This window comes from Tamandua tetradactyla, chromosome 3, assembly GCF_023851605.1.
Source record: "Tamandua tetradactyla isolate mTamTet1 chromosome 3, mTamTet1.pri, whole genome shotgun sequence".
Classification (NCBI taxonomy): domain Eukaryota; kingdom Metazoa; phylum Chordata; class Mammalia; order Pilosa; family Myrmecophagidae; genus Tamandua; species Tamandua tetradactyla.
The window spans coordinates 160,305,365-160,377,453 of record NC_135329.1 but is presented as its reverse complement, the minus strand read 5'-3'; the positions used below and the strand labels follow the sequence as shown (position 1 = coordinate 160,377,453).

At 36.0% G+C, this 72,089-nt stretch overlaps 1 protein-coding gene, 1 long non-coding RNA gene and 1 pseudogene across 3 annotated transcripts in view; all 3 read left to right on the top strand.

The window, feature by feature from the left end:
* Nucleotides 1-7,354, top strand: part of LOC143676445 (uncharacterized) — an 8,261-nt gene extending 907 nt beyond the window's left edge. Inside the window, exons 2-3 of the long non-coding RNA XR_013172089.1 lie at nucleotides 1-46; nucleotides 6,974-7,354. The exon at nucleotides 1-46 is cut by the window's left edge and continues 255 nt beyond it. This is a non-coding gene — a long non-coding RNA (uncharacterized LOC143676445). The remainder of the gene's footprint in view (nucleotides 47-6,973) is intronic.
* A 20,821-nt stretch (nucleotides 7,355-28,175) lies between these two features.
* Nucleotides 28,176-65,498, top strand: ZSWIM2 (zinc finger SWIM-type containing 2). Of its 2 annotated transcripts, XM_077154386.1 has the most exons (9): nucleotides 28,176-28,438; nucleotides 29,590-29,666; nucleotides 31,126-31,166; nucleotides 50,210-50,420; nucleotides 51,315-51,566; nucleotides 56,630-56,714; nucleotides 57,500-57,612; nucleotides 63,312-63,465; nucleotides 64,419-65,496. In XM_077154386.1, the coding sequence occupies exons 1-9, from the start codon at nucleotides 28,274-28,276 to the stop codon at nucleotides 65,229-65,231; spliced, it is 1,911 nt and encodes a 636-aa protein (XP_077010501.1). In that variant the 5' UTR covers nucleotides 28,176-28,273; the 3' UTR covers nucleotides 65,232-65,496. The 2 variants fall into 2 exon arrangements, with proteins under 2 accessions (XP_077010501.1, XP_077010502.1); XM_077154387.1 differs by lacking the exons at nucleotides 29,590-29,666; nucleotides 31,126-31,166 and having other exon boundaries at nucleotides 50,221-50,420; nucleotides 64,419-65,498.
* LOC143676824 (epithelial splicing regulatory protein 1 pseudogene) lies at nucleotides 45,228-49,285 on the top strand (annotated as a pseudogene).
* Nucleotides 65,499-72,089: the final 6,591 nt, after the last annotated feature.

The window sequence follows — 72,089 nt, the reverse complement described above, 5'->3', positions numbered from 1 at the left end:
AATGAAACATACACGGTGTCCTGAATCTATAAACTGCATACTCTTGGTAAGTTACTAGTCAAGTTTACAGATATTTTTCTGCAGCATTTTCAAACTAATGTGTGGTACATCTAGGGCTAGATACCACTTGCCCTGATCCCTACTCCAGGACTCTTTCCTCTACTCTATGCTTCTAACTAACATTGAAGTTATTTCCTAACTGATTTAATACATCAGTAGATAAATCAGGGCACTTGAAACAAATTTAATAGCTGATCTCTAAGACATGCTTCAGTTTTAAGATTACAATTGTAAGAAAGTTCAAGAAGATCCTTTGGAAAATCTAAAGTAATGTTAATTCTTTACATCTCTCCAGTAATGTGTTAGTCTTCTCACACTAAACAAAAATTTGGATAGTATTCACAAGAGCAAGTGTATCAGTTTACTGAGAAAAAGTCAAAGTTGATGTCCCCTAGAACTAGTTCAAAAGCTAATAAAATCACAAAATTATTCCTTAACTATTAATATTTGCAAAATTACTTTATGAAATGGTGACAAAGATATATGGAGCTTATTATTCAACCCCAAACCCAGCCTACTTCCTTATTCTTGGCACTAATTCAAGAAATAAAACCATGCAGTATCCTAAATATAAAAGAATAATTCATCTTTAATATCTTTCAAGCTTATTTTCGGGTCCTACTTGATTATAAGAAACTTCCTTCAAGCAAAATCTTTTGGCCCGCTTTGTAAAAGTATTGACATAAAATAGACAAATCTTAAATGATCTTCTTTCTAAATTACTAGGATAAAAATGTTTTATTAACAAAAGCATTTCATAACTTAACATTATCTTATTGCAGTATTTCTGTAGGGTTGATTGCACTCTCAGGCTATTCCCAGTGGGCATATCATTACATTAATGGCAGAGAGAACAATTCTTTAAGCACAGGATTTCCTGTTCAGTGACTGCAAAATTACAAGGACCTTGGTTTGGAATAACTCTGGGCCAAGTAGTTAATTGTAAGTAATAATAACATATATTTGACAGACCTCAGATAAAAATGTAGAGATATAAACTTCATTCCTTTCCTAATTTGTTTTAAAGACCTTAACTTATTTTCCCTCAACTCCCCAAAGTCAATTTTAAATAATTTCTTTATCTTAAGATTAAATATGCCTAAAATAATAAAATAGACCAATTGAGCAGCTCTGTATTAACCCTTGCCAGAGCACAATAATGGATAGCATGGGCAATATATTCCAAGCTAGACTCATTGTTTGTCCTTTTTTTTAGAGAATTATATGAAAAATTCATGCTTAAATTTGAGTCCAGAGCTGAAATACCTTAATCAGTGAACCATATAGCTTTCATAGGTCTGAAAGCAGCCCAGAAATTATTTGAGCAAATCTAGTAAGTGGATCCCAAAGCAAATACCAAAGGTGTAGAATTGTAATCATTTAAGTGACCTGATAGGTTAGGATGCCCCAGAGAAGTGCCTAGGTACAAACCTATTGGATATACAACATGAAGTTACTATAGAAAGTAGTAATGGAGATTTTCTAACTATGGTAATCAGAATTCTAAAAGTGTGAGCTCCAACTCCAGCCTCAGCTGGCCTCTAGAAGACATTATTCTTAGCAAGTAATGCTCTCAATGACTAATATAGTAAAGTGACAGAAATAACAAAAGCATTCAATTATCTCACATCAAAAACCTGAAGGTAGGCAGTGCCAGGTATGTTGGCCAGCTAATGAGGAAGTTTCTGGAACTTTATGTCTGCAATTCTCTTGGTCTTTCCTTAATGCTTGCAAGATGGCTGCCACAGCTCCAGACATCACTTGCCTAAAGGCAAGTGGAAGGGAGGGAGGAAGCAGCGATTGGGACTAATTATGTTAATTTTAAAGTTCTACCTCCTTTTTTATAAGTGAGTAAAAAAAATCTTTCCTAGATGTTCTACAATAGATTTCTCCTTAACTCATTTGTCTGAACAGTCACATGGCTACTCTTGGATACAGAGAATGATGGGAAAGGAACTGCTTGGAGAAGGGAAATGTGGTTACCACGATTGACTCAGACCACTTTTGAGGTTACACAAGTAAATTTTTTATTCCATCAGCATTAAAAGATAGTAAGTTTCAGCCAAAAAAAAAAAAAGAAAAAAAAACTACTGATACATGCAATAATATGAATGAACTTCAAAAGCATTATACTAAGTAAAAGAAACCAGACTCCAAAGTCTACAAACATATATATGATATTCTTTTTTTTGGCAGTTTATTTTTTATTTTTTATTTATTTATTTATTTTTATTAATTAAAAAAATTAACTAACACAACATTTAGAAATCATTCCATTCTACATATGCAATCAGTAATTCTTAATATCATCACATAGATGTGTGATCATCATTTCTTAGTACATTTGCATCGATTTAGGAAAAGAACTAGCAAAACAACAGAAAAAGATATAGCCTGATAATATAGCGAAAAAAATAAAAATAATAATAAAAATAAAAAATAAAAAAATATATAAAAAAAGGAAAAAAACAAAAAACACAAACAAACAAACAAAAAAAACTATAGCTCAGCTGCAGCTTCATTCAGTGTTTTAACATAATTACATTACAATTAGATAGTATGTGCTGTCCATTTTTGAGTTTTTGTATCTAGTTCTGTTGCACAGTCTGTAACCCTTCAGCTCCAATTACCCATTGTCTTACCCTGTTTCTAACTCCTGATAGTCTCTGTTACCAATGACATATTCCAAGTTTATTCTCTAATGTCGGACCCAAAGATAAACATAGGTTGAAAGTGAAAGGTTGGGAAAAGATATTTCATGCAAATAGCAACCAGAAAAGAGCAGGAGTAGCTATACTAATATCCAACAAATTAGACTTCAAATGTAAAACAGTTAAAAGAGACAAAGAAGGATACTATCTACTAATAAAAGGAACAATTAAACAAGAAGACATAACTATCATAAATATTTATGCACCGAACCAGAATGCCCCAAAATACGTGAGGAATACACTGCAATCACTGAAAAGGGAAATAGACACATCTACCATGATATTCTTTTTTAAAAAAGAGAAAAATATATGGAAAGAAATCAGATCAGTGGTTTTCAAGAACTGGAGGTGAGGGCAGGAGGCTGACTACACAGGGGCATTAAGGAGATCTCAGATAACGGAAACCTTTCTATCTTGACTGTGATGATGGTAACACAACTGTATAAATTTGTTGAAATTCAGAGAACTACACACCAAAAAAAGGCTGACTTTTATGTGTGAAAACTATAATCAAATGTTAAGAAGTCAGGAGAATTTTTCTTGTATAGATAACTACAGTGTGTGGTACAACTCCCTTTGTCAATATTTCTTCCTGATACCCTTCAGCATATTCTGAAACTCCATCTGGGGAGCCAGAATTAAATACAAATTTTTAAAACTCCACCCCAAAAGTAGCCTTAAATCTATTTCAGTAGAGACTATTTAATTAAGAAAAAAAAAATCCAGGTGCGCCAAAAAGTTCCTGGAATAATGCAAGCATTTGTTTTGGCCAAAATCTGGTTCCCATAGTTAACCGCAACATGTGGAGCCAGACTTGGCCAGAAAATGTTCCTCTCTGCGCTCTCTGTGCAGAGCATTCAGACTCTCATGTGCCTTTAGAAGATAGCTAATTAATATAACATTGTGATTTACTAAACATAATAGCACTCACATGTTAGTACAAACTTTTAGAAAATTTCAATCTTACAAAATTTCTTTACTTAGAAAACATTTTAATTTTAATGTTTCCTCTATACTTCTTACACTTCAACTATGTTATTAATACTTTAGTTCAACAAAATAAAATACTAAATATTTTCTTACAATAATTAAGTGCCTGGTGGGAGACCCAGTATCGATTCCCAGTCCATGCACTTCACCCCAAGAACAAAAAAGTAAAACAAACTAACAAAACAAACCAACAAACAAAAATTCAACAAATGGTGTTGCAATAATGGATATCTGTGTAGAAAAATAATGAAATGTGATCCCCTCCATACAGCATACAAAAAATAAATAAAATAAAATAAGTGCCTGTATTTAGCCTGGTTGAAAAAGACAAGATTAAAGTTTGCTAACTTCTTATTCTGGATTGAGATGATGCCTCTGAATCCAAAATAACATCATAGATAAAATTTTAGAAATATTTCCAAATGAGCATTCGACATTAGTTTGATACTTAAATGTAAGCTTTTGCATGTGGGAACCGAACAGAACAATCAGTAAAACTAGGCAGCAGGCCTAAAAAGCTTGTAAGCAAGTTTCTGGATATTATTGCTTACAGTTTCATTCATATGGTAGTATTTTTTACAAAATTACTAACATGCTAAGTATACAGAATAGAAGGTATGGTTTGAAGCTGTGTGTACTCCAGAAAAAAACATGTTCTTACATTTAACCCATTCCTGTAGGTATGAACCCATTGTAAGTAGATCTTGTGATGAGTCTACTTCAGTTAAGGCTTGATTTACCTCATTCGGGATGAGTCTTAATCTTCTTACTGGAGTCCCTTAAAATGGAATGAATACAGAGAAAGGGAGAGAAAGAAAGAGAGAGAGTCACAAGAGCAAGAAGCTGTAATCAGCTGAACCCAGAAGAGAAGGAAGAGAAGGGAAAGACCAACAGATGCCACCATGTGCCTTGCTGTGTGGCAGAGGAACCAAGGATCACAGGTAGCCAGTCTTAGGGCAGAAAGTACCACCCTGACGATGCCTTGATTTGGACATTCTCACAGCCTCAAAACTGTAAACTAATAAATTCCCATTGTTTAAGCTGAACCATTTCATGGTATCTGCTTTGAGCAGCCTAGGAAAGTAAAACAGTGGGTTTCAATAAAACCTGAGAAATTGTATCATTGGATCATTTCTATAATTTTATAACTCTGGAAATCTGAAAATCACATAGACCAAACATTCAAATATTTGAATATTTCTTCTTCCATTTATCCAGATGTTTTGACAGTCCATATTTCTTACTAATTTATACTCTTATTCTGATAATACATGGAGGAACAGGAAAATGGAATGAGAGTCAAGAAGAATTTTTTTTATTTTGAGTGAATTTTGAGAAAGTCTCTAGATATTTAGGATACCTTTTTGAAGCAATGAACGATGTTCATTATTTACTCTAAACCCTGAATAATGATTTGCTACTACTGGGCATCCATTCTCTCAATTTGGATAATCTTGGAGAGGTCATTTAGAGACAAAGAGTGCCTCATTCGTTTATCTTTAAAATGTACACAATTCCCATCAAGTTTCCCAAGCTTCCCTTCAGTGAGATATGCAAGTCCTAGTTGAAGACTAAAACATAATACCCTAATAAACAGTTCTGCTGAGTAACCAAACTTATCCTCTCCAAACAAAGCATTTGTATTAAAATAACTTGTTTGGCACACCATTACAGTTGTGCTATTATTAGTTCCAGGCAAACAGATGTCTTCCTGGATAAAATCCAAGTCAGGCATATTTTTTTTTTCTTTGGCAAGTCAATAACATGCTAAATTATACTTTTTCCAGCTCAATAAGTTTATAGCATTAGAACGAGATGCTATTTTACAGTTCCCTTTTGGCTTGAGTTTCTAAGCTACTTTTTTTACAATAAATATGCAAAATTTGATTCTTTACACAAGAAAGAAAGTAAATTCCATGTGTTAAAAAAAAGAAAGGTAAATACACTGGCAAATGATGATACAAAAAGCACAAGCCCAAAATATTGATCATCTCTTTGAGAGCATCAATATCATTCTTTTAAACATGAAAACTATGTTTTGATCTTCTTCCTGAAATGTACATAGTAATGTCAAAAAATTATAGCTTCCTCCAACAGTACCACCATATATGAAGGACTTGAAAATGTGCTAAACACTTATACTGCAACTTTAATGCAGAAGCAGAAATGTCCTTTCCACCTTCCTCTACATATAAGACACATTTTAGCAATGTTTTTTATAGTAAAAACAACTTTTAAAATCTAGTTTCGTTTTTACAACTAAAAGTTAAGCATTACAGAGACAACTGCTTGTCACAATGTATATTCTCAACTTTTTTTTGGAATTTTAACTCAACATATGGTTGGCCAGTTAGATGTGACATTTCCCAGCCTCCCTTGCTACCAGGATTGGCCATGTGACTAGATTCTAATCAGTGGGATATGAATGGAAGTAATAGATTTGACTTCTAAATCAAGTCTTTAAAGAGAAACTGCTTTTACTCTGTTTCCTCTTTCTTCCTTCCTATGGGTTGGTGCTTATATGCTAGCTTTGGTACTATGGAATGGTGAAACAAACAAAAAATGAAAAATAGAAGGAAACTCAGATCCTAATTGGCCTTGAGAAGAAGAGCCACCTACATTCCCTGAACCACTCACCTACTTCTGGAATATTCCTATAGAGACAATCTTGTCTGAAACACTATATTTAAGTTTCTTTGTTACTGTTGCTTAGTCTTAAGTAAATATAGTCAGTTTGTGTTTATTAGTCTAATCAATGCAAATAAAATACATTTAACTATTTTAGCAGTCACATTTTTTCCCTACTAAAAGTCTATTTGGGGATGTTAAAATAAATTTATTAGATTGAAATGCTAGTGATCAATGAAAGGGAGTGGTAAGGGGTATTGAAAAAAATACAATAAACAAAGGCTAAAATATATTGGGTAGATGGAAATACTAGCAGTCGATGAGAGGGAGGGGTAAGGGGTATGGTATGTATGAGTTTTTTTCTTTTTTCTTATTTCTTTTTCTGAATTGATGCAAATGTTCTAAGAAATGATCACGGTGATGAATATACAACTATATGATGATACTGTGAGTTATTAATTATATACCAAGAATGGAATGATCATATGATAAGAATGTTCGTGTTTGTATGTTGTTACGTTTAAAAAAAAAATTCAATTAAAAAAATGTCTGTTTGGGGAGCATTTTCAATCTTTGTGTTCCAGGTGAGGATGTCTCTGTCACTAAGTTTTTGCAAAAGGATATGGAGAATTCAGCGCTGGCTGCTAAGAGTATTTTATTCTGCTGACATCATGAATTTTTCAAGCCTGGACACATGGCCCATGCCAGGCTCATAAAGCCCTCTCAGCTTTTTTTTGTTAAAATGTCAGGAAAAAGACATACCTTCTTCTTCAAAGATTAAAGGCATTAAATACCAACCAAACTTGGAACTTTTGAGCCTCTTTTGGCCATGAAGCAGGGAAAGTCAGTCTAGAAATGAGTGCAACAAAAGTCAATGAGGCCAAGATTAAAACAAAGAAGGCGTTCATAATTATTTCATTTAAGTTCCTATGTCCAGGAATGTACTCCGAGCTTCCCAATTTTATGAGCCAATAAATTCAGACTTTTGGTTTAAACTAATTAAAGTTGGATTTCTATAATTTGCTACTAAATAAGTCTTGACTAAACAGTTGCTAATAATAGTTATTTTAATTGACAGAAAATATCAAGACTGTTAATCTAAAAATATTTGTTAACTTCAAATCTTCCCCATGCTTCCAAGAATGTGAATTGGCGATTTCTGTGAATCTTATTTTACATGATCATTGTCACCTATTAAAAGCTACATGTATTTGGCATTTTTAACTATATTACACCAAATCTGATTAACACTTTTAGTCTATTCTCTGCTGTCTTCTAAACAGATAAACACTTTTTCTTAGTACCATATACCATCTACAAAATATTTAATTATGAAATTTAGAACTGAACCTATCTGAATTATAATTTATTTTAATTCATTATTTTATTGTAACATGTAGCACCTCTCCCTTTTAGCTGTTGAAAGAAATGTGTAATTTGGAAGATAACTGTGTTAGTTAGATTCAGTTGTCAACTTGGCCAGGTGAGCATACCTAGTTTTGTTGCTGCGGACATAAGCCAATGCTACACGAACCTCATCTGTTGCTAATTACATCTGCAGTCGGCTAGGAGGCGTGTCGGCTGCAATGAGTGACTTTGACTTAATTGGCTGGTGCTTAAATGAAAGAGCGCAATGTAGCACAGCCTAAGCAGCTTGGCATTCCTCATTTCAGGACTCGCAGCTCAGCCCAGGCCTTTGGAGATGCAGAAGGAAGTTGCCCCGGGGAAAGTTGTTGGAACACAGGGGCCTGGAGAGAAGGCCAGCAGAGATCACCCGTGCCTTCCCACGTAAGAAAGAACCTCAGTGGAAGGTTAGCTGCCTTACCTCTGAAGAACTAACAAAATAAACCCCCCTTTATTAAAAGCCAATCCATCTCTGGTGTGCTGCATTCTGGCAGCAAGCAAACTAGAACAATAACTTTCCAACAGAATTATATAAACATAAATATATAGTTGGGTCCTATTTCTGCTCCTTCCTACATAGAGTGAACAAATAATTTATAAATTTGAGTTTTAATCCAAACTGGTGACGCAAACTAGTTCCACTAAATGAAGACTAAGGAGTTGTGGCTACTTCCAATCACTGCCAGTTCACTCAGTGGGAAATTGTTGAACACCTTGTGAGAGGAAGGATGCTGAACATTGGGAAATCTGCATTGAAAAAGACAATCAAGTTTTATACCATCAAGAGGTAAGTGTTCTTTAGTTTTTGGCTGGACTCACTCAGCATAATATTCTCTAGGTCCATCCATGTTATTACATGCTTCATAAGTTGATCTTGTCTTAAAGCTGCATAATATTCCATCATATGTATATACCACAGTTTGTTTAGCCATTCTTCTGTTGATGGACATTCTGGCTGTTTCCATCTCTTTGCAATTGTAAATAACGCTGCTATAAACATTGGTGTGCAAATGTCTGTTTGTGTCTTTGCCCTTAAGTCCTTTGAGTAGATACCTAGGGTTTTTTTTTTTTTTACTATTATTACTACTTTTATTTCATTTCTCTATATTAACATTCTATATCTTTTTCTGTTGTGTTGCTAGTTCCTCTAAACCGATGCAAATGTACTAAGAAATGATGATCATGCATCTATGTGATGATGTTAAGAATTACTGATTGCATATGTAGAATGGTATGATTTCTAAATGTTGTGTTAATTTCTTTTTTTTTCCGTTAATAAAAAAAAAAAAAGAGGTAAGTGTTTTCAGATCTGTTGAATCTCTTCTCACCACCTCATGAGAGGGTTCTTTTCAAGATCCATCCCATCCCAGCCATGTCTTGAATGCCTTCCTAAGAGTCATTAAATAGCTCCACACTGGCCTTATATATTTAGAATCCCGAGGAAAGATTAGAATTGCAGGTATGTGTCCCATTGGACAGCTGTCATCACCTGAGGCCTCTGTCTACATCCACTTACAACCCCCAAACCTGAAGGCACTGATTCTGTAAAATTGTTTTCCCAGTCCAGCACAAAATGCAAGTCCCTCAGTGACTTTTCCTCTCACATGCTCTAATTAGGGGTATATATTTTTAAAGCACATCTTCCTTATATTTTCCAGGTCTTCTCTTCCTCATTTGAAAAATTATTTACCAACTTTTATTAGTTTCCTAGGCTGCTATGACAAATACCACAAACTAGTTTTGGCTTAACAGCAAGTATTTATTGGCTCTTGGTTTTGTGCCTAGGAGAAGTCAAGACATCAGCAGGGTGGTGCTTTCTCCCATGGTCAGTAGCATTCTGGAGTAACTTGGAGTGCCTTGGCTTGAATGCCTTGTATTTCATGGTCGTGTCCTCTCCTTTCTCTCTGGCTTCCATCGAATTCTGGCTTCCAGCTCCTCCCTGTTGTTTCTCTATGTCTGAATTACTTCAGTTTATAAAAGATGCCAGTAATCCAGACCCAAACTCATTCATCTGGATTACATCTTAACTAAAATCAACTTCAAGAGATCTTATTTAAACTGAGTTCACACAAACAAAAATGTAGATTAAGACCAGAACATGTCTAAGTTGAGATATATAATTCTATCCACCACATTACTCAAGTATTTTTAAGTTGACATCAAAATTTCTCCATCCTAACTTTGAAACATGAGTTTTTGTTAACTGTAATTTTACTCTTTTAAATATACATGAAATCCAAATATTAAAGAGATCTGATACCCAAGATCTTGAGGTTTCAAATTCATCAGCAAGCTGTCCTTTAACTGCTAGAAAATTGATATTTTCTTTCCTCCTTGATCTTGTATTTCTATTATACTTCCCCACTCAGATTTCTCAATATTCTTGAGAGTATTTCACTGACTACTGTATTATAATTATCACCAAGAAAAAAATTTATATATGTATAATTTGAAATTAAAGATTTTTAATTTTATATGCCAAAATTCTCTAGCTGTTAAGATTTTCTTTTGGATTGAGATTTTGTTTTAAGTAATACTATAATATTGATCAGACATAAATACATTTAAAAATCAATGAATTATTAAACATAAAAACAAAATTCTATTGAAAGTAAAGTGAAATCATTGTCTCCCACGTGGGACATGACATCCAAGTGCAAAAGTCTCCCTGGCAATGTAAGATATGACTCCCAGGTACGAGCCTGGCCCTGGCACCATGGGATCAACAATGCCATCCTGATCAAAATGGGGAAAAGTATAACAAAGTTATTAGTGGCTGAGAGAGCTCAAATAGAGTCAAGAGGCTTCTTTGGAGATCACGCTCATGCAAGCTTCAGTTAGACATTGCTACATATCACAGCTTGCCGAACCCCAACCAAAACTATTCCTGCCAATCCTAAAGAACACCTAGGTGTTATATAAGATTCTACAAAGGTTCCAGGCACTAGGGTAACTTTCCAGAAAACTACAATCTCCAGATAGGTCCCTGGACCAGATAAGCCCTGAAATGCAGAGGGGCCAGCCTTTCCAGAACATCAACTAATTCCATCCCCTTTTCCATATTATCGACAGCCCCTTCCAACATGAAAAAGTTAGAATGGGCATAGCCAAAATACCCCTAAAAAGTGGGAGAAAGATCAAAAGTGATGGTGGAGTTATACAGAGAAAGTAGGTTTAACAAATGAGTATGATTGCTGAATCATTATATTTCTTTTCGTCTTCAGTATCTTACAGCAGCAAGAGGGAAAAATCTAAAATTGTGGAATTGTAACCCATACCAAACTCTGAAATCTGTTCTACAACTAATTGTTATGATGTGCTTTGGAATTTATTGTTTTGTATATATGTGATTTTTCATAAAAAAGAAAAAAGTTGATAGTGATAAATGCACAGCTATATGATGATATTGTAAACCATTGTACACTTTGGATGATTACATGGTATGTGAATATATAACATATCAATTAAAAAAATAAATAAAAATTTAAAAATCCTATTGAAAGTAATCTCTTAAAGGCAGAAAGAGAGCTGGATTTTGTTTTTCAATTAATTTAGTAACAATGAACACATTACTTATTGGTCAAGTTCAGTATGAATTTAATGCCTATTTTCTGTTGTTTTTAATAGATGTAGCTAGTGAGAAAAATTGTTCACATGAATAGGTAGATGGGAATAGAAGTTTTGGTGTTAGCAATATGACTCGGTTATGTGAACTCCTTTCAATTAATTATGTGTCAAAATCACATATATATATATTTTTTCAAATGTTTTAATGATTTATCAGATAATAACTTTTTCAATTGTTTGAAATTAAAGAATTAAAGGCCCCCTGACTTTCAAAAGGATTTGTTTCCCAGTCATTAGAAACATTTGCTTGTTATCATTAATACCAATTTACTTTTTGTTTGGTATCCCAGTGATGTCTGTACCCTGGGATGACGAACACCAGAATGGACATGAAATGTGATTTTGTTGTGAAAGTGGGAGATGTGTGGTTGTAAAAGGAAAGGGGGAAAAGAAAACAAGCATGATGTGTCAACCTAAGTTCTCAGGCCAATTAATACTAGGAGAGTGAATATGAAGTTGAGGATCTAGGCTTTGAATCCCTTAATATTTTTCCAAGCCCAGGTACTTTCGAAGTCTTTGTGAAGAAGTATACGTTTCTCAGTTCTAAAGACTTCTGATACATTTTCCCATAAGGTCTCAGCCTTGGATCAGTGAGCTTTAATAAACCTTGAGCTGCTATGCTTTTACTCTTCTTTTAATATTCATGTTATCTCACTTACATAGTCTACACTCACTGTCTTCACTCCCTCACCTCCTCCTTACTCAATCACTTTCACCAGTAATTCACACAATTGCCCCGAACCAGCTCATGTAAGAAGCATCAATAATTTCCTGATTCACAAATCCATGAGCTCCTGTTAATTTTTATATGGCTGTACTTTTTACAGCATTTGACACTAGTGACCACTCCATTTTTCTTGAAATTTCCTGATCTTTTGCCATGCCTTCCGCTTGATTCCTTCCTTTCCGACCTATTTTACAGGACACACTTTCACTGTCACTCCTAAAATGATGCTCCTGTGCAAAGGTTCTGCCTTGGTTTTATTCTCTACTCATGCAACAAACTCTGTTATCAATCCACTTCTCTGTCCCATCTTACATAATGAAGACTTCTATGTCTGTAGCACAAACATTTCTCTTAAATGAACATTCTTTACAGCCAATGTCTATCTGACAGCTTCAGTTTGCTATCTGCTACCCTGCCTGAAAAAGGCTAAAACTGAACTTGCTTTCTTCCCTGTCAAACGTGCGCCTCTTCCTAGAGTCCCAAATTTTGAATGCACTACCAAGCCTTTTAAATTAGAAAACCCCAAGAGTCTTCTAGAGCTCCTCAAACTTCTGCTTCCATAAGTGACCAAGACTCATAGATTAGATCTGTTGCACTGTATCTTCTATTGTGCTTCATTAATTCATTGTTTTAATACTTTTTTCATTTTAATACATTTTTATTATGTTCCAAGCACTGCTATTATATCTTTTTTTTTTTTTTTTTTTTTTTAGGGAGGAAGGGAAGGAAAGACAGAGAGAAGGAAGGAAGGATGGAAGGAAGGAAGGGAGGAAGAAAGGGAAACATCTTTAAACATTTTCTTGTTTTATTGTATTTTGTTTGTTTGTTTGTTTTTTACATGGGCTGGGGCCGGGAATCGAACCGAGGTCCTCCGGCATGGCAGGCAAGCACTTTGCCCGCTGAGCCACCGCGGCCCGCCCATGCTATTATATCTTAATGAATAGGATATAAAGCTGAACATGCTCCTTATATTTATGGAGGTTATAGTAGATAGATGGATGATTAGAAAGATAGACAGATGGATGCTAGATAGACAACAGACATATCTTCCAACTTAGAGTTGAACTATATAAAATGTCTTCCATCTAAATGTTTTACATATTGTTTTTTAAAAAATCTTTAGAGATATCAATTTACTGAACATTTTTCTATATCTATTCCCTATGGTATGGGATAATATAATATCACAAAATTTCTCTAGATTATGTTGCCTAATATTGTTTTTATTACATAGTAACACTGAAAATGAATATTTTATTGTGAAAAAACAGCATGGAGAAGTAATTTCACTATGCAAGATTTTGGGAAATAAATCCAAAGAAAACATCCTAAGATTATAACTGAAAATTAACTAATGAATGAGAGATTTACAAATCTTCATTAAAATCACATTACTTTGCAAATGAGTATTCCCTTTGCCCCCTCTGCACTCCCATGGCTGAAAACTCATTAAAATGTTGACTATCTCTACCTCAACATATCACATTTTAATACATTTTATGTGCTGTTATTTGAAAAATATGTCATTTTTCCCTTTGAAAAGCTATGGCAGCTGTTTTAAGCAAAATGACAAATCTTGTGCTAATAATAAAGACAGAACTCAATATGAAACAACTTGTATAAATATTCAGCCATTTCTATCCTATGAAGATATGACCCAAGCCACATTTTCACCATGTAATACTAGATGAAGCTAATGCTAAGATAAATCAAAATCAAGTCAAAGCATAGCCAAAGCCAAGGATGCTATATTGGATAGTCAGAGGGGAAAAAATAAGTTTAAAATATTTAATTTATGAATTACCCAATATGTCATCTCAACAAGAAAGCTTATCAGTCACCAGGACACTAAACTAGTCAATTATTGCCCATACTTTAAAACATCTTGATAAACTAGTTAGTGGAAGGGGGGAATGTTAAAATGTTGATCTCCTTCATTGGCCAAATGTCTTTCATGACTTATTAAAGAAAAAAAGCCACTGATTGAAAACGAAATACAGATGCAAGAAATATACTCATTACTGTCATTCCTATGTATCATTATTTTATTTTTCTATTCCCTTTATGTAAATTAGCACCAAAGCTCACCTAATTTGAGCAAATAACAATTAAATAAAGAAAAGATATGAATATTTGGGTAGGCAATAACCAAACCATTATAATACACAGGATTATTTCATTATCAAATCTAAATTTACTTCATAATCCTCAGAAAGATAAATAAAAACATTTATGAACAAATTATGCCTTAATAATGAGTTTAACATTTAAAGCATTGCATGTTCCTAAATTCACGGTACTGTTAAAATTCACAGTGCTATACTGACATCTAGTGGTATAAAAGCAGGATTCTGATGCTCCCAAGGAAGCTCTATTTTTAAGCCTATCACACCTAAATTATCCAACAGAATAAATTAAAAATACAAACATACATATACATACATGATACACATATCATAAATATATGTCAAAAGACAAGCTGAACTTATGGCCAACTTAATAAGAAATTATTTGAAGCAACTGAAAGCAGAAAATATTGGACCTCAACTGATAATACCTCACCAAGTTCTATTAAAATTAGATTATTGAAAAGCAGCCAGTACTTTTACTTTAACCAAAAATTTAAATAAACATAGTTTAAAGAGCCAATGTTTATTTTTAAAAAAAAGTGGTCCTCATCCCCAAAGGCAAATACTTTCATTTTAGTTGATTATTTTTGCATTTATGTCTATATCTCCAAACAACTTAATTTTTCTGTTGACTTCCCACTATGGAAGGTAACCATTTAACTTTTCCTCACTCCTGCCTCACCACACACACGCATAAACATCCTTCTCATTCTTTCAATCTCACAAAAGATTTTTCAAATATCATGAATACAGAAATGTTCATCAGAGTCAAACGATGTAATAAATTATTATCGTGTTTTATATTTCTGTTCTAGAACTAATAACTGTTGAAAAGATTCTGTTTGCTGGTTTATTTGTTTTCCTCTCAGCCTGTTTCTCTAGAAGCCTAAGGTAAAACTTGAATGCCAATATTTTACTGGGAGGTGAACACCCAGGAAAGCAGGGATAGAAAAACACAGCAAGCAAAAATGACGATATAAATTATTGCACTAACCTCCACCTGGTATCAAGCACAGCTCCATCTTGCAGGACCATGTTCAGAGAGTACGTGTCTCAAACAGTCCAGGGCGGGGACAGAGGAAATCACTTACCCACTAGTTTTTATCTTCCATTAATCCCTCAAGGGATGTTAACTCCCCAGCATTTTTTAACTCCAGTCCTACTGGTTTGCTTGCATGTGACTTTCTTGGGTTTAGAGCTGAAAGTTCTGTGTCTCGATTCTCAGTTCCCATGAAACCCGGATGTTTGGTCACTTGAGCAGCATCTCACACCTAACAGCTATAGGTCAGCCTCAAGGATGGAAACCCAGAGGTGTGTGGCTGGACACGACATGAGCCTCTGTCAGTTTAGGAACACCAAGGGTCAGTTAGTCACGCTGCTGCTGGGGCAAAACAAATGCCCAAAGGCCCCCAAAGGAGCTACAGCCAAGGTGATCTGTGGTGGCGTATAAGAAAGACATTCTTTCTTATATGCCTTTCTTATAAGAGGTGTCTGATGCATTTTATTTCATAATTTTCTGTCTTTTTCACTATACAACCCCAAACTGATAATTATACAAAAACCTCAAAACCTTTGGACTCATCACATATTCTACCAATTTCATGTCTTAAAATAACAAATCTAGAGTTTTCTTGAAATGCTCCAACCAAGACATGGAGTAATGCCTTTAATATTGTAAGGAAAAATGATTTCCAAACTATAATTCTGTACCTAGCCAAAATGCTCCAGCATGGACTATTTTCCTTCTACTCTTTATGAACAGTTATTATCTTGGGGATTGCCTTCGTGTATATCATCTGTTAGATTTCCTATATCCTACATCCTGTTTTCTTGGTTTACTTCTTTCTTTTGGTGGAGCATATACTCCAGCAGCCTCCTGAAAAAAAAATCATAGAAGGTAAATATCTTGAGTACTAGCATATCTGAAAAAGGTTTAATCCTATCTGCATAATATTAAATTTGGCTAGGTACAGAATTATAGTTTGGAAATCATTTTTCCTTACAATATTAAAGGCATTACTCCATGTCTTGCAACTTCAGACAAGAATTGATAAGAAAAAAGCAATTTTGATTTCAGACCCTTTGGTATCTCTGTCTCCCCTTCACCACCACCACCCTCATACACACACACACAGAGAATAGTATTCTCACTCTCCAGAATGATGGGACTTCATATTCATCAGCCTTGGAGGGGCGTATTTCCCAACATTGTACTGGGCACTCAGGGCTACCATGTACGGCACCCAGATTATGCCCTACACAACTCTACTTATGCACATGGGGTGCCCCCTTGGTCAACCTATGTGACCAACCTATTCACCCACACTCAACAGAAATGTATTACTTGATGAGCCCTTTCAATCAGTTCATGTCTTTTAGTTCCAGGAAATGTTATTGAGTTGGTTCTTCAATGTTTATTCCCTCCTTTCTTTTCTCTGGTCTCTTCCTGGAATTTCTATTAGTTGGATAGTGGACTTCTTGTACTGTCCTACAATAATCTTTTCTCCCTTGAAGTTTATCACTTTGTTTTTTGTTGTTAGTTGTGGAGGTTGATTAGGTTTTGATTTGTGCTTTTGTTTTGCTTTATTTGGGGAGAGATGTCTTCACCTCTTACAGTCCTTTTGCGTTTTTCCTGCCATATTTTTTAATTTTCAAAAGACCGCTTTTCCTTAATATTTCTTTGTTATGGCCTTCTGTTCTTTTTTATCATACCCACAGGCTCTGTTCTCTGTCTTAAAAGAGAATGCAAAATGTTTTCATATTTTCTCCTTCCTGCAGAGTCTCTGTTTCTTCCAAGTGTTTTACTTTTAGCTATTTTGATCACTATCTTTTATGTTAAAGGCTTCCCTCAAGTTTCTAATTCTTGGTTAGCAGCTCCTGTGTAAAGGTGGGGAGTGGAAAAATCCAGTCTGAACTCAGTGTGCAGGTGGGGCTTGCTGACTATAAGAACCACTGTAGGTGATCTGACTGGGTCACTTCATTGGCTAGCCCATCTGATTTACTTCCTCCAGAGAATAAACCGCTGCTGCTTTTCCTGAGTGAACCCAGTGAGCTAAATGTTCAGGCTGAGGATGGCCAGCTTCCAGTCACGTTTCCTTATTTTAGAACAACATCCCACTACACCCCCAGCTTCCAGTCACTTTTCCTTACTTTAGAACAGCACCCCACTACACCCCCAGCTTCCAGAGGTAGCTGATCCCGTGATCTTGAGACCTTTTGGAATGTTTCAGGGTGTGCTGGGTTGGTTCTAACTTTTTACCACATAAGTTCAATAAAGAGCTTTCCCTAGTCTGCTATGATACCTATCACTCATCAGCAGGTCTGTTTCCCAAAACTATGTTGCTGTTGTCTCCGTTCTCATTCCTTTTGTTCTTGTGGGCTCATACCTTTAAAAACATTCCTTTGCTATAGCTTCAGTGGGATTTTGGCAGGTAGCTTAATTAGAGTCTTTGTTTAATTTGCCCAGAAGCAACGTTGCATCTCTATTCAGCCAAAAGATTTTTTGCCACTTGGGTCACTCAGAAGGAAAGCCAAAATAGACTACAGATATCAGTTTGTACATGTTTTCAATGTAATAGAACCAAAGGCCCTCTCCACAACTAAATTACCTTGGAGATATCATAAGTCCATGATCAATTCCTCAAATTTGTGCCTCCAAACATATAATTTTATTAGTGGCTCAGAAATTCTCTGTCCTTTGGCACACTAACAAAAATCACGAGGAGTGTTGTATAAAAAAAAGGATTATAATATATTGACCTAAAATAAGAAATAAACCATCAAACAAAATAAAAGATTCAACGTTTACTAACTGAATTTTGTTCTAAGAGCATAGAAAAGGAACAAAATACTAATAATGTTATTTTAAAAGAATGAAATCTTAATTATTAATGGTATGATATACTAGTTTAATGCACTCTTACTATGTCAGTTTGCCATGTAAACCATTGCCAAAATCCTTAATTATAAATAATTCAATGTAAAAGAAATTTCCTGTCAATTAACGCTTCTTTCTAAAAATATAAATGTTATTGCATTAAGATGAATCCAAACCGATAGAGCCAACTCTCTGATACACATCTCCATTCAAAGTCCTACAGGCATCACAAATCTGTTTAAACCTGGACTCAACATCTTCCTTCCCAACCTTGTACTTTCTCCTGTGTTACCCATCTTAGAGATTTGGGACTCCTCTTTTACTCTTTCCTCTCCCTGTCATCCATATTCTATTGGTTTCTAGACATTTTGATTTTATCTCCTAAAATCTCTCAAGCCCATCCTTTCATTTTTTTATTTTTTTAAATTTTTTTATTTTTTTATTTTATTTTTACATGGGCAGGCACCGGGAATCGAACCCGGGTCCTCTGGCACGGCAGGTAAGCATTCTTGCCTGCTGAGCCACCGTGGCCCTCCATCCTTTCATTTTTATCTCCACAACCATTAAGTTAATGAAGAGCCTAATTTCAGTGACTCATTTGGTCATGCACACATACAAAGGAGACTTACTTAAGCTAATTCAAGCAATAAGGAATCACATACTAATCTGGGAGAAATGACTGTAATATGGATAGATCTCAGTGAGGCTAGAGCTGGAGAGTTGTTAGATTTCTGGTAGCTCTGGGGACTTTTGCAGAAAGAATCCACAACACTTTACTCTAGCACTCTGCCATCATTGACACTGTAGCAGGTCACAGGTTTGCTTATTATTATTCCCCACACATGCACAAAATATTTCCCTTTCAGTCTTAGTTCAGCTTCCAAAAAGGAAGCCCAGATTCTGTTCAATAGGCAGGCCACTACGGGCAGACTCGTCTATGAACCCTGTTAAATACACCGTCCATTCCTGGACCAAATAACAGTAAATAGAAAGACAATGATGCAGGCTACCTCTTACTCACCAGACATTCTGGGAAGGAGAGTCACTGAGAGGTAGGCATGGGTGTGTAGTAGTGAGTCCTGTTTTTATTTTCCTTTGCCTTACTTATGACAATATTGCCCACATCTATGTACGACTACATCAGTGGAGTTCAGCAACAACTCAACCACTTTTTGGACTCAAAAGATGGTATGATATCGACATTCACATCAGGGCATCATCTCACTTTGAGATTTCCAAGTAATTAGGTAAAAGTACCATATTTTCTTGCTGACTCTGAAAACATGCCAACACAAATGATCCCTTCCATTTTCTGTTTCTATTTATAAAACTCTTATTTCTATTTTCTATTTATAACAATACTCATATGGCTCTGCCCTGAGAATATGCAATAATTTGTTACAAATAATGTTCAGAATTGTACCACAATAACATTAGAAAAATCAGAAGAGATCGGACTGGTTGTATTTTCCAGTTAATTGTATTTTCCAGTTAATACAAAATAAGGCACTATTTTATTAATTATTAATTTAATTTTTATTTACATAAGCCCTAATGTCAAATATTTAGTACTGTCAATATTATGAACCATATTGTCCACAAGAAATATTCTTCTATGAATAACTTTTATTTACACATAGAATATTGGAAGTTGTGTATATGTTTAAGACCTAGAGAAGTCTCAAAATGTTTTCATGCTAATTTTCTTTAAGTATAATAATTAAGGTAATATTTCGCTATATATTTATAGGAAAGATTTATGAATGCTACTGAAGAGTATATCATGAATCTTAAAATAGATATGTCTTTCATAGCAATTGAACAGTTGGAGGAAACTAGTTTAAATAAGCTTTAAAACAGCATCAGTCTACATAATTATAGACTCAAAGTTAAAACATCCCTTAGAAGATATTTAAGCCAACTTCAAACCCGTACAAGTAAATCTTCCATAGTTTCCATGAAACATGCCCACTCAGTATTCCCTTAAATATTTTTGGTGATGGGAACCTCCAAACACATAAGAGAGCCAGTTCATTTTTTTTTTAACATGGTTAGGCACCGGGAATTGAGTCTGAATCTCTGGCATAGCAACTGACAACTCTGCCACTGAGCCACCGTGGCCCACCCACCAGTTCATTTGTAAACAGCTAAAATTATCCAAAGTTCCTTTTTATAATGAACCAAAATCTGTCTCTCTTATACATCAATCCCTCTAGAATAAGACCAATCAAATTTTCCCCTTTTACATGTGAGTATTTTTAAAAAACTATTCCTTCTTAAGTGTTCTAGTAACACCCCTTAAAAAGTACTCATAGGTTATCAGGAGATAGAAAGAGGGCAGAGATTGGACAATTGATGCTTAAGGACTACAGAATGTTTAATAAGTTGACTGTAAACTGCAATTTTTTCTTTATTGTGGATACCCCTTTTCTACTAACACAATTATCCTACTTTCTAGATGAGAGAGTTAAACAGTCGCCTTTTTTTTTTTTTTTTTTTTTTCCTTTTTTAGGTGCATGGTCCAGGAATTGAACCCAGGACTCCTGCATGGAAGGCGAGCATTCTACCACTGAACCATCCGTGCACCCACCAGTTGCCCTTTAAAGTTAGACTCCCTGAGGTTACTGGAGAATCATCACAAATAACTCTTTCTCCATGGTCAAAGGCTGAATTACAAGCTATAATCAAGGAATTTCCCAAACTATGGGAAGACCCTCAAAAATTCTATGAGAAATTTTTAAAATGCCAGATCACAAAGGATAACTTTGAATTACAATGGTCCATATGGGGATCATTTCAGCTGACTAAGATTATTCGTTTTAGAGGTGCTTTAAACACTCAGGATCTAAAGAAATAACTGCCATACCAAGCCTGCATTAGTGGCTCTATTTGTAAACAGCCTATCCCTCCAAATAAGGGGACTTATAAAAAAACAAAGAATAGATCCGGACGCAACGGATCTAGCTGGACTTACAGCAATGACTAAACATTTTGAAAAAACTTTAGAAACAGATGAAAAAACAGGAAACTGCCAAATTTATGTCTTTGCAATTGAAACAACTGCAAAGACCTAGACTTAGACACACTAATAGAGGGTTTCAAACAAATCACAATTTTAAGTCCAGCAATCAATGCCCAAACAATGGCCTAGAAGTAGGCACCTAATTTGCAAACAACCCAGCCACTGGAAAAGAGCCCGCATAAATGAAAAAAATACTTTCTACCAGGGCATAAAGAAAGCCCTGTTCCATGTTGACTGGAGCTCTTCTCAGTGGCCTCTTCTCCACAATCCCTTTATATACACAAGATGAAACTGAATTAAGAGTAAATGGGGGGAAAAAAAACGTAAATGAGGATGGCAGCGTGGGAGATGACTCCTAGGGATGAGCCTGGCCCTGGCACCACAGAATCAACAAGCCATCCTGACCAAAATGGGGAAAGAAGTGTAAGAAATAAGGTATCAGTGGCTGAGAGAGTTCAAATAGGGTCGAGAGGCTACTCTGGAGGTCACTTTTATGTCAGCTTCAGTTAGATATTGCTTCGTATCACAGCTTGCCAAACCCTAACCAAAATTGTTCCTGCAATCCTAGGGAACACCTAGGTATTATATAAGATTCTTCAAAGGTTCCAGACACTAGGGTAACTTTCCAGAAAACAACCACCTCCAGATGGGTCCCTGGACCAGATAAGTCCTGAAGTGCAGAGGGACCAGCCTTTCTAGAACATCAACTAATTCCATCCCCCTCTCCTGTATTATTGCCAGTCTCTTCCAACATGAAAAAGTTAGAATGGGCATAGCCCAAATACCCCTAAAGAGTGGGAGAAAGATCAAAGGTGATGGTAGAGTTATACAGAGAAAGTAGGTTTAACAAATGAGTATGATTGCTGAATCATTATATTGATATTTTAGTCTTCAGTATCTTAGAGCAGCCAGAAGGAAAAACCTAAAATTGTGGAATTGTAACCCATACCAAACTCTGATTTCTGTTCTACAACTAATTGTTATGATGTGCTTTGAAATTTATTGCTTTTTGGTATATATGTTATTTTTCACAAAAAAGAAAAAAATCAATAAAGTGCCAAAAAAAAATAAGTAAATGGGGAAACATGTAAGGTTCTTCTGGATTCTAGGGCCACACTTTCAGCCCTGAAACCCATGCTGCTAAAACAATAGATGGCTCAGAGTCTAAAGCAAATTACAATAATGGGGGTTAATATTAAAGCCCAAGGAGAGTCTGTATCCCAAGCAATTCACATGTCTTTAAGCTCTTTTTTCTGAAAAGCATTCTTTTTTGCTTTGTGACTCTGCCCCAATAAATCTTCTGGGAAGACAACTGACTTCAAAAATGTGAGGCATAATTCACTTCTCCTCAGAGGGAGAAATCACTATAGAATTTTCCAAAGACACCCAGGCAGACCTCATAAGATCTTTACAAACTTTATTAAACATTAAGAATGAGGAAATTACTCATGACACCCCTGAACCATATGCTACACCAGAATCTTCTGGGCTATATCCAGTGCTGATGTAGAAAGAATCCAAAGTGCCCAACTTATAAAAGTACAGATAGATACATCCAAACTCTTACCAAAACTTCATCAATATCCACTTAAACCAGAGGCCACTGTCTACCTAAATCTAATAAAGACTTACCATTTTAAGGACTAATTATTCCCTGAACTAATCCTTGTAACATTCCTGTTTTCTTTAAAGAGATCTAATAGTCATAGATGATAGTTCGTTCAAGAATTAAGAGCCATTATCAAATTACTCATTCCCTGGCTTTCTTGTAAGTTCCAAACTCAGATACCATTGTATCCTAGGGTCTCTGATTCTAAATGGCTTCCTGTAGATCCATGTTTTGCTTTCTTCAGCATTTCGATAGATCCAGGTCGTTAGTATCTATTTGCTCTCATGCGGAATAATCAGCAATACACTTTGACAGTTATGCCTCAATGCTTTACAGAGGCACCTTCTTGCTTCCCTCATGTTACATCAGGACCTGAGAACCCTGCAATTCCCTAATGGCTCCACCCCATATGTGGGTTATTTATTGCTCTGCTCCTCTACTAAAGAGAACTCCTTGAGAGATTCTATTTACTCCAACAACTAGCTCTAACGGGACATAAAGTCTCTAAGGAAAAACCACAGCTTACCGGAGAGACAGTTCACTGCTTGGGCCATGATTTAAACGCTGAAGGAATTCTCTATTGCTCGAAGAGAATAAGACTAATCTAGGAATTTTCTAAGCCCACAATAAAAAGACAATTGAGGGGTTTCCTTGGGCTGGCAGGTTATTGCGTATTCTGTGTGTCATTTTTCTTTATTGGCATCACCTGCTTACAAATTCACTAAAGCCAATACACCTGAAACTTTACCATGGGCTCAACTCTCACAAACAGACCTTTCAGCACCTTAAGATGGTCTATCAGTCTCTCTCCAGTGTTAGAACTACCAAATTATTCTCAACCATTTACTCGATTCATTCATGAAAGAAAGCAGGCTCTTGGCTTACTAGCACAAGAACATTTGTGGAAACTAAGACCTGTTGCCTCTTATAGCTTGAGATGCTGTGGCTTGAGCACAACCTGCCTATTTAAAAGCAATAGCTGGGGCAGGCCATGATGGCTCAGCAGGAGGAGTTCTCACCTGCCATGAGGGAGACCTGGGATCGCTTCCCGGGGCCTGCCCATGTAAAAAAAATAAATAACAACAACAAAAAAAAAATGTAAAAGCAATAGCTGCAAAAATAGTCAAAATCTCTGTAGATAGGCATTGTTGTATATACAACAATGTATATTTACTAACCCCTCATACTGTCCAAAGTCTTTTAAACTCTCAATCTACTTAGCATCTATCCTCTAGCTGATTGGCTTTCTATGACATCCTTTTACTCTCCCTTTTAATGTAATTCTAAAAAAGATGCAATACCCTTAACCCTGCTACCCTTTGCCAGACAAAGGAGATCCTTGTAACTGTAGTTGATTATCTCTCAATTAGTGATTGAGATAATTCCCATCCTGACTTATAAGAAATACCATTGCATAATCCTGACCTTATTCTCTTTCTTGACAGTTCCTATATCCAAGGAATTAATGGGAAACTTCAAAAAGGTTATGCAGTCATAATCTAATTCAAACTAATTGAATGAGGTAACCTACCTGTGTTTACCTTATCCCAACAAGCAGAATTACACACTTTTACTAGAAGTTGAATATTTTTGCTTCAAAAAAAATAGTTTACATTTACACTGACAGCCAATATGATTTTTGCTCTTGGACTACGATTTTGAAATGCTATAGAAACAGAGGGGTTTCCTTATCTCTGCTGGATTCCCTATAAAAACGGACTAGTCAAAGTACTAGCTGCCATCTTACTTTCTCGGTCTTTTACTATTATTAAAACTGAGACTCATACTAAAAAATCAGAAGTAGAATACCAAGGAAATGTGCTAGCAGATACCTATGCAAGGACAGCTGCAATCCAATCACCTTCAGAGATACTCACTTGATTTGATCTAAGGGAAACATTGATCCCTAATTTTAATAAAATATGCTCAGCGCACCTGAGGGTAAAACAAGACAAGGCTCCTATGGCCGAAAAACAAGACTGGCTAGATGAAGTATGTGTTTTTAATTCCACCAAACTTTTTTGGGAGAGTAAGGTAGGTGGCTTAGTACTTCCCTGAATCTTCAAAGGAACCAGTCCTTAAAACCCTACACTCCTTATCTCACCACAGTGCCAACAAAATGTTTCAAATACCAAATAAATATTGTTAGGTCGGGGGAACAGGGAAGGTCACCATGACTCGAGCTGTGTAAAATGTGCCGCCCCTTCTAGACGTCACCTAACCCCCTTGCTTAAAAACCACCTGCACCAGAACCCAGTGGCGAGCTCACAACTCCCTACCTGGAGTTCTGTGAGCTCTGCCCGGGAGCACAGGAATAAACTCGCTCACTCTAAGGTTTTTTGGTCTGCCTCTTCTCTCTTTCGCCTCCTAAACCTTACAAATATTAGTGGGGAAATTTTCATAAGGCTGTATGGCACTTGGGTTCAGTTGTCAACTTGGCCAGGTGATGATGCCCCGTTGTTCTCTTTCTGTAGACTAAAATCATCAGTATATGAAATTCATCTATGGCTGACTACATTTGCGGTCAGCTAAGGGAAGTGCCATCACAATGAGTGAGGTTCAATTTAATTAGCTGGAGGCTTAAAAGAGAGAGGTCAGAAGAGAGCTCAGCAGCTCAGCATACCTCATCTCAGCACTTCTAGCTCCGCCTAAACATTTGGAGATGCAGACAGGAATCGCCCTGGGGAAAGACACTGGAACCCAGCAGCCAGGAGAGAAGGTCAGCAGACATCACTGTGTGCCTTCCCATAAAACAGAGAACTTCAGATGAAAGCTAGCTGCCTTTCCTCTGAAGAACTATAAATTTTTAACTAAATAAATCCCTTATTAAAAGCTGATCCCTCTCTGGTGTGTTGCATGCTGGCAGTTTTAGATAGGCTGCTACCCCCATTTATGTATATATAATTTATCAACAGCACAACCCTGGAGAAAACCATCCAAGTTGCTAGAGGTTGCACACTGCCATCTTCTGGCCACTTTAAGAAATTACAACTAGACTTGATTCTAAACTACCACCCAACGCGAACTACAACTATGTCCTAGTCATTGTCTGATTATTCTCAGGATGGACAGTGACCTCTCCTTGTCATAAGGCAGATGCTATCACAGTTGTTAAAAACCTTTTAGAAAATGTATTCCCTGCCTAAGGAATGCCTTTGATTATTTCTAATGACCAAGGCACTCATTTTACTGGGCAGGCCATTAAAGCTCTAAGAATCTTATAAACAAATTTGCCATGTACCCATTCCCCAGAGGTAAGCACAAACTCCGGTATTCGTTGCATGTTTTTAATCCTTGAGAACCAGAGCATTACGTCTTAGTCACATACTTATCTTCCATTAGTGCCTCTGCATATTGCATGTCTTTAGACATGGCACTAAGCCAAAAGCTGCAGTTTCCAAGTAGTCTGCACCTCCCTAACACAATTCCAGAAGTATACCCTGCCTCCAACCGGACTCAGGTCTTCTCAGCCCTTCCCCAGCCTACCTCAATGTTTCAATCCACCCCTTCGCATAATACTGCCCCCAGTCCATCATTCACACACCCATGCCAAGATTGGCAGCTCATTTCTTCCACTGACTTCTGCTATTATTCTTCTTCCTTTCTTTTATAACCGAATTATCTCGCTAAAGAGGTTAAAAATTAATCAATGAGACTTGATGACCTTTTTGTTCTTGGCAGTAGCCACCTCTCACTTCCCAGGGGCAATATGCCTTAAAATACACCTTAAATAAGAAACACTGCAGATTTCAAAGAGAAATTTAATGCCCTGATTTAATATTTCCAAAATATTACTCCTAGTCATATACCCTTAAGAGATGAAACAAACATACGAGATAGTCACCTAGCTATAAATATGTTTTTAAAATCTTAACTGAGAGATATAAAAACAAATGTCTTACAGTTAGACTGAACTGCTAACAATCTGTGCTTTCCCTTTTTAACTTCCATGACAGCACAATTACTGTTACTTTTACCATCCCCCAAAATGTGGCCTTTTTTTGAAAATGGTGTTTACCACTGACACATACAGCAAGTATCAAATCCTAATATAAGTAAAAACACAACAGTTTTAATAATTATTTGCTTTTAGGTTTTTCAAAGTTCTCTTCCAGGTAATTCTTAAAGTGTATGTGTGTATAAATGCAGAGAAAGGAGAGAGAAAAAGAATGGTGGCAGAATATAGTGCTTCCACTCCAAAACCCAATTTATCTCGTTATATAGAAAATGTGGATTGCCATTAATTTATCTTGTTTTAAAAATTATGATTATTGATACATAAGTGAATTTTACTTTTTTTCTACTTTCCATATGAGGTTTTCTCCTAATTCATATTTCACTATAACATCTAACATCGTTAACTTGATGCTAAAGTTGGGAGTGCTGTAGTATGTACATATCAGTGCTATTAGATAGAATAGGAAAATAGAAATAAAATTCAGTAACTAATAGTATTAGATCTGGGTTTATCCAGGTATCTCACATGTGAAAACTGCCATGACCATCTTCTTTCATCTTGTGATCTTTGCCATTTTCTCCCCTCCTGCTTTTGACGTAATGTAGTTGTGGCTTCCTCGCAATAAAAAAAGTGAGACAAATTTCCCCATCCATGTTTATGTTACTGAGCTGCCAAATGGTGCTACCTCCTGATTTCAATGTTTTAGAAAGTAAGATGGCTTCTTTACTTGACCTTTATTATATCCTTCATTACAGCTCTCCCTCTAGAACGTTAACAAAGCCCAGGCAATTTTAATTCTCAGATCACAATTGCATACCTTAAAAATCGTATTCCTTAGAAAAGGTATTTTACAAACCTAGAGACCATATACCCCTAGTGTCAATGAATTCCGTCCCCTACACCCACCTCTACCTAAGCATACAATGTAGAAATGCTTCCTCGCTTTAAGACCATCTCTCCGCTGCTCCCTGCCCCCTACCCCCGCTCTGATTTAAAACCCTAGCTCCCTAGGGGTTGGACCCCTGTCTCCGACATCTTTTCCTCCAGCGACTCGCTCAGAGCATAAACACAGCGGGCAATCTGGCAAGCTTTGTGGAATATTACTGAACTTCAACAGTCAAGACATGCTTTCTGATAAAGACGATGAATCATCACGGGATGATTTCAGCATCCAGACACCAAAGTACAATTGGGTGTCCGACTTTCCTAACAGATTTTACCACTCTGGCTTTGAGGAACGAGCAGAAAGAGAGCCGTCTGCAAGAAATGTGACAGCTATGCCTTCGGCCGCCAGCTTCTAAATCAGCCAGCTGGTGATTAGAAACACGAAGGACTGGAGCCAGGTCAGAACTGCAGAATCGACACCTGCCTGACCTTCGTCGCCTGCCCTAGCCGGGCGCAAAGCACGCCGGGACACCGCGTAGCCCAAACGCCGTCACCAAGGCAACCGGCCGCCACGCCGTCGTCATGGAGAGCGGAGGCTTCGCAGGTAGCCAAACAGAGAAGCCGCCTCCGCTCGCAGTTAAGCAGAATGCTTCGCCGAGGTTATAAGGGGTCTGAAAGGCGAAGACAACTGAGCGACCGTCTCAGCAGGCAGCAAGATCAGGCGCTGAGCAGCAGCATCTACCTCCTAAGGGAGATGGGCCCCACCGGCTTCCTGCTGAGGGAGGAGGAGCCGGAGAACAGGGATTTCCGCGTAATTATCTCCCCCAGTTCGCCTCTCCGCGGGGCCACGAGGCCAATCCTCTGTCTTTCGTCACCCTCACAAATCCTATGAACACTCGCTGTCTCACCCGAAAGCCGTATCCCCGCGAGAGTTCCAGACCCCACAGATGTGCAAATTATAGAAGGAAATAGTATTTGTTAGAAAAGTTTCGCTTTTGGAGTTTAGGACCCCAGGTTGCATGTAATTCCTGTAAGATGCTGGCACTTGATCTTAGGCCAGTGAAAATGAGTCGTTGCGTTGCGTGCGTTCTTGGATCTTTTGTTAGCGATTACTAGCCGTGTAGATCATAGGAAATCAAAGTCCTACAATCTGCTTACATACTGTAAATATTTGCTAAATAAATAAAATCTGCTTACTAACTCAGAAGCTGTAACACGACCCTTTCAAAGTATGGTTTAAAATACCTATGCCTTGGAAAAGTCTTAATGAATCAAAGTTGTGTTGTTGTTGTTGTTGAACATTGCCGAAAGACCACAGATATTTCATATTTGCTAGTCTCACCCTCACCACTCAAAAATCATTCACTGCACCGCCTCCCAGGAGCTGACTTGAAAATTTTTAGTTTAGTGTCATCCATGTTGAATACTGAAAATACAGTTTAATCTATGTTTATTTAAGATGTCCGGTTTTTTAAACTTTGTTGTTTACGCCACAATTGTATTAGCTGTTTTAGTCTTGATGATACTAACTCGTCTTGAATAAAATTAAATTTAACAAAGGAAATTCACCAATTCAAAGCATAAAACAAAAATCCAAGTTGAGCTACTTTAGAAAAGGTCCTTCGCACACAGAGCCCTCCCCCAATCAAGACAGACTTTCCTTACAGTAAGGATAGATTATTTTTAAGCTTTTAAAATTATTTCTATTTTCATCTGCCACAGGACAAGTCATTTAAGGGTCTTAATTGATAATGCAAGCTGTTGACCAAGACAAAGGATATGGAAGTGAAAATCAATGTAGAAATTGGTTAGGATTTCCCAGTAGCCTCTACCCAGCGTTTTGGGGATACCTAAACTAAATTACCTTTCCAAATCTCTTTTAATCCAGGGGCCTTTCAATTAAGTTTTGCTGTAACTCTAAAAATTAACAGGGTTTTTTTACTATGCATTTTTCTATTTAAGGTTTTCCTAGGAAATCCTCATTCTTGTAACTGTTCCATATTTCTGAAAGGAGGGGATCTTTGTAAGCATATCTGTTGGTAAGTGACTTTGTAATGAAGATCTTCCACAAAGAAATTGTTTTGTTTTTTCCATGATATGAATATGGCAAGATTAAAGTTTGAGGTTCAAGGAATATACTTTAAAATGGTCATAGCTTACAAATATACTTTTCAGTATTTTATTTCATTCTGCAATTGAGTAAGGTTTAAGTTGAGAAACATATCACCATCTCAATGTGTTTTTAATAAGAAAAACAAGTCATTCTTTAGATTGTCATGATACATAAATGTAAAATTGAACTATAAAATAGAAAAAAGCTACCAGATTCATGTGATTGATGATAATCATACAGTGCATTACTAGACATTACTGTGCTTCAAGAAGACTGTGTTCCCAAAACACATTTTGATTAGAATGCAGTTGTCCTCATTTTCCATGTATAGACACAGAAATTAAGTTTCATACCTTTTCCATACTGGCCTAAGTGGGTCAAATATCTGAAAATTTTCATTCTCAATGAACATTTAATTATTAATCTTTCAAGATAAAAATAGAGCTCTACTGGAGATTACTTTTGTAGAATCCAAAAATTTGTCTGTACTGTCAGAACCAATTTGTAGGGATCGCAGAACTAGAAAAAAAGATTCTCTAAATTTAGTTTAAATCAAACTCATTTTGTTTTGCCTGCCTATATTAAAACCAACAGATCATTAAATATATTATTATAGAAGATTTATAACTGATATTTGAGGAAAAAAACAGAGGAAGTTGAGAAAACAATGTATATATTATTTCTAATGCTTTAATTTACCAAGTTTTGTCTTATTTGTTTTGATCTGTTTTTATGGATCCGTTTTTGATCCGTTTTTACGGCACACATACAAAATATGGTCCTTCCAAAACCTACAATTTGGTATTATGACACTTAAAATAGTTTTTTTTTTTTCCATTTTTATTTTATATCACCTTCCTCAGGGAAAGGGCATTCTGTTCTGATTTTTTTTAGAGTATAGTTTGTTTTGTATATTATGGTAACCATAATCCAAATGGCAGTATAATTCAAGTATTAAATATGTATTTCCCACTTGAAAAATAAAAGCCTTATCCATTTTAATTGATGAGATATGAAAAATTTTTTTATATCCTCCACTAAGTGGCATATGTAGGAAAACAGTTATTTGGTACTTTATTCACAAAATTACTTCCATAAAGGAAGTACTATAAATACTTAATTTCTCCACTAACTTCTCTCTGCGTGTTTTACTTAAAAAAAAAAAAGCATACTTTAAAAAAAGTATGCTTATTTTAAAACAAAATTTAACTTATTATTTTAAAAATTGAGAGTTTTAAGTTGATTCATAATATTGTCAGCAATATAAATCCTATGACGCCATTCCAGTTCTAAAATTAATGTCTGTTTTTAGACTGAATAATGTCTTTTGAGGTTATGTCAGAAGTAAATGTTTTAAATTTTGTTGTTCTACTTGTGAATATTAGGATCTTGTTGAAAAAATTCAAGCTTCCAAGGAATCATGAATGTAAGTTATTTTCTTTTTACTAATTTAAAGTTAATAAATTTAAGAATTTTTATTTAAACGTTCTGAATTTAGACAGTTATTTTTCTAGAGGATCTGATCACTGTCAATAGCCAGCTTATGCCTCTTAAGTCAGAACATTTTTCTTCCTTGTAACTTCTATGCCTTTTTCAAACTCAAACACACTTACAGGGATGAAACTATGGTCAGTTATTGGGTAAAAAAAATTCCCTCATTTGTTCTAAGCAAAGAAGACTCACAGTGATTCTGAATCTAAGCTTATTTTAATTGTAAGAAAAATAGCAAGTATAGTTTTTTAGATCCCAGAAAAAGTTTGGTGTAACATGATTTCATTCAAAAACATTTACTGACAGAAATTTTTATGCAAAATGTTAAGTGTGAAAAATGGGTTTATATCAGTACTTAATTATGAGTGTAGTGTCAGGAATATAGTTGTATAACAATTCCAGAGTACTCAAATGTGAAAAATAAAAGAGAAAGAAAACTAATTTTATAAAAGGCCATTTAACTTTGTAAATTTTTTAATAAAGATACTGCCATTATGAAAGTGTTCCCTGCGGTAGAGTTGTCTGACCTATACTAGACATATCTAAAAACCGCACTGCATTTTTACATGTGTAATATATGTTCATAAATAATTAAAGTGCTCATCAGTCTGCAATAGTGCTTCTTCAATTCAAAGAGTTTTGGCTTGATTTTAGGCAAGTTGATATGTTTCATTTCCTCCTATTATATAATTACAATCATAGTAGCCACGTTTGAAAGGCTCTTGAAGTTATACTAGATCATAAATTAATATTATTTTAGTGTTTCTGAGTGATTTTTTTCTTTTGTATTTTTCTGTCACTCTCTACACTTTCCCTCAGAAATGTCTCCCATATTTGGTGTCTCCAAATGTGTGACTCCTACATCTTATCAACAAAACAGTATTTCTAACTGCCTTCTGGGCAGCTCTTTGTTTGTCCCACAGAGATTTTAAATACCAATTTCTCCCTATATGTGTTCTCCTTTTATATTCCTTTACCTCACATAGTCACCAAATGTAGAAACCGTGGAATTCTCCTTGATTTTTCCTCTCCTGTCCTCTTCTTATATTTCAAGTCATTCTATAAATGCTATTTTACATCCCACCCATTTCTCAAGTATTCCCATCTCTCCATCCTCATCCTCCCTTAGTACAATATTTGTAGCCTCCTTGTTCCCACTGCTGCTCTTCCCAATCTCTTCTTCACACTGTAGATAAAAGGTTCTTTCTGAAATGTGTCTTACGCTTTCTTCCATCATCTGTCCCAATCCCTTCATGCCTAATGGTTAGGTTGTGTTATATCAAACACATTTCCTCTTCTATTTCTCTATTTTATCCACTGAAGTTTAATTATCACCTTTTGTCTGAAGTCTTAGTTGTTCTCTGCACTGTTTTCCCATAAAATTTTGCACAAGCATCTATGCTTGGGCTGTCTAATAGAAATATTAAGCAAGCCACCATGTAGTTTTATATTTTCTAGTAATTCCCTTAAAAAATAAATGAAGTAGGTGAAGCTAATTTTAATATAATTTAATTTAACCTAAATATCAAAATATATCATGTTAACACATAATCAACTTAATAATTATTAGACATTTTACATATTTTTTAAACGAAGTGATTCTTTTTTTGCACTTAGTGATCAAAATCTAGTGTGTATTTTCACTTAGGCACTTCTCAATTAAGACACTATGTTTTTATCAGAAACACTTGATTTGCATTTAGACATCATAAAACTTCACTTAAAAATAAATTTATATAGTATCCAAATTGTTATCAATATACTTTTAAGTTTTCCAGTAATTGTACATTATTAGATTTATAGATTATCCAAATTTAAAACAGATAAAATTCAGTTTCTCAGTCACACTAGCCATATTTCAGGTCTCATTAACCACAAATGACTAGTGGCTAGTGTATTGGACAGCACAGCTCTATACAATTAAATTCATCAAGTATTTATTGTACCACCTGTTAGCCAGATGCTCTGCCAGTTGCTTTTTCTAGATTGAATCATATGAATGCTAATATTTGAATGTTTTTTTATTAATTAAAAAAATTAACTAACACAACATTTAGAAATCATTCCATTCTACATATACAATCAGTAATTCTTAATATCATCACATAGATGCATATTCATCGTTTCTTAGTACATTTGCATTGATTTAGAAAAAGAAATAGAAAGACAACAGAAAAAGAAAAAAATGATAATAGAGAGAAAAAAATTTTTTAAAAATTAAAAAATAATAATAAAAAAAACTATACCTCAGATGCAGCTTCATTCAGTGTTTTAACCTAATTACATTACAATTAGGTAGTATTGTACTGTCCATTTCTGAGTTTTTGTATCCAGTCTTGTTGCACAGTCTGTATCCCTTCAGCTCTAATTACCCATTATCTTACCCTATTTCTATCTCCTGATGGTCTCTGTTACCAATGACATATTCCAAGTTTATTCTCTAATGTCGGTTCACATCAGTGGGACCATACAGTATTTGTCCTTTAGTTTTTGGCTAGTTTCACTCAGCATAATGTTCTCTAGGTCCATCCATGTTATTACATGCTTCATAAGTTTATTCTGTCTTAAAGCTGCATAATATTCCATCGTATGTATATACCACAGTTTGTTTAGCCACTCGTCTGTTGATGGACATTTTGGCTGTTTCCATCTCTTTGCAATTGTAAATAATGCTGCTATAAACATTGGTGTGCAAATGTCCGTTTGTGTCTTTGCCCTTAAGTCCTCTGAGTAGATACCTAGCAATGGTATGTATTCCTATCCTTTGAAGTGTTTTCAACAGGAAAGGATGTTGAATCTTGTCAAATGCCTTCTCTGCATCAATTGAGATGATCATGTGATTTTTCTGCTTTGATTTGTTGATATGGTGTATTACATTAATTGATTTTCTTATGTTGAACCATCCTTGCATACCTGGGATGAATCCTACTTGGTCATGATGTATAATATTTGAATGTTTTGATCCAAAAACACAGAAATTTCATATGAATCAATTTCTGTAATTAAAGTCATCAGTGGTTCATAGTATTCCATTGAATAAATGTACACTATAATTTATTTAATATTCTTCCATTATTAGGCATTTATTTTGAACACTTATTATATTTTCTTCTTTATCATTATTTCTGTAGCCTAAATTCTCATTAGTTGAACTTTGGAATAAAGTATCTAATATTTCTATATCTACCCCCATCTGTATTTCCAAATTGCTCTTTAAAATAATTTTGCTGATTTAAAATAATTTCAGCAATTATCAACTTTCTGTTAGTTTTGTTTGTTTTTGGATTTATATTTTAGGTACTTGTTTTAGTTTCCTAGGCTTCTTAAAGCAGATTCCACAAAATGAACCAACTTGAATGATGGGAATTTAGTAGCTTATCGTTTTGAGTCTGAGAAAATATCCAGATCATGGCATCATTAAGACGACTTTCTCCCTGAAGGCTGGCTGCCAATGAGCCTTTGCTTCTCTGTCATCTGGCAAGGCACACGTGGCATCTCCTGGTCTCTTTTCTGATTTTCTTGCTTTTATCTTCTTGCTTCTGTGGGTTTTTTTCTCTCTGTGTATTCATTTCATTTATAAAAGACTTCAGTAAGAGGTTTAAGACCCATCTTGAATGAGATGAGTCACACCTTAACTGAAGTAGCTTCATCAAAAGATCCTACTTACAATGGGTTGACACCCGCAGGAAAGGATTAGCTTTAAGAACATGATTTTGAGGGGTACATACAATTCCAAACCATCATAGTTTTTCTTAACCATATTATTTAAGCATAAAAAGAAAACATTAACAGTATATTTAAGTCCCCCAAAGAAAATAAAGATATACAGACACATTTTGACAGACTAATTCCAATTATAATTCTATAATCATAGGGGGCGAAAAAAGTCACACAAAACAGGAAGAGTGCCAAATGCCAGGTTCATAGTAATCTATTTGTTCCTAGTAAATTAAATAATAAAATAGTTTCCATTCTTTCAGCCATCTTAACATACTCTTGAAGATCTAAAGTGCCTTTGTTCTAGTTTGCTCGCTGCTGGAATGAAACACACCAGAGACAGATTGACTTTCAATAAGAGGGGATTTATTTAGTTGACATATAATTCTTCAGAGGAAAGGCAGCTAACTTTCAACTGAGGTTCTTTCTTATGTGGGAAGGCACAGGGAAATCTCTGCTGGCCTTCTCTCCAGGCCTCTGGGTTCCAACATCTTCCCCCAGGTGATTCCTTCTGCATCTCCAAAGGCCTGGGCTGAGCTGTGAGTGCTGAGATGAGGTATGCTGAGCTGCTTAGGCTGTGCTACATTGAACTCTCTCATTTAAGCACCAGCCAATTAAATCAAACATCATTCATTGCAGCAGGCATGCCTCCTAGCCAACTGCAGATGTAATCAACAACAGATGAGGTTCACATGCCATTGGCTCACATCCACAGCAATAGAACTGGGCACCTTCACTTAGCCAAGCTGACACCTGAACCTAACTACCAAGCCTTCAAATGAATTTTTAAAACAACATAAGGCAACTTCCGGGAAGATGGCTGAATAGAGTAGCTCGAGATTAGCCCTGCTCCACGGAAAAGTTAGAGAAGAGACAGGAGGTTGACTGAGGTGGTGATTCGGGAGTGCAGCTGACGTGGGAGAGCCTTCTGCACCACATGGGGCAGCCCTGGTTGCGGAGCCAAGGAACTGAGAGACAGAGGGCTGGAGTTTGGTGCTGAGGCACAGAGCCTGCGGGAGTGCATGGATGGGAGCTGGGGACTAGGAATTTAGCCAGGCTGTGTTCCTTGGGCACACGACCCTCACCAGCGCAGCCCTGTGACCAGCGACTCACCTCATACCGCATGCATCTGAACCCTGTCACCCGCTCCCATTCCCCATACTCCAGGCACTCCCACCCCCTCAGCCCCCAGTGCCCATACCTCCCCCACACCCTAACCCCAAGTACGGCCCAACTCACCTCTCCTGTGCCCCTCCCAAGCACTAATTCCCCCTCCCTGTTCCCTGCAGGCTGTTACCAGCACATAAAGGCTGCGGGCACTAGCCTCCATACCTATGCTACCCCTACCCCCTTGCTGATAGTGTCACACAGCCTCATCTCACTCCCCATCCCCCAAGCTCTTTGCATTTGTTTACGGCACTCTTAGGCCTATGTATGTGCACAGTCCCCCAATCACATCATTCAGCTCTGGGAACTGCAGTTTGTTTGCAGCAGTCCTAGAACCACCACATGTACATGGCCCTCAGCCACCCTTCCCAGCTCTGAGAAAGTGCTGACCTGTGCAGTCAGGCCACATCTGCCCCCAATCCGTGAAGGCATAATGCTGACCTGCTGTCACAGCTCTAAGCATGCACACAAAGGGCCCCATGCCTTAGACCAGCACACACCAGGGTTATGCCCCCTAGACCTATGCACCCACACAGCTACATCCTCCCTGGCCACTGGGCACCCACATTCATAAGCATCAGCATAATATCCCCAACCTGCACCCATACCTACCCTGAAACAAATTACTACACTAAGTAACCCTCTCCATACCCTGCTCCCTGCTGTAAAACCATCCCACAAACACAAGACCTTAGACTACTGAAAGAAATCAACTCCCAAAGTAAATCAATCAAGATATTTATGTGCCACAAAGACAACAGCAGATCACTAAGCATATCACAATACAGACAGATATAGCCCTTCCTAATGACCAAATTAAAACACCATAGGAGACACAGATGTTGAAACAACTAATCAAAGATATTCATACAATGCTGCTTAACAAAATAAGTGGGATGGCAAATGACATAAAGGAGATCAAGGAGACAGTAGAAGAGCATAAAGAGGAATTTGAAAGAATAAATAGAAAAATAGCAGATATCACTGAGACCAAAGACTCTGTTGACCAAAAAACATACTAGAGGCACACAATAGCAGATTTGAAGAGACACAAGAAAGAGTAAGTGCTATAGAGGACAGGATAACTGACTTCAAAGACTCAAAACAGCAAATGGCAAAAAAGATGGAAAAAATTGAGTTGGATCTCAAAGAAATGATAGACAAAACAAAGCACACAATGCAAGAATCACTGGTGTCCCAGAAGGAGAAGAGATGTGTAAAGGGCTAAGAAGAGTAGTTGAGGATATAATGGGCAAAAACTTCTCATAAAGGACATAAATATAACAATTCAAAGAAGCCCAATGAACTCCAAACAGAATAAATCCAAAGAGACCTTCCCCTAGGCACATAATAATCAGTCTCACAAATGTTGAAGAGAAACAGAAAATCCTGGAAGCAGCAAGGGAAAAGCAATCTACTATATACAAGGGAAATCAAATAAGACTGAGTTCAGACTACTTAGTTAGCACCCTGGAGGCAAGAAGGCAGTGGAGTGATATATTCAAGATCTTGAAAGAGAAAGACTTCAGCCAAGAATTCTGTACCCAGCCAAATTGTTCTTCAAAATTAAGGGACAGATTAAAGTTTTCACAGACAAAGAAGTCCTGAAAGAATTTGTCAACAAGAGACTGGCCCTACAAGAAATACTAAAAGGAGTTCTGCCAGCCAAAACAAAAAGACAGGAGAGGGAGGTCTGGAGGAGGGCACAGAATTGAAGAGTACCACTAAGGGTAATTTAAAGAATGCAAAGAGAAAGATGGAAAAGAGTATATAGATCTGACAAATAAAATTAAAAAGATAAGATGGTGGAATCAAGAAATGCCATTTCAGTAATAACTTTGAATGTTAATGGATTAAATTTATCAATTAAGAGATACAGATTGGCAGAATGGATTGTGAAACATAACCCAGCTATATGCTGCTTACAAGAGACTCATCTTAGATACAAGGATACAAATAGATTGAAAGTGAAAGGATGTAAAAAGATTTTCCATGCAAGTTGTAACCAAAAGAAAGCAGGACTAGCTATACTAATATTGGATGAAATAGACTTTAAATGTAAAGACATCATAAGAGACAAAAAAGGACACTATATACTAATTAAAGGGTCAATTCACCAAGAAGATTTAACAGTCATAAATGTTTATGCTCCCAGTGAAGCAGCTCCAAAGTACATGAGATAGACATTGGCAAAACTGAAGGGAGTAATAGATGTTTCAACAATAATAGGAGACTTCAATATACCACTCTCCTCTATAGATAGAACAACCAGACAGAAAAATCAACAAGGGAATAGAGAAGGTAAATAACTTGATAAATGAATTAGACCTACCAGATATATATAGGTCATTGTACCCCAAAGCACAAGGATATCCATTCTTCTGTAGTGCTCATGGAATAGTCTCCAGGATAGATCATATGCTGAGGCACAAAACAGGTCTTTATAAATTTATAAACATCGAAATTTTTCAGAGCACTTTCTCTGATCACAATGGGATGAAGCTGGATCTCAATAACCACCAAAGAATGAGAACATTCACAAATACATGGAGATTAAATAACACACTCTCAAAGGCCTAGTGGGTCAAAGAAGAAATTGCTAGAGAAATCAGTAGCTATCTGGAAATGAATGAAAATGAGAATACAACTTATCAGAACTTATGGGATGTGGTAAAGGCTATGCTGAGAGGGAAATTTATTGCCCTAAATGTCTATATTAAAAAAACAAGAAAGAGCAAAAATTGAGGACTTAACAGCACACTTGGAGGAACTTGAGAAAGAACATCAAACTAACCCCAAAGCAAATAGAAGAAGAGAAATAACAGAGATAAATGAATGGGAGAATGAAAGAACAATAGAAAGAATCAATAAAACCAAAAGTTAGTTCTTTGAGAAAATCAGAAAAATTGATGGGCCACTAGCAAGACTGAGAAAGGAAAAAAGAGAGAGAATGCACATAAACAAAATCAGAAATGAGAAGGGGTGCATTACCACAGACCCTGAAAAAATAAATCATAAGAGGATACTATGAGCAACTATATGCCAACAAATTAGACAATTTAGATGAAATGAATAAATTACTGGCATCACACAAACAAGCTACACTGACTCAGGAAGAAATAGAAGATCTCAAGAAATCAATCACAAGTAAAGAGATTCAATCAATCATCAAAAATCTTCCTACAAAGAAAAGCCCAGGGCCAAATGGCTTCACAGGGGAATTTTATCAAAAATTCCAAAAAGAATTAACACCAATCCTGCTCAAAATTTTCCAAAAAATTGAGGAAAAAGGAACTCTGCCTAACTCATTTTATAAAGCTAATATCATTTAAATATGAAAAACAGGTAAAAGTGCTATAGAAAGGACAACTACAAGCCAATCTCCCTAATGAACATAGATGCAAAAATTCTTAATAAAATATTAGCAAATCAAATCCAATAACACATTAAAAGAATTATACACCATGACCAAGTGGGGTTTATACCAGGAATGCAAGCACAGTTCAACACAAGAAAATAAATTAATGTAATACAGCACATTAACAAATCAAAAGGGAAAAATTACATGATCATCTCGATTGATGCTGAAAAAGCATTTGATGAAATTCATCGAATTCTGATAAAAACACTCCAAAAGATAGGAATCAAAGGTAACTACCTCAATATAATAAAGGGAATATATGAAAAACTGATAGCCAGCATTGTACTCAATGGAGAGAGACTGAAAACTTTCCCCCTAAGATGAGGAACGAGACAAGGATGCCACTGTCACCACTATTATTCAACATTCTGCTAGAAGTTCTAGCTACAGCAATTAGGCAGGACAAAGAAATAAAAGGCATCCAAATTGGAAAGGAAGATGTAAAACTCTCATTATTTTCAGACAATATGTTACCATACTTGGAAGAGCCTTAGAAATCTACAGCAAAGTGACTTGAGCTAGTAAAAAATTCATCAAGGTGCTGGGATATGAAATTAATGTGCAAAAATCAGTAACATACTATACACAATAATGACCTAACTGAGGAGTCAGTCAAGGAAAAAATTCCATTCAAAATAGCAGCTAAAAGAATCAAGTACTTAAGAATGAACTTAACTGGGGACATAAAGGACTTGTACACAGAAAACTACATAACATTGCTAAAAGAAATCAAAGGAGATCTAAATAGGTGGAAAGACATTCCCTGCTCATGGATAGGAAAGCTAAATATAGTTAAGATGTCAGTTCTCCCCCAATTGATCTACAGATTTAACACAGTACCAATCAAAATTCCAACAATGTACTTTGAAGATTTGGAAAAGCTAATTCATCTGGAAGGGAAAAAGACCCCAACTAGCTAAAAGCATCCTAAAAACAAACAAACAAACAAAAAAGACTAAGTGGGAGGATTAACATTCCCTGACTTTAAAACCTATTATAAAACCACAGTGGTCAAAACACATGCTACTGGCACAAAGATAGAAGCATTGACCAATGGAATCAAATCAAGAGTGCAGAAATAGACCACCAAATCTATGGTCAACTGATTTTTGACAAGGCCACCAAATCCTCTGAACTGGAACAAAATAGACTTTTCAATAATTGGGCATGGAAGAACTGGATATCAATAGCCAAGAGAATGAAAGAAGACCCCTATCTTACACCCTACAAAAAAATTAACTCAAAATGTATCAAACACCTACATATAAGAACTAGCACCATAAAGCTTCTAGAAAAAAATATAGGGAAACGTCTTCAAGACTTAGTGATAGGAGGTAGCTTCCTAATCTTTGCATCCAAAGCACACAAGCAACAAAAGAAAAAATAGATAAATAGGAACTCCTCAAAATCAAATGCTTCTCTATCTCAAGAGTTTGTCAAAAAGGTGAAGATGCACCCAACTCAATGGGAGAAAATCTTTGGAAATCACATCAGACAAAGATTTTATTTCCTGTATATACAAATAAATCATACAACTCAACAACAAAAGAACAAACAACCTAATTATAAAATGGGCTAAAGAAATGAACAGGCATTTTTCTGAAAAGCAAATACAGATGGCTCAAAAGCATATGAAGAGATGCTCATTTTCATTGGCTATAAGGGAAATGCAGATCAAGACTACAATGAGATACCACCTCACACCTATAAGAATGGCTGCTATTAAGCAAACAGGAAACTATAAATGTTGGAGCGGATGTGGAGAAACTGGAACACTTATGCACTGCTGGTGGGAATGTGTAATGGTGCAGCCACTATGGAAGACTGTTTGGCGGTTCCTTCAGAAACTGAATATCAAATTGCCCTGTGACCTGGCAGTAGCACTAATTGGTATATACCCAGAAGGGGCTGAAAGCAACGACACAAGCAAACATTTGCACACTGATGTTCATGACAGCATTATTCACAATCACCAAAAGATGGAAACAAACCAAATGCCCATCAACAGACGAGTGGACAACAAAATGTGGTATATACATATGATGGAATATTATGCAGCAGTAAGACAAAATGATATCCTGAAGCACATGACAAGATGGACGAGCCTTGAGGACATAATGCTGGGTGAAATTAGCCAGACACATAAGGTTAGATACCGTATATATGTTATTTTTCACACACAAAATGGAAAAAAAGTCGATTCTGATGATAAGAAAATATTTAAGCCCTCTAGCCTCCTATATTCTGGAGCAATTAGAAGGAAAAATAAGAAGAGGATCATATGGTAGCCCATGACACACTCTGGAATCTGTCCTGTAACTACTTGTTGAAGAGTGCTTTGAAAACTATTGCTTTTTTTCTTTGCTTTGTATATGTGTTATACTATACAATAAAAAAGTTAAAAATAAAAATTAAACTACAGAAATATGGATGATCTTTCATTCTTACATAGAAGCCTTACATAGAAGGGTGCATACTATGTGACTTCATTTCTGTGATGTTCTTGAACAGACAGAACTAGTATGTAGTAGAAAATATCAGAACAATGGTGTGGCAGTGGGAGCATGGATTTACTGGGAACTTTCTGGGATGATCGTAAAATCTGAATCTTTGATAGGGGTTGGGTTGCACAGGTGTATGTATTATTCAGAACTCATCAGATGGTATACCTAAGGTTTGTTCATTGCATTATTTATAAATTTTACCTTAGAAAAAAAAGAAACTATTTGAAATGATAAACAAATATTGAACTCTGGTTAACAATTTGCATACTGAAGTATTTAGGGGGAACTATATTGATGTCTTCAATTTTATTTGAAATACATAAAAAATAAGATGGATTGATGGATGGTAGTGGAATAAATAATAATATTGTAAATGGATTTTATAAAGCAAATATAGAAAAATGTTCATGTTAATTATCAAATTTTTAAAAAATGACATAAGGCAAAGAAAACATCTTTTATTTATTGTTGCTTTTCTTTAAGTTTTATTCAATGCTGGAGCTTCATTCTTATTTTAACTCACTTTTCTTTTACACTAATGAAATTGAACATCTGTTAGTTCACTATTCTTTCTCAGGTGTGAATTGTACTTTGGCTGTTTACACATTGGAATAAAACTATAAACTCATCCTAAATATTATAGTGACTAACCATTCTGTGCAAATATTTTCCTAATCTGTTTTCTATATAGCATTATTAAAGTTTGCTAGACATGTCACCTTTTTTGTGTTTTTAAATCTGACCTTTTTTTTTCCTTTCCTATGTATTGTTCCAATCATTTAAAGTTGTCTTTTTTTCCATAGTATTGATAAAGAGTCTTTGGCAATATTTTCTGCTAGATTTCTTATTATTTATATTTTTATTCTTCATTATAGCTTTCATTTGTAGTTGTGTTGATATGAGTTTGAGGTTATTTGGTTTGAATTAATACAATTTTCTTCATATTGCCACACAGTTATCTCAGTAACAGTATTAAGTAGTTTTTCTTTTCCTCTGTCTCATAATAATTATTTAGTGGGTTCTGAAATATTATTGTTACTTTAAAATTTTTTTTATTTACACTCTCCATACCCTCACCTCTCAGTAACCTCTAATCTGCTTTCTTCCTGTGCAAATTTGCTATTTCTAGTCATCTTTTAAGTAATGTCATACAATACTGTGCTTATGTGCCTTGCATATTTCAGTGGGCATCAAGTTTTCAAAGTTCTTCCATGTTGCACCATGACTCATAACTTCATTCTTTCTTAGGGCTGAATAATATTCCCTTGTGTTTATATACTATATTTTGTTTATTCATTTGTTGATGGACACTTAGATTGTTTCCAGCTTTTGGCAATTGTGAATAGCACTGCTTTAAATATTGGTGAACAGTTATCTGTTTGCAACCTTATTTTCACTCTTTTTTGGTATATATGTAGAAGTGGGATTGCCAGGTCATATGGTAATTCTGTATTTAACTTCTTGAGGAATTAACATATTACTTTCAACAATGACTGCATCGTTTTACATTCCTATCAACAATGCATTAATGTTTCAATTACTCTGCATCTCTCCAACACACATTTTCCATTTCTAAAATAGTAGCCACCCTTGTGGGTATGAAGCAGTATCTCATTGTGGTTTTGATTTGCATTTTCCTAGTGGATAATGACGTTGAGCATCTTTTCATGTGTTTATTGGTCATTTATATATTTTCTTTGGAGAAATGTCTGTTCAAGTACATTGCCCATTTTTAATTGGGTTGTCTTTGTGTTGTTGCATTTTAAAAGTTCCTTATGCATTCTTGATATTAAGCTCCAGATATATGATTAGAAACTATTTTCTCATCTTTTCACTTTCTTGATAATTCCTTTTAAAATGCACAGAAGTTTTTAATTTTGATGGAATCAGATTTATCTATTGTTTCTTTTGTTGCCTGTACTTTTGGTGTCATATTTAAGAACCCATTGCAAGATGAGGATCCCCCATGTTCTAAGAGTTTTATATTTTTAACTCTTATATTTAGGCCCTTGACCCATTTTGAGTTTGTGTATATAGTGTAAGGTAGGGATCTAACTTCATTCTTCTGCATATGAATATCCAATTTTTGCATCAGCATTTGTTAAAGATACTATGCTTTTCCCACTGCATGTTCTTAGCACTCTTGTCAAAGCAATTGGTCGTAGATGTGTGGGTCTATTTTTTTAAATTATTATTATTACTATTATTTCTTCTTATTATTATTTTTTTAACATGGGCAGGTACCGGGAATCAAACCCAAGGTCTCCAGCATAGCAGGTGAGAAGTCTGCCGCTGAGCCACTGTGGCTCGCCTTACTTTTTTTTTCACATGGGCAGGCACCAGAAATTGAACCCGGATCTCTGGCATAGCAGGCAAGAACTCTGCCTACTTTAGCCACCATGTGCCGCCCTCTCTATTTTTTTTACTTTCAATTCTGTTTCACTGACTTATTTTTCTGTCTTTGTGCCAGAACCACACTGTTTTGATTATTTTCACTTTATAATAAAATTTGAAGTTGGGAAATGAGTCTTCCAACACTGTTCTTCTTTTTCAAGATTGTTTTGGCTATTCATGGGCCTTGCAGTTCCACATAAATTTGAGGATCAGTTTTTTCATTTGTGAAAAAGCAAGGCTACTGGAATGTTGATAGGGATTGTGTTAAATTTGTATATTGCTTTGGGTAATATTGATATATTGATCATATTAACTGTTCTAATCCATGAAGGAGTCTTGCCATTTATTTAGATCTCTTTTAATGTTTATCTTTTATAAAACATTTTGATATCTGATAAAGTTAACTGCTTTGCTTTTCTCTTCCTCAGTAGTCTTTAATAGTCTCATTAATTCTGCCAAAGAAATTTCAGAACAGTTTGTCTCTCTCTTTTATTATCCAATTTAAGTTCTACCCTAAGAACAGTTGTTGGTCTGCCCCTATTATGAACTTTTATGCTGCTGAGCATATGCTGCCTTAGAGAATCTACAACCAAAACCACAATCTTTGTTTTTTATTTTTGTTCCTTTTTAAAAGAAAGATGTTGCTGTGTCTCTGTAACAAATAGCCCTTCTCCTCCAAGTCAATAAAATATACCACCTCCTCACATTCCACCTGCCACCGATCCAGACAAGAAACAGATTTCTGTATTGAAATACAACTATCATGTTTTCAGTGTTTTTAGTGTTTAAGACAATGATGGTCTTTACAGGAAAAGTGGCTCTTTTCATTATCTTGCAAGTAATTTTTAACCTCTATGTATTAAAGAATGCATAAAATAATAGAACTCAGGGGGCTAACAGCTGGTATTTAAATTATGAAGTGTTAGGAGAGAGAGAGAAAAGGGGAAGGAACTTGAGGATAGGCCAGGGAATAAACTATCTAGAATGCCTTGACCAAAACTGTAAGAATAGACAGCTTCTCCGGATTACTTGGTGGTGCTTTTTGGGATCACTGCTGGGGCCACTGGGGCCAAGCTGGGCTCGGATGAGAAGGAGCTGATCTTGCTGTTATGGAAAGTGGTGGATCTGGCTAACAAGAAGGTGGGACAGTTGCACGAAGTACTAGTTAGACCGGATCAGTTGGAACTGACCGAGGATTGTAAAGAAGAAACCAAGATCGACGCCGAAAGCTTGTCCTCGGCGCCGCAGCTGGACCAAGCCCTTCGACAGTTTAACCAGTCAGTAAGCAACGAACTGAATATTGGGGTAGGAACTTCCTTCTGTCTTTGTACTGATGGGCAGCTTCATGTCAGGCAAATCCTGCACCCTGAGGCTTCCAAGAAGAATGTGTTATTGCCTGAATGCTTCTATTCCTTTTTTGATCTTCGAAAAGAATTCAAGAAATGTTGTCCTGGTTCACCTGATATTGACAAACTGGATGTTGCTGCAATGACAGAGTGTTTGAATTTTGAGAATAGTTCAGTCTCCCAATATGGAGCCTCTCAGGTTGAAGATATGGGGAATATTATCTTAGCAATGATTTCAGAGCCTTATAATCACAGGTTTTCAGATCCAGAGAGAGTAAATTACAAATTTGAAAGTGGCACTTGCAGCAAGATAGAACTTATTGATGATAACACCGTAGTCAGGGCACGGGGCTTACCGTGGCAGTCTTCGGATCAAGATATTACAAGATTCTTCAAAGGACTCAATATTGCCAAGGGAGGTGCTGCACTTTGTCTGAATGCTCAGGGTCGAAGGAATGGAGAAGCTCTGGTTAAGTTTGTAAGTGAAGAGCACAGAGACCTAGCACTACAGAGGCACAAACATCACATGGGGACCCGGTACATTGAGGTTTATAAAGCAACAGGGGAAGATTTTCTTAAAATTGCTGGTGGTACATCCAATGAGGTAGCCCAATTTCTCTCCAAGGAAAATCAAGTCATCGTCCGCATGCGGGGGCTTCCTTTCACAGCCACAGCTGAAGAAGTGGTGGCTTTCTTTGGACAACATTGCCCCATCACTGGGGGGAAGGAAGGCATCCTCTTTGTTACCTACCCAGATGGTGGGCCTACAGGCGACGCTTTCGTCTTATTTGCTTGTGAAGAATATGCACAGAATGCACTGAGGAAGCATAAGGACTTGTTGGGTAAAAGATACATTGAACTCTTCAGGAACACAGCAGCTGAAGTTCAGCAGGTGCTGAATCGATTCTCCTCAGCCCCTCTTATTTCACTCCCAACCCCTCCCATTATTCCAGTACTACCTCAGCAGTTTGTCCCCCCTACAAATGTCAGAGACTGTATACGCCTTCGAGGACTTCCCTATGCAGCCACAATTGAGGACATCCTGGACTTCCTGGGGGAGTTCTCCACAGATATTCGAACTCATGGGGTTCACATGGTATTGAATCATCAGGGCCGCCCATCAGGAGATGCCTTTATCCAGATGAAGTCTGCGGACAGAGCATTTATGGCTGCACAGAAGTGTCATAAAAAAAACATGAAGGACAGATATGTTGAAGTCTTTCAGTGTTCAGCTGAGGAGATGAACTTTGTGTTAATGGGGGGCACTTTAAATCGAAATGGCTTATCCTCACCGCCATGTAAGTTACCATGCTTGTCTCCTCCCTCCTACACATTTCCAGCTCCTGCAGCAGTTATTCCCACCGAAGCTGCCATTTATCAGCCCTCTGTACTTTTGAATCCACAAGCACTGCAGCCTTCTACAGCATACTATCCAGCTGGTACTCAGCTTTTCATGAACTACACTGCATACTATCCCAGCCCCCCAGGTTCGCCTAATAGTCTTGGCTACTTCCCTGCAGCTGCTAATCTTAGCGGTGTCCCTCCACAGCCTGGCACGGTGGTCAGAATGCAGGGCCTGGCCTACAATAGTGGAGTTAAGGAAATTCTTAACTTCTTCCAAGGTTACCAGTATGCAACCAAGGATGGACTTGTACACACAAATGACCACGCCAGGACTCTACCCAAAAAATGGGTTTGTATTTAAAGGCCCCAGCAATTAGACCATCCTCAGGAAAGAAGTGTTTGAAAGATGCATAGTGATCCTGAAACCATCAGACACAAGAAAACTTCAAGCAACTTCAGGGGAAGTATGTCTTTACTCAGGCTGCAGTATTTTCAGCAAACATGATTGGACAGAGGGCCTCTGCCCCGTTCATTGGTGGAGTGAAAAATTTGAGCCAATGAAGCCAAATCCTTATAACAAGCAGCAAGCAGCATACATATCTGTCTCCTTGCCTGCTGGTAGCAAGTCGGCATTTAAAATGTGAATTTGAAATCAGATGTCTTCATTACTTTCAGCTAACGTGGCATCACAAGTGGCACCATAAATGTCATATTGTCTTGAGGAAAAAAATATTCCACTAGAGCTGACCATCTCCACCATGAACTCTGTTATGGAAACTTTATTTTTGTGTATTATCACTCTTTAACTCTCCCTGTCTTCTACACAATTGTTATTTTTGCTATTCAAGAATAAGGTCTTGGAATACTTAAATCACAAATTTAAGCAAAACTTTAGTACTTCCAATCTCTTGGCCATCATGATACCTTATAGTTAAAACCAATTCAAATGATTTTTAAAACACTTTAGGATAAATTAGAAGAAATGGTGCACCCTCCATAAAGCATACATAGTTTAAAAATTGAAACCATTTTCAGCAGGTACCTGTTGTAAATAAGAATGAACTAGGGGCCAAAATATAAAACCAAAAATGAAGCAGCTACATGTAGTTAGTAATTTCTAGTTTGAACTGTAACTGTAACGTCATGTATTATTTTATATTGTACTTTTTTCATTATTGATGGTTTGGACTTTAAGAGAAATTCCGTAGTTTTTAATATCACAGATACGAGAATATTTGAACATTGTATTCTAGAAAGCAATATACTAACTGAACTGAAGTGAATGCTTGTATATAGTGATAGCCTTAAACCTTTTTCTCTAATGCCTTAACTGTCAAATAATTAAAACTTTTAAAAGCATAGGACTATATAGTCAGCATGCTAGACTGAGGTAAACACTGATGCAGTTTATGAGCAGCTGCTGATGCTGTCAGTGTTCAGCACTGTGGATTTAGCTGTGTTTCTGCCACAAAAGTGCAATATTAGACACTAGCTAGCTAGTACTGCTGCCTCATAACTCCAAAGAGGAAAATAGGAACTGATTGACTAAATGCACATGTTTCTTTAAGTTACTGTATTGTCCTTTGCTTGTATGCAGTGCCATGCAGATTTATGTGGCTGCTATTTTATTTACTTTGCATTACTTTCATTAACACCTTACCTTGACTGGAAAGCCAAACATTTCCCTCTTCAACTGACCAGTAATGGCCCTTTAACTGCAGTAGAAAAAAATTTTTGTGTGAAAATTAGTGGTAACTGGCACTTAAGATCAGAAAAAATAAATTCTTTATACTGGATGCCTTAAGATGCTGTCTACCCAAAGCATAGACAGTAATACTTTCTACAATACTATTGAGTTTTTGTAGAATCGTTACATTTGATAATAAAACTTGCCTGTTTAATCTCAAAAAAAAAAAACTGTAAGAACAGCAGGATGGAGAAAAGGAAGAATTCAAAGAATGCACATCTCAAAGGTATAGGCGACACGATTCTTTGTAGCTTGTCCCAAGGGAAACGAACCAAATCTGTGAAGGATGTGACTACCAAGACATTCTTTTTTGTAGGGATCACACAAAACTGAGATTGAAAGAAAAAAGTACTGTTAACTGAGTCTTGTTCTCCCATTATCCATTCATTCATCTATTATTCTAACAAATATTAATTATGCTAACTATTCAGATATTCCTGTTTCTACTTTACATAGTTGTGCTCTGTTTCTTTAGATACTCTTGTCCTCTATGTGTCACCTTTTAATGTTGACGTTTTCGTTTCCTCGCTGCTAAACTAATACCATAAAATGAGTTGGCTTAACAACAGGAATTTATTGGCTCATGGCTTCACAGCCTAGAAGGCTTGCTTCTCCCAGGGTCAGTATCTTCTGGCTGGTGCACAATCTTTGGAGCTCCTTTGCTTTTCCCTCACATGGCAATGCACATGACAGCACCTTCTTCTTTCTTTTTTGGGTGTTGACTGTGAACTTTTGGCTGCTTCCTGTGGCTTCTCTTTCCATGTCCAATTTCCTTTGCTTGTAGGTCTTCAGCCCTATTAGATTAAGGCCTACCCTGTTCACAATACAAATAGGTTCCACCTGCAGGATCAGAGGTTGAGACCTGAATGTACCTTTTGTGGTACATATAATTCAATCCCCAAAAATATTTGTTTATGAACAGAGGAACAGATCAAAATGTAAGACATGATTATATGGGTGGTTCCATGGTAGAATGCACACCTTCCATGTGGGAGACCCAGGTTTGATTCCTGGACCATGCACCCCAAAAAGAAAAAATGTAAGACATGATTATGAACTAATCCAAGGATGAAGATTAATTATCATGTAATTAATTCAAAACCTTTATTAATGTATTATTTCCACTGACTTGTGGAAAGTACCACAAGAAAAAGAAAACATTTCCATCCTTCTCATAAATTATCTTTTACTGAACTTTCACCTCTACAAGGAATACATAGAAATGTTTTCCAATATTTGAAATATTTCTGATATTTGAAAGAAAATTGTAGCTTTCAGCACAAGTTTTTACAACATTTCTATACCTCCAAATTTTAATACTTCAGTATTTTCCACTAGCTGCTTTCCAGTTAGGTCTCATGGAAGGAGAAATCAGTGACTTGCTAAGGGGGATACATCGAGTTCAGACTCCTCAACCAGGAACAAATGATGAAAATTCACAAGTTGAAAAAGATGGGAACATTAAACAGAAGGAAATTGGTTCAGAGGATGTCTGCCCTATTTGTCAAGAAGTACTTTTAGAGAAAAAGCTTCCTGTCACCTTTTGCAGGTGATATATTTTTACTTTAGATTCTAAAAGCTTTTGGAGAAATTCTTATTTAATATGTTTGTAATTGTGTTATGTTTATAGAGACACAACAGAAAGTTTTACCTACAGTCAACTTATTTTGAATTGGCTCTTTTTTGTTTCCTAACATATAAATTCTGAGGTCCTGTTTTACCTTTAAATATTTCAGAACTACATTTTAAAGGGTGAAAATTAAAACATATCTCCAAAGTTATTACCCCCTCCAATTTAAATTACAAAAGTATGATAATTTTCATATTTTGCTTTATTTGCATGAATATTTACAAAGAGTTTTCTGAAAGTAGAGATTATTTTCCTTTGAAATTGTGAAAATTCTTTGCAGTTTTTCAAATCTTATCTTTAAACCTTAACAATTTATTCAAAATTTCATTTATGCACAAATGTTTATTGAGAGTCCCTTTTATTCCTACTAGTCTTCAAGGTATTATAAACTTTGAATTGGAAAATAATAAGAATAATTATTTAAATAATAAATATTTAATTTATAAATAGTTGTAAATTAAATAAAATATAAATAATTATTCTTATAATTTTCCTTTGTGTTAAGACTATAGACATTCTCACATTACAAATGAAAATTATTTTAGGATGCAAAATCTTTCACTATTTCATTCTAAAGGGAAAGAATTTATGTTTGGGTTTCTGATGGACTAAATTAAAGATAAATTGATGATAGATATAGATAGACATTTAGATAGAATGTGTATGTGTAATCAAGCTAAATCTGGAAATTCAGATTAGTGTCTATTTTTATGAGAAATAAAGATGTTTCACAGAAAATTATATATATGTATATATATTTATAATTTTTCTTTATATAAATTTTGTTGTAAACTTTAATTTTATCTCTGACAGGTATGGCTGTGGCAATAGTATTCATATCAAATGTATGAAGATCTTGGCTAATTATCAGGAAATGACAATGAACACTTCCATGGTGAAATGTCCTCTGTGCAGGAAAGAGTTTGTACCATTAAAACTTATCTTAGAGGAATTCAAAAACTCTAGCAAACTTGTTACTACTGCTGAGAAAGAACGACTAGACAAACACCTTGGAATTCCCTGTAACAACTGTAAACAATTTCCAATTGAAGGGAAGTGTTATAAGTAAGTGTCACCAGCAAATTTATAATCCTGTATTCTAACAGTTTTTTGTTTTTTTTTTTTTTTTTACTTTAGGAAACTTTAAGCATTAGAGTACCTTTTCTTTAGCATGGCTTTTTCCTCCAACATATACTGTGTTTGTCCTATATGACATTTACTTATTTAGGATTTCCAGACTGTTGATCTATTTCAGCCTAGTACCACAGGAATGCCAATCATCCTATTTTCTTCACTTTCATAAGGATATTGACTTTGGAATCTGGTATGGGTTAAGGGTCTGAAATGGCAGCCCCACCTAGAAGCACTTAATACAGTCTGTTGCCTTGGCCTAGGTGAGTTTCCAAGTTCAGAGTCTTACTGAACTATTCACTCCCTGAACTTTCTTTGAGCCACCAATGATGCCATTTCCAAAACCCTCTAGGAATGAAGTGGAGGGTTATTAACTAAACTGAATGTTTAATTTGGTTTCCCCTACTCCACATTGCAGTGGGGGTGGGTTTTCTTTCTTATTTTATACCTGAATAAGAACAAAAAAAAAATAACAATTATTAGAGAAAATAATTTTCATTACTTTCATGAGTAAACCCCCAAATTTCCCACAATTTCCATTTTTAAAAAATCCATTAACAGCTATATATGTCTGGGAGATGTATTTTCTTAATAATTAAAATTTTAGGTTAAATGCATGTTAAAAATATATATTGTTTCAATCTTTGTTAAAAATCTAAATTGTGTTGGTTTACTTTTCAATCTTCTTTGAATTACAGTATGATGAACCCAATTTAACATATATTTATATTTGAAACCCTGTCATAAAATTTTACCATCCCCAACAGCAAATGGTATCTTTCTCTAAATGGTTTTAGTCCTTTGTTGTTTTTTGTATGTGTCACCTAGAAGAAAACCATCCAGAGTTCCTTTAGTAAAAAGGGACCATTCTAACTTGAGGAAGAACACAATTTTGATAGAGTTTAGCAGGAATCAGCTCTAGTTCAGCTAGTTTTAGGAATATGTGGTTAAAAGAGGGTTCAGGGAGAGGAAGGAATTGATTTGGGGGGTTAAGTTGATCAAATTTAGATTTTATTAAGAAGAGTGGCTGGGAAGAGTTAGGGGCTAAGGTCCCACATGCCAGAGCGCATTGGGAAGAGCAGGGTGAGCAGCAAGGACCTGTGAGAGCCACAGTGTAGACTTCTCAGTCCCTACAGCCATGTATGCCTCACATGGTTAATGTGTGGTCGACTCCTGCTTATAAGTATTTTATCAATGACTGCTCGGTCCTCTGTCACTCTGCGCTTTCTGACAGCGCTTTTCTGCCCTCCTGAACTATTCTCCCCACTGCCCCCTTCTAAAAGACATTCTCCACGGTTCTGCCCCTGCCTACTGCTCTACATTCTTCTTTGAGAACATTTCTCTTCCTACAAGTCCACCGCTTTGGAAGTGACCAGCAATTATTCACCTCTATCTCAATCCTCTTTTACAATTAAAGAACTTGTTTCCAATGGTTGTGACTTCACCCTCCTTCCAATCCCTTAAGGATTGGCATTTTAGTCATCGACCTGAAAACAAACCATTTCTAGTAGTTTTAGGAATAGATTGAGAGAAGATAAGATAAACTGTAATGTTTCTTAGTTCTTTTTTCATGAGAGTCTCATAATATAGCTATATTATCTTTTAAGTTGTTAATTTGAAAAATATCAGATCCATGTTAAAATATAGAGCTGCTTAACTTTTTCTAGCCCATATATTTTGCCATATTTAATAAACTGCTCCATTGCTCTCACCATCACTGTTAACTACTAAGGAACTCCCCTGTATGTATAAATAGTAATAATGAATAAATTAACAGTTCCCTTTTCTAAGATGTCAGAATGATGTATTTTCCCAAACTTCTCATGGAAATTAATCTTTTATAACTTGAGCAAAAAAAAGTGAGTTTATATGATTACTATTCAGAATGCTATTTATTTGGTGAATATTGCTGGAAGTAAATGAAAATGCTCTGCCTGTGACAATTTTTTATAAATAACATAAGCTTGTGATTGAGCTTTTGTGGGAGATAAAGTTTTTTAAAAATTTATCAATAGTTTTTACTGAGAGTTCTTTTGTTGTGATTTTTTTATTATGAAATGTAACATAAAAAAAAGCAATAAATTTCCCAGTACATTTTGGCAAGTTGCTATAGAACAGATTTTAAAGTTTGGTATGGGTTACAGTTCCATGAGTTTTTTTCTTCTACATATCCAAAACACTGGAGATCAACAGAAATATCAATATAATGGCTCAGCAGTCATACTCATTTGTTAAATCTATCTTTTCTGTTATATTTCTTTTCTTTAAATAACATATATATGTTATTTATGTAGATATATATAAAAGCAAGAAATTTAAAAGTACATTGCAAATTTGTAGGAGAATTTCGGAGTTTGGTATGGGTTATAGTTCCATAATTTTAGATTTTTATTTCTAGCTGCTCTAAGATACTGGAGGCTAAAAGAAATATCAGCGTAATGATTCAGCACTCATACTCATTTGTTAAACCCTACTTTTTCTGTATAACTCCACCATCACCTTTGATCTTTCTGTCCCACTTTTTAGGGGTATTTGAGCCATGCCCATTCTAACCTTTACATTTTGGAAGGGGCTACCAATAATATGGAATGGGGGATGGAACTAGTTGATGATTTGGAAAAGCTGGGCTCTCTGCATTTCAGGACTTATCTGGTCCAGGGATCCATCTGGAGGTTGTAGGTTTCTAGAAAGTTACCCTAGTGCACAGAACATTTGTAGAATCTATAGAACACCCTAGGTGTTCTTAAGGATTGGCAGGAATAGTTTTGGTTGGGGGTTGGCAAGCTATGATAGGTAGCAATGTCTAACTGAAGTATTACATAAGAATGGCCTCCAGAGTAGTTGCTCAACTCTATTTGAACTCTCATAGCCACTGATACCTTATTTGTTACACTTCTTTTCCCCTTTTTGGTCAGGATGGCATTGTGGATCCCATGGTGCTAGGGCCAGGCTTATCCCTGGGAGTCATCTCACACTCCATCAGGGAGACTTTCACCCTGGATGTCATGTTCCATGTAAGGGGAAGGGCTTGGTTTCATTTGCAGAGTTGGGCTTAGAGAGAGCGAGGCCACATCTGAGCAACAAAAGAGGTCCTCAGGAGGTGACTCTTAGGCATACCTACAGGTAGGCCAAACTTCTCCACTACATACATAAGCTTCACAAGAGCAAGACTCAAGATCAAGGGCTTGGCCTATTGATTTGGTGTCCATAATGTTTGACACAGTGTCCGAGGTTTCCCTGGTGGTAAAGTTTAATAGTTCCATAATTTTTATCCTATGCCTCAAGGGACTTTGGCACTACTTTTTGATTATCTGCTTAATATACTCTGGGATGTATCCAGGCATTACATTAAACTATACAGGATTAAAGGCTCTCATTCTTATTCTGAGCTCCCTGTGTTTGGATTGTTTAAATGATCTATCCATAAGGCTGAGTTAGATAATGTGCTATAGAAAATTTAGGTTCTCAGCCTAATAAATCTTTCTTCCTTTGGTCTCAAAGAGTAGGTAAAAGTTCTAAAATACAGGCAATGTCTTCCTTACCCCTGTATTCTGAATTACCTTAATCCTGACCCAATTGGCTTCATTCTTATCTCTAAATACCAGGTTATACATATATAAAGCAGCCCCTGAAAATCTAGGAATAACAATTACCACTCCAGACTAAACGTGACTGCTATAAGAGCTTACAGTCAAGGTCCCAGTTTTCTTACAAGTATTTTCTAAATGGGATCATAGACTATTCACTTTTGTTTCTGGCTTATTTTGTCTCACTAAATGTCCCACAGGTTCATTCACTTCATTGCATGCCTCACAATTTCGTTCCTTTTTGTAGCAGCACTGTGTTCAGTCATATGTTTACACCACTATTCACCAATCTACTTTTTAATCATTGCAACATTTAGCCACCTCTATCTGCTGGGTCCCATGTATGATGTCCAAAGTCAACTAGTCCATCAACACTCTCAATTTTATATAATTTCATTGTTCCCAAGAGAAAGATAACCAATAAACACACCCTCACCAAATAGAAAATCTAAACCTCCCCCTAACTCTTGTCTCTCCCCCCATTATGTACCCCTGGTATTGCTGTGGTATTGTTGTTTTCCTGTTAAACATAGCCCATAGCATGCATTTACTGAGAGCTTTTTATACATTTACTATGTTCTGTCATGAAAGAGAGGGAATATAGGACAATACAGTCTCTGTTTTCAGGGTGCATGATGCTAAGTATAACTAATACTCATAAACATTTTGAAAAACACACTGTATAATCAATAGACTATCTAATAGCCTTTAAATACTATAGGAACTTAGAGAAAGATAAATGAAAGCTAAGGTAATCTGGGAAGCATCCTGGAAGGGTTATGGGGAAGGCAAAATAATGCCCCCACAAACGTGTTCACATCCTATTCACCAGAACCTGTATTTTAGGTTGGTTGTCAAAGGGGAATGAAAGTTGCAGATGAAATTAAGGTTGCTAAATCAATTGTTTTAAAATAGGGAGAGTATCCCAGCTCATCTAGGTGAAGCCAATGTAATCACAAGGGTTCTTTAAAGTGGAAAAGGGAGGCAGAGAAGAAAGAAAGAAATGTGACAATGGAAAAAAGGCACTGAGATCATGTTGCATCTTTTGAAGGTAGAGGAAGGGGCCATGAGCTTAAGAGTGTGGGTGGCCGCTAACAGTTGGAAAGGACAAGACATGGAATCTCCCCTAGAATCTCCAGAAGGGTTAAAACAGGCTAGCTGACCCCCTGATTTTAGCCCTGTAAGACCTGTGTTTGGCTTCCATCCTACAGAAATGTTAGAAAATAAATTTGTGTTATTTAAGCTGTGAAATGGAAATTTGTTATAGCAGCAAAGGAAAGTAATATAGGGTGAGACTTAAACTTGCCCTTGTCATGTCAGAATAGCTCCCAAAGAGTTTTGGCCAGAAGTTTTCACCAAAGAACATCAAAGCAATTGGATTTTTTTTTAATTGGTGTTTTGCATTTTTAGGTGTACTGAATGTATTGAATTTCACTTATGCCAGGAATGTTTTGGTAGCTGCTGCCATCCTTCCCATATATTTGCATATCGTGAGGTACAGTATCCATCTTGAATTTGTTGTAAATATAAGTAAAGTAAATCTAATAATAAGAATAACAGATAACATTCTAGAATATAGCTGATTGGTTTTTAATAAAAATCTAAGTTTAGTGGTTAGAATACCTACCTTCCACACGGGAGACAAGGGTTCGAATCTCAGACCATGTACACCCCCCCGCAAAAAAAAAAATCTAAGATCATATTTTTTAGAACTCTATCACAGGGATGTACAAGACAACAAGTTCTTACACTGGTAATTTATAAAATTAAACTCAACATATTTAATGGTATTATATGTACAGGAATTGTAGCCATCAGACTTGAAAATTAACTTTAAAAAATCTCAACACTACAAATTGATTTATCATAGCATTATGATAAAAAAGCATTTTATGATTTTCTTTTAAATTTTCTTAGATCAACATTAATGAAAATCGTGGAATTTTAAGGAGACCATTTAAACTGTACACTTAAATAGTAGTAACTCCTGATGCTAAATAATAATGCTGCCTTCTACCTACTACACAACATAAAACATCAACAGATACCATTATTGATCAATATTTTTACCTTAAAAATAATGTTGTTAGCTCAGCAGTAATATATTAGATGCTAATGTTTTATAAATTATTTAATGTGGGTTACAAAATAACTTATGTTAAAATATGAGTATTAATTATTCACATTATTTTGTTATTGATATTCAGGCTACTAATTTTAATCCACAAAATAAAAATGTCCATGATTTACAAAGTAACAGCTACTTTTTGCCTGTTATAGAAAAGAAACCAAAAATGGAGATTACTAGAAAAAAGATCAGATGAAATTGGAAAATATACATATATTAAAAATGAGATGGAAAAAAAGATGCCACCATTTCAAGAAAAGCAAGGGTAAGATTCTAAGTTAAATTTTCATTTCTTGTATGACTTGACACCTATGAATAAGTTTTCAGTTTGGATAACTTCTATTCATACCTTCATTCAATAAATATTTATTAAGAACCTATTATATATTTTTAAAAAAGAACCTATTATATATCTTGAGAAAGAAAAATGAAGTGGGAGATCTCACACTACCTCAGTTTAAGGCATATTACGAAGCAACAGTGGTCAAAACAGCATGGTACTGGCATAAAGATAGATGTGTATTGACCAATGGAATAGAATAGAGTGTTCAGATATAGACCCTCTCATCTGTGGACAGGTGATCTTTGATAAGGCAGTCAAGCCAACTCACCTGGGACAGAACAGTCTCTTCAATAAATGGTGCTTGGAGAACTGGATATCCAAATGCAAAAGAATGAAACAGGACCCATATCTCACTCCTTATACAAAAACTAACTCAAAATGAATCAAAGACCTAATAAAAATCTAAGGTTAGTGGTTAAAATGCTTGCCCTCCATGCGGGAGACCAGAGTTTGAATTCCAGACCATCTAAACATTAGATTTAAGACCATAAAACTTTTAGAAGAAAAAGTAGGGAAGTATCTTATAAAACTTGTAATAGGAGGCAGTTTTCTAGATCTTACACCCAAAGCACAAGCATTGAAGAAAGAAATAGATAAATAGAAGTAAGCACTTTTGTGCATCAAAGAACTTTGTCAAGAAAGTAAAAAGGTAGTATATACAATGGGAGACAATATTTGGAAATGACATATCAGATAAGGGTGTAGTATCCAGAATATATAAAGAGATTGTTCAACTCAACAACAAAAAGGCAAACAATCCAATTTCATAATGGGCAAAAGACATGAACAGACACTTCTCAGAAGAGGAAGTCCAAATGGCTAAAAGGCACATGAAAAGATGATCAACCTCACTGGCTATTAGGGAAATGCAAATCAAAACCACAATGAGATATCATCTCACACCCACCAGAATGGCCATTATCAATAAAACAGAAAACAACAAGTGCTAGAGAGGCTGTGGAGAAAGATGCACACTTATCCACTATTGGTGGGAATGTAAAATGGTACAACCGCTGTCAAAGGCAGTTTGGCAGTTCCTCAGGAAGCTAAGTAATTGAACATTTAATGGTGTTCAATTAACCTATCCATAAAAGTTATATTAGGAAATGCACTAGTCAGAGTATAAATTTTGTATGAAATAAACATTTTTTGCTTTAGTCTCACACAGAAGTTGAAGTTTTAAAATATGAATGACCATCTAGTTTCAACACCCTGCAATATTGACATTCCGTTGTTCTTCATCATTCGAAAGGATTTTTAAATTTGTACATTTAGTTACTATTATTTACACTCTATGTGTTCCTAGATTATACCATCTCAGTCTTTATCGTCTATCTTACCTTCTAGTTTCATATGTGTTCCCAGCCCTCCTCCCTCTATCTTTCTCACAGTCAGGTAGTATAGTGCTATTCATTTCTGAGTTTTGACAGTCAGTCCTGTTGCACAATCTGTATCCCTTTAGCTCCAATTACCCAATATTTATCCTATTCTATCTCCTAATCTCATATATAAACTTTGAAAGGGCATGAGATTTTATTGGTTTGTCCAGTGTGATGCCCCAATAAATCCCAGAGTGATTTGAACAGTGAATAAGAAAGCATTTGCAAAGTCCCCTTGAGAGAATGGCAAGAAAGGAGGAAATATTCAACTTCTCCATTGGAAGAATTCCTGATATTCTCGCAAGCAGTGGGGACAACCAAATCAATAGACTGAGCCCTTAATCTTGGAGTTTGTTCACATGAAACTTATCCCTGCAAAGGATAGGTTAAGCCTAGTTAAAATTAGGCCTAAGAGTCACCCCCAGAGAACCTCTTTTATTGCTCAGATGTGGCCTGTCTCTCTCTCAGCCAGCACGGTAAACAAACTCACCACCTTCCCCCTCTCTACGTGGGACATGACTCCCAGGTGTGTAAACCTTCCTGGCAATGTGGGACAGAAATCCTAGAATGAGCTGGGACAGAGCATCAAGGGATTGAGAAAACCTTCTCGACAGAAAGGGGGAAGAGAGAAATGACACAGAACAAAGTGTCAGCACCTGAGAGATTTCAAATACAGTTGAGAGGTTATCCTGGAGTTTTTTCTTATCCATTATGTAGATATCCCCTTATTAGTTTAAGATGTACTAGAGAGGCTACAGGGAAGTGCCTGAAACTGTACAGGTATGTTCCCGTAGCTATGTTTCTTGAAGATGATTGTATAATGATATAGCTTTCGCAGTGTGACTGTGTGATTGTGTAAACCTTGTGTCTGATGCTCCTTATAACATTTATATCTATGGTATGGACAGATGAGTAAAACAAATGGGTTAAAAAATAAGTAATAGGGGGAATAAATGTTAACATAAATTGAGTAGATTGAAATACTAGTGATCAATGAAAGGGAGTAGTAAGGGGTATAGGAAAAAAAATAAGGGGAACAAAGTTAAAATATATTGGGTAGATGGAAATACTAGTGGTCAGTGAGAAAGAGGGGTAAGGGGTATGGTATGTGTGAGTTTTTTCTTTTTCTTTTTTTTTCTTTTTCTGGAGTGATACAGATGTTCTAAGAAATGATCATGGTGATGACTGTACGTCTGTGATAATACTGTGAGTCATTGATTATATACCAAGAATGGAATGTTCATATGTTAAGAATGTTCATGTTTATGTGTTGTTATGTTTTGTCAATAAAAATTTTTTAAATTAAATAAGAAAAGAAATATTTGCAAAGTCCCATTGGGGAAATGACGAGAAAGGAGTAAATATTCAACTTTCCCACTTGGAGAATTCCTGATATTCTTGCAAGCAGTGGGGACAACCAAATTAGTAGGTTGAGCCTTCAATCTTGGGGTTTGTTCATATGAAACTTATACCCACAAAGGATAGATTAAGCCTACTTAAAATTAGACCCAAGAGTTACCCCCAGAGAACCTCTTTTTTTGCTCAGATGTGGCCTCTCTCTAAGGCACCACAGCAAGCAAACTCACTGCCCTCACCCTCTATGTGGGACATGACTCCCAGGGGTGTAAACCTCCCTGGAAATATGGGACAGAAATCCTGGCATGAGCTGGGACTTGGAATCAAGGAATTGAGAAAATCTTCTCGACCAAAAGTGGGAAGAGAGAAATGAGAGACAATAAAGTGTCAGTGGCTGAGAGATTTCAAATAGAGTCGAGGTTATCTTGGAGGTTATTCTTATGTATTATATAGGTATCCCCTTTTTAGTTTATGGCATATTGGAGGGAAGCACCTGAAATGTAGAACTCTGTTCCAGTAGCCATGTTTCTTGAAGATGGCTTCTGGAGGCCTATTGTATAATGATATAGCTTTCACGATGTGACTGTGTGATTGTGAAAACCTTGTGTCTGATGCTCCTTTTATCTAGGGTATGGATAGATGAGTAAAAAATGTGGATGAAAAAATAAATAATAGGGGAAACAAAGGTTAAAATAAATTGAGTAGATTGAAATACTAGTGATCAATGAGAGGGAGGGATCATGAGTATGGTATGTATGAGTTTTTCTTTTTCTTTCTTTTGCTGGAGAGATGCAAGTGTTCTAAAAAATGATCATGGTGATGAATACACAACTATGTGATGGTATTGTGAGCCGTTGATTGTACACCATGTATAGAATGTTTGTATGTCAAGAATGTTCATATGTTTAAGTTTTACAATAAAAAAAAACATTTAAAATAATTAAAAGGAAAATAAAAAAGAACCTATTATAACATTATAGCATGCAAGTGAAAAGCAAAGTTCTAGAATCAGATCCCTGAATCCAGTCCTAGATCAACCACATTTTGGCTATGTGACTCTGGAGCTAGTTACTTGACTTCTCTCTGCCACATTTTCCTCATCTTTAAAACGGGGATAATTATAGAACCAATCTCCTAGGAATTTTGTGAGTATAAAATGAATTAATACACACAGTAAACATTCAATTAATGTTATCTATCTAGCTAGCTACCTACCATCATCATCATCTCTACTACTACTACTTCCAGAGACTATACCAGGTGTTAGGGATCTAGTGGTTTCCTCACTAATCAAATGATCATCCAAATAAATATATAATTAAAACTTACATAAATTACATAAAGAAAGACACAAGGGAATTTGCCTTAGAAGTAATAGGCCTCTCTTCCTACTCCTCTACTCCACTCACGTGGAAAAAGAGTGCAGTGCTGATTACTCACATTTTAGGACACTAAATAGACTGTATACTGCACAGGGCTTCCAGACTTTTTTTTGTCATGCTCCTTATCTGCCAAAAACAAATATGCTGTGTACTACTGATACATTATATACACTGTAAAACATGTAAAAGAAAGACATTCTTTTAAGGGTGAGATAAAGTTGAAATAAACTGTTAAAATTTCAATTCACCAAAAATACTATGCTTATTCTCACTAAACAACATATATTAGTTTCTATCCAACCTCCAATGGCTATACAGCTCATATCCTGTAGTTACTCCCTGCACTTTGGTCACAAATCTGTGCAGCATAAAATAATTTGGGTTTATAAATGACACTGTGCAAAAATGTATACTGTACATTTCCATTTCTGCTGGTCCTTGCTAGGTGTTACGCTTCAGGATATGAGAGTAATGCGTTATATAACAAAAGGTTTGGCTTAGGAGATACGTGGGGAGGAGGAGGAAGTGTGACATGAGGGGAAGAAGGACATTCTGGACAGAAGAAAGTGGAATAAAGGGAATAGAGAAGTTTCAAGATAAAGAGTGGTTGAAATCTTGAAAGTGGTTGAAAAATCTTAAAGGAGTACTAAAAGCACAGTTTTATAAAAAATACATTTGACAATTAAATGACCTTTGTAAAGTAATTTCTGTAGCATGGTAGTGCTCTGTCTGTAAAGCATTAAGAAATATGGACTTTTCTGAAGAATATATTTGGACTTTGTTCTGAGTGACTTTTGAATAATAGAAATGGATGTGACCTTTTAACCAAGCATGTATTTTTAAATATTTGTTTTATTTGTTTTACCAGTGGCTAATGATGTCAAAGAACAACTAATTCATATCAAGTCATCTTAGTATGTTGATTGGTACTTTGGGTACAAAAAGTAGATCGGTGTTTTTAGCATTGCATTAATGTAATCTAAAAATACTGAAAGAGTAAGCATATACCCAAAGGAAAATGGGTTTCCTCAAAGATTGTGATCTACCAACTCACTATAGTAACTTGGAATATTTAAAGTGGCTTACTGTACACCTCATTTCTCACCAGATCACAAAATGAATTGGGTTGTATTTTTCTGAACACTTGCCTAAACACAGACAACAGACAGAAAAATTTGAGAATAGATTTCTTATCAAAATTTTGTTAATAATTCAAATGATATTAAAATGTGCAAACCAAAAGATTCAGGTTAGTATTTTTATTTGAAATAACTACTAAATTTTCTTCTTTATGAAGTTGACAATGAAGCTAAACTCATCTCATTCAGGATCAATAAAATAGATTTTTAAAACTTTATAGCATCTGAGATTTATTATCTTTAGTTCAAAGAAAACTTGGTTTCAGCTGCATTATTTATAGAAAGGTTAGTACCAGTGCTACTGATTACTTCCTGATCTGTAATCCTCTGTGAGCACTCATGTCTGTCTGCTTAATCTCATTCAGCCAGGTTTATACACCAAAACATGTTGTAAAGTCACTGCCTCTCTTAATGATTACAAAGAATAGTAAGCTGCTTGCTCCAGGCTTCCAGTGTCGACTTTGTTTGAAACCATTTCATCTTGGTCAACATGCAAGATTGCTACCATGTATTCACAAGGTAAAAATCACATCATTTTAGTTTGACTCTCCCTGTAGGGCCTTTTTTCACAAAAGAAGTGATGATTTCAGCCTCTCACTTTTTAGTTGTGCATTATATGCAGAGCTATTAAAATTGTACAATACGCTCCACAGTAGAACTTGCTACAGAAATGAAATGAGAAGGCTGCTCTGCTCCCTGAGGAGGGATTCCTATTAAGATTCATTTCTATCTGTATTATCTAGGGAGGATAAAGTGACTCTCTAAGTAACAGCCTTTTATCTACTTTAGTTACCCGTAAAAGGAGAAGGTTTATGGAATACTGATATTTTGTTATTTTTCATTAAAATATTTTTATATTTTATTTCTTTGGATGAAACAAAAATGTCTAAATGAGCATAGCTTATTATTATTCTACATGCATTCATTAGAATTAAAGTCTAATGTTGTTTAATCACTATAGTTAGACAAAAATTGATAACCAGGTTTCTTCTGAAAAATTTGTTTCAGTAGATAAACATTTATATCTTTAGCATCACCTTTACTTTTAAATATGATAGTTTCACTTTTCCTAATAATATGTTATTTTATTTTATATCTTAATATCATCAGATTCATTTCAACTCTAATTATTTGTTACCCTTATTTTTAAATAATTTTCATTAATTAAAAATAGATTACAGTGAAATCAGTGGATTGAATAAGTGGTGAGTTTTTAACAATATTACAAAAGTTATATCTATAAGAGGATTTCCATTTTAATGTTGAAAATGGAGATAAGTCCACAACCAATTATATTTATAATGGAACACTTCAAAATATTTCCACAAAAGTTGATAAATTATGATTATCTTCAGCTCTTGCTGTATAATTTTATAGTCACAAAATTATGAACTGGGATAGTTTCTATAGGTAATATATATTATAAGCAGGATATTTATAGCTCTGATTAATTTATGACCATTTTTTTTAAGTTTCATAGGAAATGTATTGACAGTTGGTTACTCCACAAGTGCAATTCATGTCCTATTGATGGACAAGTTATATATAACCCCTTAATCTGGAAAGATTCAGCAATAAATGGACAAGCACATCATTCTGATTCAAACGCAGACATCACTCATCCATCAAAGACAGAAGAACCAGAACTTTTTATTCCTGGTACTGGATTAGCCTTAAAACAAAATAGAGTTGGAATTTTACCTAGCATACCTCAAAGTAATTCTGAAAAGTCAAATACAACACAAAATCTTGCAGATGCGTATCAGATTATAACAATAGATAATCCGCACTCTGTCAAATTAGATGATTCAAATTCAAGAAAATTGATCTTTGAATGTAAAATTAGCCAACATTTCCCCAGGTATCTTCAAGATTTACCCTCTGGATCATCTGGAAAAATGACATCTCAAACATTTCTTCCTTCTATTGCTCACAAGAAGATTATCTGTCCTACTAGTATGGAAAGCATATATATTCGTGAAAAATATCGCACTGGTCAAAGTCAGAAGATTACCAAAAACTGTAAATGTATTAACCCCAGTCCAAAGAAGACTCTTGGTATTACAACAAAAGAGAATAATAGGAGATCAAATACTTTATTCCCAGAGGATTTAAATCTTATTGTCAGTGGAGGTACAACTAAACTTAGTGTGTCAAAAAGATATAATAATTGTATGGGGAAAATAAGACAAAAATCTAATCATCTATCTAGAAGGTCTGTATCTCACTCCTTAAATACAAAACGTACTGAACTTTCTTTAACAATAGAAGGAGTCCAATTATGAAAAAGTATTTTGATTAACATCGGAAAATATTTGTATACTGAACGTAAAAATATTTAATTTGTACAACATATTCTACACACATATTTTTGACAATGCATTTAACATTTTCTATGATAATGTTGCTTACTTATCTCTGAATAGTTTTACCACATTTAAAGAAAATTACCCCATTCTTTATAATACTTAATGTATTAGGTATCTTTATGAGTATGTTCAGGTTGTTATGAATGATAAACTATTTTAGAACTTTTATATCTGATTTTACACTGATATAAAAAAAATTAAAGAACTAGATTTACCTTGCTTTGAGTCATTGTTTTCAAATATTCCACTTGATAGCATATAACACATAGGGGTTATTTCCAAGTACTAGTGTATTTTTTACATTTTTCTTGAGTTAAAAATCACCTTATATCTTATAGGAATATCTAGATAGTGGTTTTCTTTTGATTATATTTCCTAAAAGGAGTTTTTAATACATGAAATTAAAGTAAAATATATTTATGATGCTATAAACTGTGCCTCATTTATGATGACTATTTTATTTTCAAGAAACTTATATTTTAAGTACTACAGAATTTCTTAATAAAATCAATATTAAAAGATCTGCTTTTAAAAATTTGCTGTATTTCCAAAATAATAGCAGCAATATACTATATACAACATATTCTACCCATGATACCATTGTTTTGGAATGTTCATTTGAAAAATATAACCCCTTGATCTTACTTTATTTTTAAATCTATGGCTCAATAGCTTTTCAAATTTTATATTTTTAAAACATTGATGATATAACAAGGAAAAACCTCACATGATATTTTTGTCATATGATAATGGAAAATGTAGTTCCGTGAAACAAATCTTGGAAATGGCAAGCAAAGAAAGTTCCCTGAAAATAGCATTTGAATTTAAAGAAATCATTAATTCAATTGAGGTAAATCACAAACAGATAGTGACTACAGAAATGCTGTTCAGAAACAGTAACTGAGTTAATTAAAACATGAGCTGCATTTAAAGAAATAAAGTAATATGGCTTGTTTCTGATATAAAAATGGATGGCTAAATATATTTGTTAGCAACCAAGGATTTTATAAACTAATTTTTTTGTAAGGTAGGGTTAAAGAAACTGCAAAATAATTTTCCAGTTAATCATTAGTATTTATGTTTTAATACATATTGTACTCTCCTTTTGAAAAGAATTATTAAAAAATGAAGGACATGACAAAACTCTGAACATACCAAATACCATTGAATTGTATACTTTAAATGAGTCAACTGTATGGTATGTGAATTACATCTCAGTAAAGCTCTCACAAAAGGGAAAAAAGAGGGATAAGAAATGCTTGAGAATGCAAAGCATATATATGGAAGAGCTATAAAAGAACAATAAGAATTTGGGATACTAAAGAAAAACAATAATGCTGTAAAATTCATTTTTCAATTATAAGGAAGGCATATTATGGACACTATCCTGTAATAGTCAAACCTGTTAATGATCATTCTGCAATTCTGAGTTTTATTACTGCAGCAATATACTGTATACAACATATTCTACCCATGATAACAAAAGGAGAATAGATATTGGTCAATACTGTAACAATTCTACATGACTGCCTAAGCAAGCCTTGCCCATAAAGAGCTCAAATGTGAATTAGGTGACTCAATGAGAGGAAGTTAAGAAATTATTTTGTTTCCTATTTAGTAGATAAAATGATCTTCACAAAAGGTGTCTGAATTCTAAGATTTAAAGGTCATCCTCTGTGTGTGAAAGAAGAAATGGTCTGAGATTTGCATAATACAAACTCAAGGGCAGTGTTGAGTGACCTGGCCAAGTGTTCAACCTAGAAGAAAGATTTAAAAACTGCAGAGAAGGGAGTCTAAGGTAGAGCCACATGGATGGACATGTGGTGAAGGCAATGCCAAAAGCTCTGTCAACTGGGAGAATTTTCTCTTACCATTGTCTTTTAAGGCCACTCTTAGTGCGGCTGCAGAGCATCTGTCATGCATTTCCAGTTTGAACCCACATACCCAGCTGACACATCCAAAAACAAGTCATAAGGTGCAAGCTGAGGGAGGGAACTAGGACAACAGTGGTGGATAACATGGCAAACCAGGGCTCTTTTCCTATCAGGAGGCATAAGCAAATTGCATAATTGCTCATATTGTATCCAGATGACCACTCCTATAAAATGATGTATTGTTGTTAAGCTCAATCAACTTGCTCACTTGGTGGATCTGGCAGACCACACCTCATGGCAGGCATTTAGGGATGCATGATCAATCACTTGGTGTCCCATGGTCAGGTGCTCCATCTCTACGAGAGCATGCCACAAAGTTGTTTTTCAAAATGCATATACTTCTTTGCTGCAGATTTCATGGCCTTGTTCCAAAACTCTGGGGGCACACATGTATTTCTCCCACTTGGGCTTTCCATAAACTCCACGTCATCTTAACTCTACCACCAGTATCTCAGCTACCATAGGGTCTGTGAAGTTGTATGGCCCAAGCAGCATTGCCGCTTGCATCAGTCTAAACCTGCAGCCAGAGCTCTTTTCTGATCTGGGTCCCACCAAAGGCTGGCAGCCATTGGTATTACCTAGCATATAGGTTCCAGCAGTATTCCCAGGTGTGGATTTTGCTGCCTCAATAACTTAGAGATAACTATCTGGTGTTGAACTTCCTTCTTAGTGATGGGAAATGCAAGATGTGATCATTTATTTACTTGTGGGGTTATCTTGTCATGCCCCTCACCACTGGATCCTTATAAATTTTTATAATGTGAAGGTTCCTGAAGGGTTTATCTTCATTCCCTGGAGCATGTGTCTTACCAAGACCTCCAACATAGTTGTAACTTATTTATCTGGCCCAATTAGCAAAACAGCATTGATATTGTAGTGAATCAATATAATGTTCTGCAGGATGTCCAGATGTTCAGAGGACAGGAGAGTTCACGTAGCCCTGTGGCAACTCTTTCTGCTCCTCTTTTCTCACTGGAATAGAAAAAGACTTTTTCATCATATCAGTGGCTTTAATTCATGTACCTGAGTACTGGTTGATCACCTCTGGCAAAAATACCACACCTGGCATGGCTGCTGCAATTGGGGCTACTGTGCATTTGTGTTTGTGATAGTCTACTGTCATCTTCCTTCTGGTTTCTGCAAGAGCCATAATAGTGAATTAAATGTATCCTTTAAATTCTTAGGGGTAGCACTAAACTCAATCATTCCTCTTGGGGTGCAATATTGTTTTTGATCTACTATCTTGACTGGGTTGGGGGCCAGTTTTAGAGGCTTCCATTTGACTCCCCCACTAAGACTACCCTATAGGCTGAGGTCCCAAAATGGAGCTTGTGCCAACTATCAGAATGTCATTCTTAATTACACTTTTAGAAACTGGGGAAATGACCTGGTTGGGTCTGCAGAAATACTGGGCCCACAGCAAGCCAGATCATTTCTAAGACTTCATTTATTACCTGGTCTCCATATACACTCACTCAAACAGAGGGACCATAATGATGCTTCAAGTATTTGGGTATCACTGTCAATTCTAATGGAGTGTCCAATAGTCCTCAGAAGTTTGACCATTCCCCATTCCCCAGTAATATAATAGGTACAGTAATAGGGTGACTAATACATCCTGGTTTGTCCAGGATTTTCCCAACTTTGCAAGTCTTGTTTTCTGAGAAGCCCCTCAGTTCTGGCAAACCAGGATAGTTGGTCACTCTAACAATAACCCAAGTAAATGGCTTTTGGGAACAAAGTCAAGGAGGATTCATTACAGGGTATATTTGCTGTGGTATTACAATTTCCTTCCTACTGGGAACTTGGCCTCCTCTTTAATCTGGGCCTGAAAACTACCTCAGGCCCAGGAAGTTTTAATTGGGGCAATTTCCTTTAGCCTTCCAGTTATTTATCCTTAATTTCTTATGATGGTGTAGGCTGGGTAAAGTACCCTTGTTGGATGCGCATCCATTTTGCTCCTAGTGACACTGTGTTTAATTACCCACCTCTATTGCTTCTCTGACCCTGCTACTTATTACAATAATTGCATCCACCTTGATTCTGGCAGTTAAATGCTAACATCTGGCCTTTATTTTATGGGAAGGTGGGAGATGGGGAGAGTAAGGCACACCCTTTGCTGTAACCAAGCAATTAAGATTTAACAACTAATTTATTATGAACGATCAGACATAGAACCCTGTGTTTGAACCATATTGCTACCAGTGAGCCTAGTTATTAAGAATATCTCCTTATGAAGTCCAGCAAAATCCTGGCTGGTTTATGCTATGACTTAAACCTAGTTATACGCCTAGAGGTCAGGAGAAGAGGTGGAGGCAGATCCTGAAGGGGGCCACATGAAGACTTGTTGGGGAGAAGACTTGACATTGTCTTCAGTCAAGGGAGAGAAGGCAGGCTGGCCCTTAATAGGAAGGGTTGGTCCATTTCTGCAAGTTCAGAGAATTCAGAAGAGTCTGAGGGTTCAAAATTTTCAGGGTGTTCTACCAAGAGCCCTTATTCCAAGTGTCAGATCCTATTTTTTCCCCAATCAGGTACTAAACTTGACTTAACATATCTGCCTTGACTGCCATTTAACCTTCTCTGGAGCTCAACCACTCCATTAACTCCTGATCCTCAACTTTCTCAGTCTTTCTGGTGCAGGAAAGCTCCTTGTAAGCTATCTGGGAAGTCCGTTGACTTTCATGATTGGTGTTCAATTGCCTATTAATTTTCCATAGTTTTTCATTGTTTTTCTTTAAGGTAGTGTTCTAGTTTGCTAGCTGCTGCAATGTGATATACCAGAAATAGAATGACTTTTAAAAGAGGGAATGTATTAAGTTGCAAATTTATAGTTCTAAGGCTGTGAAATTGTACAGTTAAAGTAAGTCTATAAAATTGTCCAAATTAAGGCACCAAAAGAGGTTACCTTCACTCAAGAAGGGCCAATGAAGTTCAGGGTTTCTCTCTAAACTGGAAAAGCATGTGGTGAACACAGCAACATCTGCTAGCTTTCTTTCCAAGCTTCTTGTTTCATGAAGCAACCCCAGAAGTGCTTCCCTTCTTCATCTCCAAAGATCTCTGGCCACGTGGACTCTGTTGTTCTCCTCTTAAAGGATTCCAGTAAACTAATCAAGACTCACCTGGAATAGGTGGAGTCATGTCTCCCTCGAATCAAAGGTTAATACCCACAATTGGGCGCATCACATCTCTGTGGAGATAATCTAATCAAGTTTCCAATCTGCAGTGCTGAGTAGGGATTAAAAGAAAGGGCTGCCTCAAAATGGATTAGGATTAAACATGACTTTCTAGGGTACATAATCCTTTCAAACAGGCACAGGTAGCAATGAGTTTAACAATAGCCATCTGTTTTAGTTTGCTAAGGCTGCCAGAACGCAACACACCAGAGATGGATTGGCTTTTAATAAAGTGGGATTTATGTAGTTAAAAACCTATAGTTCTTTAAATGAAAGACAGCTAACTTTCATCTGAGATTACATTTCTTACATGGGAAGGCACAGGGTGATTTCTGCTGGCCTTCTCTCTTGGCTTCTGAGTTCCTACAGCTTTCTCCAGGGTGATTCCTTTCTGCATCTGCAAAGGTCTGGGCTGAGTTGTGAGTGCTGAGAGGAAGTATGCTGAGAGGCTTTGGTTGTGCTACTTTGAGCTCTCTCATTTAAACATCCAGCCCGTTAAATTAAACATCACTCATTACAGGAGACACTCCCCTCAGCCAACCACAGATGCAATCAGTGATAGATGGGCTTCACATGCCAATGGCTCATGTCCACAGCAACAGAACTAGGTACCTTCACCTGGCCAAGTTGACACCCAAATCTAACTACCACACCATCCCATCCCAACGTCCTTATAATTTCCCCAGTATTTCTCAAATGTCTGATATATCACACCAGCTAGCACTTATCCCCTGACACAATTCACTAATGCAGAGAGTTGAAATTTGGCAATTATTGCCTGAACTGTGTTCCATATACCAGTAATGGAATCCTATTGCCAGCTGGGCTGAAGTGGTCCAGTTCCCCGCTCCACCTTATCACCTGCTTTCTCAGAAAACTCCTGTTACCAACTTGTTGGTTTTCCACATGCAAAGGCTCAGAATTTGATGTGAAGGATATTTATTAGGCATTAGCACCTGTGGAAGGGAGTGGACTGATCCTATCTTCATTTAAAATTTTGATATTTTTATCATTGTCTCTTCTCACCCTAGACCCTGTGGGGGGTTGGGGGAGGAGCAGGATTTGCTAGAGACAGAAGTAGAACTGCCCGACCTTGGTCATTCTCTTGCCTTAAGCACTCATGGGATGGGGGCCACCCCAGGAAGGGTGTACTGTTGGTGAGATGGCTTTCTGCAGGGTAAGACAGACCCTGAAGGAGTTGATGGCTGCAGACTGGCTGCTGATACCACTCAGCAGCTGAGGCAACAAGTCCTTCCTTGAAGGTAGGATCTAAGCAATGCTTCTTCTGTTTACCATGAGTACAGACAGAGAAAAATAGATGAATTAAACATTTAGCAGGTGATCTGTAAGGGAAAGGAAGAAGAAGAGAGAAGCAATTCTCTTTGTGTTAGATATTTTTTGTGTTTATAAATATCTGGTTCCTTCTGGGCATTTGGAATATTATACATCCCTACCACGTTCTCATTAGGCAGAGCCCTGTAACTAGCTCTGCCCAGTGAAGTGTGAGAGAAAGTAAAGGATGTTACTTCCACGCAAAGTGAAAAGCTTCTGCACAATCTGCTCTCTCCTCCCCAGCCACAGTAATTGGGAAGCAACATATTCGAGAAGCATTGGTAATAAATGGTCAGCCTCATAGATATTAAAGTCCTTTTGATAACAGTAGGTAA

Excerpts from the sequence above, each read along its gene's own strand:
- ZSWIM2 (XM_077154386.1), top strand. The coding sequence starts at position 28,274 with ATGCTTCGCCGAGGTTATAAGGGGTCTGAAAGGCGAAGACAACTGAGC. Across the intron at positions 51,567-56,629 it reads ATTGAAGGGAAGTGTTATAA|GTGTACTGAATGTATTGAAT; the intron begins GTAAGTGTCACC and ends TTGCATTTTTAG. Across the intron at positions 56,715-57,499 it reads ATATATTTGCATATCGTGAG|AAAAGAAACCAAAAATGGAG; the intron begins GTACAGTATCCA and ends TGCCTGTTATAG.